Source organism: Dipteris shenzhenensis, chromosome 29, assembly GCF_047967505.1.
Source record: "Dipteris shenzhenensis isolate YYH24624 ecotype China chromosome 29, Dip_SZ_1.0, whole genome shotgun sequence".
Lineage (NCBI taxonomy): Eukaryota > Viridiplantae > Streptophyta > Polypodiopsida > Gleicheniales > Dipteridaceae > Dipteris > Dipteris shenzhenensis.
In genome coordinates this window covers 27,706,236-27,778,324 of record NC_141624.1, presented here as the reverse complement: position 1 = coordinate 27,778,324, position 72,089 = coordinate 27,706,236, and the positions used below count along the sequence as shown (strand labels likewise).

At 41.5% G+C, this 72,089-nt stretch overlaps 2 protein-coding genes across 2 annotated transcripts; both read left to right on the top strand.

Moving 5' to 3' along the window:
- The first annotated feature begins 16,628 nt into the window (after positions 1-16,628).
- Positions 16,629-36,948, top strand: LOC147882662 (calcium-transporting ATPase, endoplasmic reticulum-type-like). The gene is made up of 8 exons (XM_087400999.1): positions 16,629-18,479; positions 18,955-19,057; positions 19,146-19,267; positions 25,414-25,692; positions 25,791-26,174; positions 34,605-34,714; positions 35,581-35,809; positions 35,897-36,948. The coding sequence occupies exons 1-8, from the start codon at positions 17,073-17,075 to the stop codon at positions 36,464-36,466; spliced, it is 3,204 nt and encodes a 1,067-aa protein (XP_087257125.1). The 5' UTR covers positions 16,629-17,072; the 3' UTR covers positions 36,467-36,948.
- A 4,079-nt stretch (positions 36,949-41,027) lies between these two features.
- On the top strand, positions 41,028-43,088 carry LOC147882661 (protein LYK5-like). Its single transcript, XM_087400930.1, has 2 exons — positions 41,028-41,747; positions 41,853-43,088. The coding sequence occupies exons 1-2, from the start codon at positions 41,160-41,162 to the stop codon at positions 43,086-43,088; spliced, it is 1,824 nt and encodes a 607-aa protein (XP_087257056.1). The 5' UTR covers positions 41,028-41,159.
- Positions 43,089-72,089: the final 29,001 nt, after the last annotated feature.

The following is a 72,089-nucleotide window of genomic DNA, read 5'->3' as shown; positions in this document are numbered from 1 at the left end:
GTGCTACTGAACTTACTGCATGACAAATATCTGGCCATGTGAGTCATACATATAAGAGATCCAATGAGCTACTTGTAGTACCTGTCATTGACTGTAGGCTTTTCTAAATCTTTTGTAAGTTTCAAACTCTAATCCATGGGAGTGGTTGCAATCTTGCAATCTGCCATATGAAACTTCTTCAGGAGACTATCAACATATTTGAGCTGGCTCATAAAGGTGTTGTCTGAATCTCTCCAGAACTCAATTCCAAGACAATAGTGCATAAGTCCAAGATCTTTCATTTCAAACTCTGCAGTAGCAGATAAGTCTTATTTTAGTTTTTTCATGAAGCTATCCTTGCTTTCGGTCACAATTAGATCATATATGTACAAAAGTGCAATAGTGATGTCTTTCCCTTCAACTTTGTAGTAGAGAGTATGACCTACATTGGACTTCATGTATCCCACATCAGCAAAATACTTGTTGATGCTGCTGCACCAACTTCTGGGTGCTTGCTTTAAGCCATAGAGACTTTTCTTGAGATGGTAAACCTGATTCTCCTTTCTTGGTTCAACATAACCTGCTGGTTGTTGCATGTAGACTTCCTCGTCTAGGTAACCATTGAGAAAAGCATTCTTGACATTGAGCTGACACACATTCCATTTGCTGAGTGTTGCTAGTGATATCAAGAACCATATGGAATCCATCTTTGCTATTGAAGCATAAGTCTCATCATTATCTTGACCATGTTGCTATGCAAATCCTTTTGCAACTAGTCTGGCTTTGTATATTTCAATGCTTCCAGTTGGATTGTATTTCACTTTGTATACCCATTTGTTTGCTATGGCCTTCTTTCCTGGTGGAAGGTCGCATAATTCCCAAGTATTATTTTTGTACAAAGCATCCATTTCTTCATTCATATCAGTTTGCCATTCTGGCTTGTCAACTGCATCTTTGAAGTACACTAGCTCTTCTGTAGCCATGATGGTAGTCATAAGTGCATAGTTGGTGGTTTCAACCTAAATTGCTTTGCCTTTCTGAGCATATGTCAATCTCGCTGGAGGTCTGCTTTCCCTAGTAGACTGTCTAAGTTGCTATGGTTCTTCTTAGGGTGATTTTGGCTATTCTTACTCTTCTTCATCAATATTTTATGTAAATGACTGAGTAATCGGTGCTTCTATCTTTTGTGTATCTGAGGTTTTCCATTCTGATTCCTCATCAAAGATTACATCTCTGGAGATAATGACCTTTCGGTTGATGGGGATCATACAACTTGTATACTTTGCCTCTTCACTATAGCCAACCATGATGCATTTACGTGACTTCGCATGCAATTTCTTGTGATGGTCGTCATGTATGTGGGCATATGCTATGCAACCAAATATACGGAGATGCCCAATGCATGGCTTGTGTCCAGTGAATGCTTCATAAGGTGTCATACCCTATATCGGTTTGGTAGGAAGTCGATTAAGAAAGTAGTTTGTAGTGGCTATTACTTCTGCCCAATACTAATTCGGAAGATACTTCACACTGAGCATTGCATTGTCTGCTAAAGTACCGTTCTTCCTTTTAGCTCTTATATTTTGCTGAGGACTATCTACATAAGTGAATTGTCTTCGAATGCCATGACTTCTGCAAAAGTTCATGAATGCTGAAGACATGTATTCACCTCCTCTATCTGATCTCACGACTTTGATCTTTCTACCTATCTAGTTTTCTACCATGGCTTTGAATTCTTGAAATCTAGAAAAGAATTGAGATTTCTCTTTCAGAAAGTAGACCCACCAATATCTGCATGATAGTCATCGATGAAAGTCAAGTAGTAAAGTGAACCATTGATGCTATGGGTCCGGGCATAACCCCATACATCTGTATGAATTAAATCAAGAATACCTCTAGCTCGAGAGGTGCTTCTTCTGAAATTGTTCTCTTTTGTTTGCCGAAGCAGCATGCTTCACAAACTTTTCCAAGAAACTGTAGCTTAGGAATCCCAATTGCCATATTTTGATTCTTAAGATCTATCAAGCTCTTGAAATTGACATGCTTATATCTCTTGTGCCATTTTGTGGAAAGTGGCATCTGTTGCAGTGGAGCTGACATGGCATGCAAATCTGGTACTATGGCTAACATTCTGAACAAGTGTCCTTCCTTGACTACTTTTCCTACTAGCTGAAATCCTATGGATTTGTCTCCGATAGTGCATTCATCTCCATCGAAGATGACTCGGTAGTTGTGTTCTGTCATTTGACCTTCTCATAAGAGGTTTTTGCTAAGCTTCGGAACATAGAGTACATCTTTCACCAATCCTTTCATACCAATGAAATTGTTCATAGGGATAATGCATGTTCCTTGAACTGGATTCTGTGTATTATCTGCTGTGTAGATGACATTCTTCTGACCTTCTAATGGTTTCATCTCTATGAACCATTCATGATGCTTTGTCATGTGAACCTCCATACCCGAATGCAAAAGTAGAGAAGGCTTGATTTCAAGCACTTCAACAATGGGTGCAAAAGAAACAAGCTTAATTTGAGGCTGAGAAGCAAGCACAAGATCCAATCCCTAACTTGGTCCCACCATGTTTTGACACTGTAGTTGAGCCTCTGTTTCCAACAACAAAATCCACAAAATAATATACCACCATGCCAACTTCAAGGTGCTGCACTCTCTAGCATTCTAAGTTGCTCTGTGTCACTTCCCATTAGAATCCTCTTATGGAATTGCCCCAATCTCTGGGAGAGTTTCAAAGGATGGATTCAACTAGCAAGTCCCCCTCCACCTATGGAAGACATAGAAGATATCCCTGTGCGGATGGGTGAGAGAGATGACATATGCAACATCACTCTGCCTTTGCTCCATAAAACATATGATGAAGTCCAAGCCATAGTGGATGGTGGAGCAGGAGTGAATGTCCTATACAAGGAGTTCTATGATGAATGGGGTCTCCCACCAATGCAAAAGGCCAATTTCAACATATGCCTTGCCAATGATTCATGTGCAAAGCCCTTGGGAATAGTGAATATGTGTCAACAAAAGTCGCAGGAGTTCGCTTTTCTCTTCAATGCACAATCTTGGATCTCCCCAAGAAATCTTATCAAATGTTGCTGGGATGTCCTTGGTTGCGTGAAGCATCAACCCTCCCCCATGATTGGGGAACTGATAGACTGACAATCCAAAATCGCGACATCGATCCAAAATCGCGACATCGTAGTAAGAGTCAATGTGGGGATAGGAGCAATAAAACCAATTGTGCCTAGAGCGTTGGATGAAACCTCTTCAATGACGATCTCAAGCAAATGAGCCCCCCTACAATAGTATGCCATAGCAGGAGATACACAAAGCAATGTCAATAATTAGATCCAAGCATTGGCAAACAGACCAACTTGCTTGTTTTAGCCATGTTCTAGTGCCAAGGAAGCAAAGTGCCCAAGTAGTACAATCTAATATTAGTAGAGATCAAACTTGGGGAGGTGATTCCCATGGCTGAGTGCAATTGGGTAAGGGAGTCTCTATTTGACAACTTCAAAGTCACAAGGGATGGGCGCAAGATTCTATGGGGTGGTACGGAGCGACAAATGGACTTTAGCAGGTGATTGTAATCAATTTTGGTGCCTCATGTTTACAAGGAGGTGAGTCTTCTTGGCATTTTGCATGAACTGACTGAGCACAACAATTGGATATGATATGTTAGCCCCCTGATTGTCAAGTAGATCAAGCTACCAACAATGAGCTGCCTGTATTGAAGAGGATCTAAAGTTGGAGAACTATCAAGTGGTGACAACTTGATATTGATTTCCATAGGAGTAGGGAGTGGCTTGCACTCATGTAGGTGAAACTGCTTAAGTACCTTTTGAGTGTACTTGCCCTGAGAAAGTGTAATCCATGTGTCATTTCTCCATATTTCTATCCCATGAAAAATCAAGGATTTCCCCTTATACTTCATGTCAAAATCTGAGGTAAGCTGACTCTTTGCTTCTTAGATGAGATGTCCATTGGAGCCATTGTAAAGAGATGGATCTAAATTTGATGGCTGAAAATCAGATGTTAGAAAGTGACGATGACTCCTTGCATTCCATGCAGGAGGAGCCTGTTTCAAACCATAGAGTGCTTTTTGCAACTTGCAGACCTTGTGTTCCATCCCGCTAATAGCATATCCTAGAGGATGTACCATGTACATTTCCTGATACAAAAAACCATTGAGAAAGGCATTATTCACTTCCATCTGGTGGATGGTTCTATCAAAGTGAGATGCAAGAGCTATGGCTATTCTGATAGTGGTCATCTTTGCAACTGATGCAAAGGTCTCTTCATAATTTGTACCATACTCTTGGGCGGCTACCAACATGTACTTGTATCTATCAACCTCACCATCTGAGTTGAGTTTGACTTTGTAAACCCATTTGCATCCTATGGGCTTCTTTTGTGTAGGAGGATTAGTCAAGGTCCAAGTCTGATTCTTGAGAAGAGCATTGTACTCTTCAACAATTGCATGTTGCCCCTCAAGGACTTGCATTGCATTTTTGAAGGAGGTTGGCTTATCGAATTCCATCACTTTGGCCATGAGTGCATAGTTTCTCTTGTAGATCCACCTCTTAGGTGCCTTTCAATCATGAGCAAATCTTTTGAGATTGGAAGTGGAACTCTCAAGCATCTCAGTGATGACTATGGTAGTGGTCATATCCACTATGTCACAAGGACCTTCTTTTTTTACTATACTCTGAGTGGTCACTATGGAGTGGATACTATCTAATGCTATAGGCAAAGAAATGTGATGTGTCATTGGCATTGTAGGCAGAGGCAGAGTAGAAACTATAGTCGAGCTACTGTCAAAGTATGATGAAGCCTCATCAATGATAACATCCTTGGATATAATCAATTTCTTCTAGACTGGATCATGGAGTCGGTATGCCTTCGCCTCTGCAGCATATCCAAGAAAAACACACTTGGTTGACTTGACATCAAGTTTAGTCCTAAGTGCATGGGGAATATGAGCATAAGAAAGAGAGCCAAATAATCTCAGGTTACCAATAGAGGGTCTAGTTCTTGTGAATGCCTCTTCTGGTGTCATGTTTTGCAATGAAGTAGTGGGGCTCCTATTCATCAAGTACACAGCTGTGTCACATGCCTCATTCCAATACAATCTCGAAACATTCTTCTCATCATGTATGCATCTAGGTGACTCTCATCCTATTCTTTTGTTTAGCAACCCCATTTTACTGAGGGGTGTATCTACACGTGAACTGACATGTGATGACATAATGTCTACAAAAGGCATTGGAGATGTGGCAATCAGTGGCCACATGTCAACTGGATGGTGTGGTAGAGGGCCAACATTGCTAACTTGGCATGGGGATAAGATGGCAATGACATGTGTTTGTCGATGTGGCTGGATAGATCTATCTGCCACTTGTCACTCCATTGACCATAGCCTAGCTAACCAAACACATAGCCTACCTTATCTACCACATGTCATTGTGATGAGGAGAGAGAAGCTAGAGAGAGAGATTGGACGGAGATCGGAAGTGGAAGAGAGAGAGAGAGAGAGAGAATGTCTGCATAGAAGATAATGAGGAGGATGAAGTTTAGGTCATCATCTTCCTATTGCCATAGCCCATCGTCAGCTTCGTTCATCTTGTAGGCACGTTGATGGTGGAGCTCATTTTTGTGGTCTAATGCCTTGTGGCTCATGGGCAGGCTCCATGATGGAAGTCACCCTGCCCAATCCGGCGTGGTGCTGTGGTAGCTTCTATTGGTGAAGTTTGTAGGTCATCCATCTCATGTGCTTGGCTGTGGAGATTCCGTCAGCCCATGCTTGTAGTTGGGCTCATATGTAGGCAACGTCAGAGTCACTTGATTTCGAAGGTTTCTGCCATTTGCTGTCCATCGCCCGTATTGAGTTTCTTAGGCTAGTTCTTTGGAGTGGTTGTTGAAGGAATTGCTATGGAAGTCGTTGTAGGGTCTTGGATCTTCAATTGCATGGAGGCATTAGTGCAATGAAAGTCAGCTATTATTGAAACTTTGCAGTAGATGACGGCGTGTGTAGAGTCATCAGTCAAGTCTGTTTGCATGTAGCTTTGCTACTGCAAGTCAAGGAATGTCGAGTGCCTCTTAGTTCTATGGAAATATAGGGAAAAGAGGTACCTCAAGGACCACAAAACCCACTAGATAAACTCAAAAGCTTCAAGACTTGGAAACAATTTTGAAGGAGGAGAGCTGAAAACTTCCCTATCTCATAAGAGAACTTAAAACTCAAATGAACAATAACCCTCTCAAAGAACATTCAAAAGGAAAGAATACTAAAAAAAGCATAACTCTCTCCCCATTGCCCAAAATGACAAGCTATTTGAAGAAAATAGGAGAAGAGAAGAGGCTCTACAAGAAGAGCTAGTGAACTGAAGAAGATGCCCCACAAATGAGGGCTTGTTGCCTTAATGGAGCAAGGGCTTGCTCTCTTTGTATTGAAAACTCTCTCAATGATCGAGCACCAGAGGCCCCGATACCATGATAACAGAAGAGAGAGAGATAGAGAGAGAGAGGGGGGGGAGAGGGGGGGAGAGAGAGAGAGAGAGAGAGAGAGAGAGAGAGAGAGAGAGAGAGAGAGAGAGAGAGAGAGATTAGCATCTGGGGAGGCCTTGTGAGCACTTGAGACAAATGGAAAACCAAAAGGTGACTCATACAAGCCATTAAGGGCTCACTAAGGCACAAGAGAGAGACAAACAGACATATAGACAGAGGAGTGCACAAGAGATAGCTAATTGTACACTAACTTGTATTCCAAGGAAAATAGGAATATATACATGGACCCCTTAGGGTTAGAGTTAGGGTTTGTCTTATAGCCCTATGGTGCAATTTACATCATTCTCAATAGGCTTGAGTTGCATGCATAGTCAAGTGATAGGGAGACATTAAGTATATTCTCAAAAATATATCGTGCTTTCACAAAGCCTACCTCCTCACAACGATAAACCATAGTCATACATAGATCACGAACTCTGAGGGCCATTGCTTTCACAATTAACTTGTAAGATGTGTTAAGCATTGTAATGGGCTGCCAATCACCACTTTTAGTCTACTTTGTCTTTTTGGAAAAAGTTTTACCAGCCCCATGCTACTGTCTTGGAGAGGGATCCTTTACTCACTACATAAATTGCCATGTTGGTCAGATCTTGCTCAAGCAAGTCCCAAAACTACTTGTGAAATTCTTTTGTGAGGCCATCGTGACTCGGGGCCTTATCCTAATCGCATCTACTCTCGCTAATTGAGTCTACTCTCCCTCCCTATTAATTATTTAGCTACTTGCACACAAACTGATTGTTAGCATAGGTTAATCATTATGTCAAATTAATCATCATTCAGGGATCATCATCCCCGAGGGCGTGCCTTGCAGCAGCTACTGCTGTCGTGTCTTCTGGTCCTTTCCTTGCAACCTTGAGTCCCTTCCTATCATTCTGGTCCTTGCCCTACAACCTCTCTCTCCCTTACCCCTCCCTTCCCCTCAACCTCTTCCTGCTTGTTTGGGAGGCTTTCACAGCCCCCTTCCTTAGCTGTAATCTGCCCCCCCTCCTCCTTTTAAATGTGTAGCAGAAGCTTCTCGATGGCATAGGGTAGAGGCTTTTGGAAGAAGCCACTAATTAATGTGCATAGGCTAATTCTCTCCCGGCTCCCCCCTCCTAAGCATAAAAGGGTGCCCCCCCTCATACAGCAAATAATTGATTAATGTGCATGCAAAATCAGTTTGGGAGGAGGCTATTCGTTATCCAAGGCATCTAAGGCCTCTTTAAGTTTTTCCTTTGGGGAGGTCTTGGCAAGGAGGGATCTGACACTTTGGCATGCACACCCTCTAGTACTACATCTAGTTCTCTTTGCCATTGAACTATCTTGGATTGCCTTTTCCCCTACAATTACACTCAACTCCCTCATAAAGAGTTTGGCCACATGCCAAAAGTCAGTCTTAAGATTGCCTTGTGCATCCATCATGTGATCAATGGACTCCTTGTCGTGCTTTCTTTTTACTGATTGGAAGAAGAGTAAAGATGGTTAATCATTGGTTGCTAACCACAGCTATCGACTGTTGATCCTTGCTAACTCGACTTCCTCTAGTTTGATTGTTTGCATGGCAGCCTTGAGGTCAACCATTAAGGTTGACAGGATTGGGTCTCTGGGAGCTACATCCATAGCCACCCAAACAGACTTCCTTACCAAGGACAGGGATTCATGCGCCTCTTTTCTTGCACCTTGGTCTGTTTGTCAATCTCACAAGCTCTTAGGTGGACCCACCTGATTGCTGCATCGTACTTCTTGCATGGTGTCAGCACAATCTGGATCGTTCTCATTCCATAATCTTCTCATTTCTATGCAAAGCCCTTTAGAGGCCAAGAGAACCTTATTGAACTTGTAAGGGATGTCTTGTGACATGCTAGCTACCACATGCATACTGAAGCTCCACAAAATAGGCACATGGTCTGATAGACTTGTATCAATGGTCCTCTCATCCACTAGCCTTCATTAGTGGTGTAAATTTTTTTCAGCCTTCCTACTCAAAAATCCTCTCCCTTCCAATGGTTGTTCTAGGTGAAGGCATCTAGGCCACTATATACTAGCTCCCTACGGTCAATGAATCCCTTACTCAATGAGAACGGTCATCTTCCCTCTCCACAAAGTTCCAACAAGTTTGGCTGAGGAAGTTCGCACACGTGCGCGTGCACACACACACACACACATGCACACATGCATGCACAAATGTGCACACGTAAAACCTTCTCTCTCTCTCTCTCTCTATATATATATATATATATATGTGTGTGTGTGTGTCACACATGCACACGTGTGCATGTGTGACACATATAGAGAGAGAGAGAGAGAGAAGGTTTTAAAAGTATAAAAATTAATTTTAACTCAACATAACTTAGATGTACATATGTATAATAAAATACATAGGCCATCTCTACACATCATAATAGAGTAACGAACATTTTAATAAAGGGGGATTACTAGCTTGCATATATTAGACAAAATGCAAGTTCGTAAAGCTTTATACAGTTATTATTGGTACTATAGACACCAATGTGAGTCAATGGTTATACTTTTGCCAAAAATTTAAAAACTTTAATGAATGAAAACTTTCAAGGCCAAACATGCATGCATATTGTGTAAATGTCATTGAGATCAAATCAATTTTCTTATGGTAGATGTCTATTGTTGGGAACACATGTATAATGACACATATCCCCATAATATATGTGCAAACCTCACATATACCCGAAATATATCATGGTATAAAATGAAGTAAGATTTTCCTTTGACATGTTGAAATATGATGTACAATGTCACACTTTGTCAATAGGGTCATAATATCATGTTTCGCTAAACTTTTTCAAAGGTAAAAATTTAATCCTAAAATAAATATTAGTCAGCCTCCATCTTAAAATATGATGAATCATGTCACATTGAGGTGGTAGCGTCTTAATATCATGTTCCACTAGACTTTTTCAAAGTTAGAGATGTATGAGAAGGCTAAGAAATGTACAATAGTGAGAGTTACAATGCCCCAATCTATTTGTTTTTTGAATTCTTAAAAGTATAAATGATCTTAAACCAAGTATGGCTCTCTATATGAACTTGCGTATGGATGAAAATGCAAGATATTGAAAACACACACATGCATGCACGCGGGTGCACCTGCATGCACGAACGCTCACACTAACACATATGTGTGTGTGTTTGCATGCAGGCACATCTTACTTGCTCATAGACTTGCACCACACACACACATTCATGCCTACTCACTCATAAACATGCACATAGACTAGCCTCACCACCCTAATGGTTTCAACTTGACCTTCCAACCATCAATAGAATCAACACCATGAGAAAACCTTTTCCTTGGAATTTCACACCCCTAAGGCTAAATTCTATGTATATTGTTGTTGGAATTAGATCTATTAGTTATGGTTGCCTATTACTCAAAGAACAACTTCAAAGCTAAATACACAAAGCAATGAAGGGCTAGTGATTAATAAACTCTTTATAAATGGGGGGTTTACAGAAGATACAAAGCATGGTATTGAAGTTATACGTATAATGCTAAAAGCTAGTACCTAGCCTAAGCTAAGAGTAAGCAACTTGTATAGCCAAGGTGAAACAAATGTGGCATAGATTGAATATTGATGCTCACCACCTTAGATCTAATGTAAAAATCATGAAAGATGTCCAAATTAGATGTGTCTTTCCTTTGCCTTTCCCAAGGAACCAATACCTATGTATGTATGGGACTCTCGATGTTTAGTACATTGCCTTGCTAAACCATGACCATTGTGCATCACTAGCCTTTGCATCCTCTAAAACGAGAAGGTTAAATTTTTTATGCTAGTATTTTGAGGCATCTAACGATCACCTTTTCATGTTGTTGTAAAAAAGAGCAAGAGTGCGTATGAGTCACAAAGAGAAAAACATGTTTATGGAGGACAAAAACATGATGTGCAAATAAAAAATTTGCTATTTTGGATACCAACAAAGCCACCCATTTGTTGATCCCATTGAATACTTGGCCAAATGAATGACCAAATCAATACATTAATGATGCTGGGAAGAAAACTTGAATTCCATGTTGCCAATCTAAATAGTTTTATAAGGTTGTGGAGACAATGATGTGAATAAGAGTCCCTACATGCACCTAAATGCTAAGACTACCCTTGGAGAATCCTTCTTCATATGGGTTAACGTAGATCTTCCTTGTAAGAAAAGATCATCAACTTTGATTTTAGCACTTTCATGATAAAATCTCAAGGATTGGAAGCCAATATGGGATGGGGAAGAGTGTAAATAAGAAATTAGTGTTTCCTCATATCTAGAAAATGGGATATGTGAAGGCTTTTAGTTGGGATTCATAAGATGTAGAGAGTGTAGAGATTTGTCTTGATTCATTGCTATACTATAGGCAATGGTCAACATAGTTGTGATACCTAAGGTCCATGAATTTCTTTTGTGGATATTGTAAGTCATCTCTCCAGCTTATGAATAGTGGGTCAACAGCTACATTAAATGTAGATTCTCCCCCTATCATTTATTTCACATTTCTATCAACATCCACATGAAGATTGCAAAATTGAAAGGGCTACCAAACTGCTAAGAAGCTTTTAGAATCTGTGAAAAACCAAAGCAATTCAAAGATGGAATCACCATTTGATGTGTATGTACTTTACCCATTAAATATGCTCTATACTCCCTAAAAGGGATTGAAGCCAAATGGGTATGACGTAGATATCATACATATCCTACAAAAGTATCTAAGAAAATACTTGTGTCACAAATTAACTTTATGTCTATTGAATTTATAAATCTTCCACTTCCTCAAAACAATATCTATATGATTCTTCCTAACTTAGTTTACATTCGATTTAAAATGGCTTAAATGATTGGGATTCCTAAAATTACTTATGATAGTTATACTATATTGTTTCATTTTGTGAACGCCTTTCTAAAGTACTTAGAAAAATTGCACAAGAGGTAAAAGACATAAGTATTTACATTTTGCATTTGTTTTTTTGCTTTCCTGAATTTTCGATTACATTCCAACGTAATGCATCCTAATGATGGAACAAGTGCATACACGAACCCCTCTTTTATGTTGAGTTTTGAGTGGTAGGATTCCCAAATACATGGCCCCTACAGCTACCAAATTTAGGTTTTTCATTTTCCCTATATTGTCACCCATTATATAATATGTGCCCCTAGAGAACTTTAAATTAAAATCTGTATTAATTAGTTGTGGAGAAAAGAAGAGGGGTGAAAAGGAAGAGGGCAAGGGCATGATTAAAGGGATAAAGGGGGGAGGGGAGGAGTTTCAATTAAAGGATAATGGGGGGGCCTTAAAGAGGGGTGCACGTGAGGCGGGTGAGAGGGGGAAGGACCACTTATGAAGGGGTATTAAAGAAGAAGGGATATCCTAAAGGAATAGGCATACTATACCACAATAGCTTAGTGGTAGGGCTCACTTTTGAGAAAGATAAGATTGTGGGTTCGAATCCTTTCTTCAAAATATAATGTGCATCCTCTTAGACTTAGTTTAAGCTATGTTTAAAATAGATTAAGCTTAAACTAACCTATGAACATAGATTAATTAGCCTCCTAGGCCAAAACAAATAGGAATAAAGTAAGGTGGAGCCAATATTATATATTGTAAGCAAAGAAAAAAAAATATGGGAAACCTTCTCACACAATATATTCCATGATGATCTCAATATACATATAACATGAAACCATATGAAAGGGAAAAACTAAAGGGTCTACGGCATGCTTGTTTGGAACCATAAATGAGTCACAAAATCTTTAGTTCAAGGATACTTTACTTTCATGATATAATAGTGGAAATATAATACAAAAATGGGAAGCATGCAACGTCCATCCCTATGTCATTATTCATATATGTGGAGGCAAATCAAAGGAATAATCAAAGCTTGCAATATTACGTTATCATTGTGTATACATCCTCCTACATGATTATTTTATCACTTTGCTTTTTATTATCTTCTAAATAAGCATGGAAAATCACTACCCAATTGAATCAAAGTCCACAATATGCTTTGGATTAAGGAGATTTGCATGTTGGTGGTGGACACCGCGAGCAGAAAGGCTTCGTCAAAGGCATGATATTTTTGAAAACATTCTTAACGTGGCCATAGCTGTGGACTACGCCCTAGCTTCGAAACAAAAGGTGGTTGCCTTTGGCCTCAACCTGGACAAAGCATACGACCGTGTTCGCTAGGACTATTTGGTTGAAGTCCTAAATAGGCTAGGGTTCAAGGCTAGGGTTCGGCGAGGAGTTTGGGGAGATTGTTAGTTGCCTATTTGGGAATGCTTCCACAATTCTCTACATCAATGAAGGGGTGGTTGGGTGCTTCGACCTCAAAAGATCGATGCTGCAAGGTTGCTCACTTGCGCCTCTTCTGTTCGCCACCATCGGGACCATCCCTCTCATTCACAGAATAAAGGTGGACATCCTTTCAAGTAGAATGCAAGGCATCCTCTTACCTTCGGGTAAGCAACTCAGCATGTAGATGTTCACCGACGACACCTTGGCATTCTCCCAGGAAGACAGTGAAAGCATTGCTACTTTTCTAAGGGAAGTTGACTCCTTTTGCATGGCGTCTAGTTCGAAATGCAGTTGGCATAAAACGTTTCTTATTCGCACTGACACAAAAGGTCCCCCTCTATGGCTAAAAGACTTGCAGGTCCAGGTGGTGGCAAGAGGCCAAGTCATCAGATACCTGGGGGTGCGCCCATTGGCGTGGATGTCTCTATGAAGCAAAGGTTCGAGTGGTGGTTCCTAGACAAGCTGAAGGTCAAGTTGCAAAAGTGGTGTGGGATTGGAACGCCCACATTTTGATCATCCAGCATGTCCTAGTTCCCTCGACGACATATGAGAGAATCCTCAGGTCATTTCTGTGGGCCGAAGAAGTTGGGAAAAGGAGGCTGCAAAGTGTCTTGTGGGAGGCTATGAAGGCGCCAAAGCTTCAGGGGGGATTAGGCCTCCCGGATGTCTATAAGAAGAACACAACTTTGATATGCAAATGGCTCCCCCAGCTTTTCTCAAGCGACGCACCATGGGTGGAGATAGACCAAGAGTTCTTGTCGAAGGGTAAGGGTGGCAAGGCCGAGCAGTGGCTAGAACTGTCTTGGTAAGACAAACTTCTTCCGCTATTCCCAGTCAAAATTAATGGGTCGGCTCTGATTGCAGGGTTAGTCGGAGCGTGGAAGGGATGCATGCATTTGGCCAAGTGGACCAGCAGGAAAGGTCTGAGAGGAGATGCCAGCCTCAAGGAAGGGATCTGGTGGATCCATGCACTGGGGAGCTGCGAAACCCCGTTCATTGAGCATAACCTGCGCAAAGCCCACAACACCAGCAAGAAAGGTATAAGGAGGTGGGAGGACATGTGGAACGACCCCAAAGTCAGTTGGCCGTGGAGGAGATCCAGCACAAGTTTTGGCTCAACTTAGGCGAAGCAGACCGTCTAAGGACCGTAATGGAGAGGATCCCCCAAAACTGGCCTACAAACACTTCGAAATTGCTAGATAATAGGGTTTTATAGTGGAAGATAGGTAAGACCCAACTGAAGAAAATAACGTCAAGAACAGTGTACAAAAGGATAACTCAAGACATCCTAGTGAATTCAGACCTGAACAAGAAGTGGATGCTGAGAAGACAACCTGCGTGGTGGAAAGCTAGGTTTAGAGAGGTATGGAAGGACTGTAGCAAGCTTTCTCCATTGGAAGATTATGCATCAGTGGCTCCCCATGAGGGGCAAGCTAGCCAAAAGAATCCAAGTGGACCCTAACTGCCCGCTATGCGAGAAGGCCACGGACTCCGTGTGCCACCTTTTCTGGAACTACCCAGTGACGATGGAAGTTTGGCACAGCCTAGAGCGGCAGGCTATATAGGACTCAGAGCTGATGTCCAAGTTTAATATCTAGGGCCATTAGAAGGTGCCCCTGGTGGGTGATACGTCTGGAATGCCTTCAACCCTAGCTACTGCTGGTTGGGCATACGTAAGGGTGTTATTTTTCTTGCTATTTGGGAGACCTGTAACACTTAGATTTTCAAGAAAAGCATTGCTTAGGAGGGCGAGTCCAAGCGATTAAGGGATTAGTGGGATCCAACCTTTGAGACTTTAGTCCACAGCTTTAGTCTAGTTCTGCACTTGAAGGAGCCAGTCCTCAACAGAGCCCTTTTGGAAATTTGGTGGTTCTTCATCAAGAAATAGGTTGCTTGCAACGCAGGCCCTGGACGCTTTGTCCACTCTAGGCCAATTTTTGTATAGGTCCTTTTTTGGCTGGGCTGACCACTCCATAATATATCTGGCATTAAAAAAAAAAAGTCAACAATATGCATGTAGAACACGATGATTAGAACAGACTTAAAGATTGAAGTGGTTGCATCCATGTATACGTTTTTGTTTAGGCTTTGGGCCTACACTGTATATAGTCATAAGGGGGGTGTGAGGTAGGAGTGGCTATGCATATGTCATTTAGATGTTATGTATACAAGTTATGTGTTCTCCCCTTGATTTTTGCATGAAAAAATGGACACAATTAAAATCTTGGTTGAGGATTAGGATCTCCATTTCCCAAAGTCTACATTCAAATTTTAGATTTTGAAGCTACTAATTACTTGGATTTTGCACTTAAAAATGGACATGAGATAAAACCTTGGTTAGAATATGATCTCCATTTCCCAAGCTCTATATTCAAACTTTAGATTTTGAAATATTAATTGAAAAATCATACATTTTTTGAATTGACATGAGGATGTATTAATGTGTTTGGGTGAAAAATCAATGCATCTCACATCATGTAATCTTCCTAAACAAAATTTAGACATGTCTATGAACATGCAAATAATACTTTCAAGAAGTTCTTGGGAGTAGTACACAAAGTGTCTACTGATGATAAATAAAAGTATATTGGAAAATTTAAACAACCAAATCACATGAAAAATGTAGTAAATAATTGAGGAAACATAAGGTGATCAAAAGGATACGAAATGCACTAACTTATAATTGGGATGTTTTAGAAGACCATGGCCACTTGATCATCACAACAAAGATGACCCAAGCAATGAGAATAGGGAGTTTAGTGTAATCCCCTCCTCCAAAAATTATAACTTTGCCTTGAAAGGGAATAAACATCCTTGTGAGTGACCCTTGTTTGCGCTTGAAATCTAAGTTATTAAATAAGGATTTTGCTATGGAATCTTGCAAATAACCTTGGAGGTGCTAGGAGATGACTACTTGGCTACAAAATCTTACAAGTATGCATGGGATGCTAGGAGATGACAAATTATGTATCATGTGGCTAGCAAGTTTTAGTGAGGGAAAATAAGTTGAGAAGAGTCGTATATGAATGTTTAGATAACATGTGTATCAATGTGTGCTTGTTTAGAAAATCCACAATTTCCTTGTGTACATGCACTTTATTGTGATTCACAAAACTCTTTTGCATGCCCTAACAGAGGGGCAAGTGGTGTGCAGTAGATTTGTGGTGCCTTATAAACATCTACATTTTTGTTGAGCATCTTGTACGACAAATAAATTATATACATGAGTGAGGAGCCATTTGGGGATTGAAATTACATATTCACTTGCTTGTGATTCACGAAACTCTCTTGCATGCCCTAGCCCAAGGGCAAGTGGTGTGGGGTAGTATGTGGTACCATATACACCTATACATTTTTGTTGAGCATTTGTACGACAAATAGATTATATAATAATGAGTGAAATTGGCATTTGGGGGTTTCTGGTGTGCGGCAGATCTGTGGTGCCCTAAACATTTTTGTTGAGGATCTGTATGACAAATAGGTTATACGCATGATTGAGTAGACGTTTGGGCGATCGAACGCACACGCGCACGCTAGATGTGAAACTTGGGTAGCAACGTGCAAGCACATCGGGAAGAGGTGAAGCGGACTGGCGAAAACAGGAAGGAAAGGGGTGGCTAGATAGGGACCGTCTCATGGAGCGGCTACGATACTTTGGGGTTCGTTGCTTGAACGAGCTGCGTGATGAAACACAGATGCTTAAGTGAGGCCTTAGTTTGCGTTGGCGACGAAGGGGCGGGAGGGAGCGGGGGCATAGATGCCTAGCTTGTGAGTCACGGTCAACTTATTAGAGGGCGCGGGGGGAGTGAGATCAGCACCGGCACCTCGGGGGTGGAGACATTAAATAACATAAAATTTAAGATTCGAAGCCGTCGGTGAGTTTCTAGGAAGCTTCGGGCTAAGTCAGTCTTAAGGATTTATGGCGTTTGGGGCTGAACTACGCAGCGACGTTCACGACTTTAAGGCCTAATATCAGGTCGACCAGAATCACGTCTCAAGAAATCTATCGTCGATTGCAAGAATTCCTTGCTTCCGATCGATTCACATTGTTTTTGATCTTCATCTTCGCTATTTCTGTCTGAATTCGAGCTCATTTCTGCTCAATTCTGTTCATTTCTGCTCCAATTCTGCTCGTTTCTGCTCAAATTCTGCTCATTTCCGCCCATCCTGCTCCCCAATTCTTGCTTTCATGGCTTAACTCTCTCTCCTCCCCTCCTCCGCCATGGTTTCCAATACCTTTCCTCCTCCTCCACGGCCCTTTTACCCTGCCTGGTCCAGATCCGTCCAAGAAGTTGCCACGCACTTCGACGTTAAGGTCTCCAAAGGCTTGTCAAAGGCCGAAGTCGAGCGGCGGCGCAAGCAATATGGATTCAATGAGCTGGAGAAGCACCCCCCCCACCCTCTCTGGAAGTTGGTCTTGGAGCAATTCGATGACATGCTAGTGAAAATCCTCCTGGTTGTTGCGGTCGTCTCTTTTGCCCTGGCCTATTTCGAGGGCCATGAAAACGGGAGCATCGACGTTACGGCGTACGTGGAGCCATTGGTTATCCTCACGATTCTCATTCTCAATGCAATTGTAGGGGTATGGCAGGAGTCCAACGCTGAACGAGCTTTGGAAGCTCTTAAAGAAATGCAGTCGGAGCATGCGAAGGTACTGAGAAATGGGGCGTACATGTCCCACCTTCCTGCTAAGGAACTTGTTCCTGGTGACATAGTGGAGCTCAGGGTAGGAGACAAAGTACCTGCCGACATGCGAGTGGCTTTTCTGAAAACCTCCACTATTAGAGTAGAGCAAAGCTCGCTGACTGGTGAAAGTATGGCAGTAAATAAAACAAACCATCAGGTCGAGCACGATGATGTGGAATTACAAGGAAAAGAGTGTGTTTGTTTTGCTGGAACCACGGTAGTAAACGGTTGTGCTGTCTGCATTGTCATCGCTACTGGCATGGACACCGAGATAGGAAAAATCCAGGCACAAATTCAAGATGCCTCTATGCAAGACGAAGACACTCCTCTAAAAAAGAAGCTGGACCAATTTGGGGAACGGCTGACTGTGGTCATCGGAGTCATTTGCCTGTTGGTTTGGATTATTAATTACAAGTATTTTCTGTCTTGGGAAATCGTTGACAACTGGCCGACGAACATAAAATTCTCTTTTGAGAAATGCACCTATTACTTCAAAATTGCTGTTGCATTAGCTGTTGCTGCTATTCCTGAGGGTTTACCGGCAGTAATTACAACTTGTTTAGCATTGGGCACTCGCAAAATGGCTCAAAAAAATGCCATAGTGCGCAAACTTCCAAGCGTTGAGACGTTAGGCTGCACTACCGTTATATGTTCTGACAAGACTGGTACTCTTACGACTAATCAAATGGCTGTCATGGAGATGGTTGCCATGGGTGCCAATGCTGGGGCTGTCCGTGACTTCTTTGTAGAAGGCACAACCTATGATCCATCTGTTGGAAAGATTATAGGTTTGGAAGGTCTGGATCCAAATCTCCAAACCATTGCCGAGGTTGCATCAATATGTAACGATGCTGGTATTGCTGCAGTAAGCAACGAAGCAGGTGTTGCCTTTGCAGATCATCAGTTTCGGGCCATTGGCATCCCTACAGAGGCGGCTTTAAAGGTATTTTTAAAGGCTTGCAGTACTCAGTATGGGCTTATCTGCAGAAATAAGATGCTTCTTGATATCTCCTTGTTTTTGTCTTCAATCTATTTTTAAGGTGCAAGGTGAGGGGTGGTGTATCCTGTTTGTTTAAGTATGCCAAGGTGTCTATGCCGTTCAAGGATTGAGCTATTGCGTGGTAGATGTGTCCAGGCTTCATTTCTGTAGATTCATTTGTTGTCTTTGGAAATTTTAAGGTCTTGATTTACCCTTCAAGGATGAACCTTGTGGTCTTGTTGAGTGGACTCTCATGAAGTTTCCATAACGTCAGTGCTACATATAGTCATCTGTTTTGCTGCTGATTCTTGTCTAACTGGATTGTCATTTGTTGCTATGCAAAGTTGTGCTTGAAAAGATGGCTGTGTGTTGAATGCTTTGCACTTGGCTTATTTGTTTTTTCTTTACTTAATTGTGTCACATCTTGTGATATGTGAAGGTGCTGGTTGAGAAGATGGGAGTGCCAGAGTTGGGGGCCTTGAAGAAGATCAGGAAGGAGGACTTGATTGATCATTCATTGGATTACCTAGTCGTCAAGCTTGGTGTGTAATGGTTTGAGTAAGCTGTCAATTTGATATTCTTGGATTTGATTTCTTTATATATTTTCTTAATTTGATTTTGTTGATGCAGGCTGTTGTGATTGGTATTGCCAAAGAGTTGAAAAGGTTGCTTTGCTGGAATTCGATCGTATTAGGAAGTCAATGGGTGTAATTGCACGAAGTCAAAGTGGAAAAAATAAACTATTAGTAAAGGTCTCTCTCTCTCTCATACATTATATATTAACGCTCCCCCGCACCCCCCCCCCCCCCCCGGTTCCTCCCCTCTCCCCCACAATCCCATGCTGGATATAGTAGGGCTGTATGAGAGCCAGGGACTCCTTGTACACACAGATTCTAGTCTAGATATAGCTTTTGCTTTTACTATTTTTTCCCTTTTGTTTTATTCACGACAAGATAAATATAGATCAGTTGTACTTATCATTTGGTCTCATAGGTCATTTTGGACATTTATATAACTTACTTTCTTTCAAAACCCGCTTGCACACACACAGAGTGGCCTCCCCTTTCTTCCTCTTGGGCTATCCCTTCTCTAGAGGTGACAGGTGCAAACTTTTAGCATGACTTTGAGTATTGAGGCAATCTCTTTTGTGGAGGTGACGTATATTTTACATACTGTTTGGTCTTATAGACCCTTGTGGTCTTTAACAAACGCTAATAGCCTCTGTTTTCAGTGTGCCCTGTGCACACACACATAGACATGTGCGTGCACATGCACATACATCTAGACAATGTTGGTAGTCACACATGCCTTCATTTGGATATTGATCCACTTTGTCACATCATGGATGTGAGTAGTATTTTCTAATCTGTACAGAGAGCCGTTTAGGAATGTGTAAAACTCAGCAATGTTTCTTGCTGTCTAGACATCTGCCCATTTTTCATCTGAATGTGACATACATGTCGAGGCAATTTTTTGTGTTACATTAGTTAATGAGTTTAGTATAGCTGTTTTTGTTGACAAATCGAGTAAGACACTGCAGTTGTGTGGACATTCTGTTACAGAAGCAGAGCTTGAATTACACTGCCTGTTTAGTCTTCACAAGCAGTTGTAGCTTGAATGAAGAGATTTTGGACTACTTTTTGATTAGCTTTCCCCTTTAGTGCTAGCCTTCGTCATTGCTGAGTCTGCCCTTCACCTCCAGAGTGCCGATAGAAACTCAGTACGAAGACTTTGTATAAATGGATGCTCAAGTATGTGTGGGTGTGTGGTTCGTATGTGTGAGAGCATATGTTTATACTATAGTATACACCCACCGTTGGGCGCTGATGACGTCAGTGGGGATGTCATAGTAGCTAGTCCCTGCTATGTGTGATGGAGTTTATGGTTTTCAACCTTATGAGTGACTATCATGAGATTGAAACTGCAATATGTTGTGTTTTTAGAGGATGAGTTTGGGTATGTTCCTCGAGTCATCTAGGTATATGCTTCTGCCGTATTAGCAGACATGCAAATTTCACCTTATGAAGTTTTTGTCCATGTTGCGGCTCGGATGAGTGTGTTAGAGGTCAACATCTTCAGATGTCACCTAGAGAGAGAGGGCCTTGCTTGTGGGTGTGCTTGCCTACTGAGTGAGGGTAGCGTAGAGAGAGAGAGCCTGTGTTGTGGGTGTGCCTGCCCCCGCAAGAGTAGGTTGGTATTGCTTTCCAGTGCCTCTTGCAGGCCCATGCAGTGCCACGGTGGCCATGGAGAGTCCCAGGAGGGGTGTGGCCAATCTGCCCTCCATGTATGTGCCCTTATAGGCACCCTCAGGTGGGCTGGAGAGCATAGGGTGGGCCCCTGCAGGTCGGCCACCTTGGCTGGATACAGCCCCGTGTCCTATTTATAGGGCCATGTGCAGCCCTATTGGTGGGTCGGCCCACCTAGGCTGGTCGGCCCTACTACTAGGGGTCGGCCCTCATGTTACATAGCCGACTAGGCAGGGGGGACTGCCTATATATAGGCCCCCATTCTACTTGTTGAGCATCACCTGGAGGAGCAGCATAGCACTGCAGTCCATTGCCTTGTGGAGCAGCACAGTTTGCCTTGGTGAGGAGTCTTAGGGCAGAGGTGTGGAGCAGCTCATCCACTCTCTGTGCCTCTGTTTGTCGTGGTTGTTGAGCTCTTGAGCAGCCTGTTTGTTCAGAGGTTTTCCCCCAGTTTTAGCAGGGTTTTCTCCAAAGATCACTTGCAGTTCTCTTGTGCCTTTCTCTCCTTCTCAGTTTGGTGTGTGTGTGTGTGGCTCTCTCTCTCTCTCTCTCTCTCTCTCTCTCTCTTTTGTTCATTTCCGCTGCACTTCTCACATGGTATCAGAGCCATGGTTGGCTTGAGACTGGAGGAGCGGAGGGAGTGTTGTGCCAGCACGCAGAGAGGAGGTTTAGAGTGGACTATTCGGGTGTCCAGAAAAGGGTGACTTTGAAGGGTGTTTTCAGATAAGAGAGGAGGTGTTATCAAGGGACGGATAACGAGCTGTGAAGGTACATCGGGCTGTCAGCCCCTTCATCCTCTTCTCCAACCCTCTCCTTTCTTCCATCTTCTATTCCCTCCTATCCCATCCATCTTCTCTTTCTGTTCATCGTCCTCTTCACTCCGACATGGCGACTTTGACCTAGATAGTAGAGAACAAGACTAGAATTATAGTGTTGCCCACATTCCCGTTGACCGGCAGTTGGATGAGCTTAATTACAGCATCTGGTGGGTGATGATGGAGTCTGTGTTACAGTCATACGACTTGGCATATTTCATCTTGATAGGTGTTGCCCGATCAGATCCCCTAGTGAAGGACCTTGGCATCCTGGAGCAGGAGGCCGAGACCTTGTTTAGCTCTAGGACCGTGTTAATGCCAAGCTGAGATCATTTATATTTCTTAACTGTACTCCTCAGGTGATTAATCACGTGAAGCACATGACAGTGGCCGAAAGTATATGGGAGCATTTGGCGTCCATGTATAATCGAACCTCTCCCATGAAGAGGGTTTCACTGGAGGTCCAGATGCGGTTGTTGGATCCCAAGAAGTGTTCATCGATGCGGGAGTACATCAACAAGTTACAGGAACTTCAGCTCCAGGCGGGGAAGTAGATTTCATGAGAGGACATGGCCATAACTCTTTTGTCCTAGTTATCCGCTCATTAAGGGACCTTCTATTCATCCTTAATCACCAGTGGTAGGGTGACTGAGTTGACCAGGGAGGAATTGGTCCCCATGGTGCTTGACCAGGAGGAGCGCTTCGTCGATTGTACCTATGACAGACAGTCAGCCTGAGGCTTTGACAGTTGATCAGAGAGGAAGAATGGAGTTGACAGCCGAGGAACGAGAAGCTCTCGAGGCATCCCGAACGTGTAGCACGTGGCTGTGACCATGAATACTCCAGCCTTTTAGTAGCATGTGGCATGCGTTGTCAGCAGGCTTTTCGGATCCAAATGGAGGATTGATTGCTTGTTTGTGGCAGTAGGACCTACCGATCAGGTGCACCGAGCAGAGAGTCATTTATCGAGGCAGGACCTCGAGACACAAGGAGTTGTTCCCGCTGACTCAGGTGGCAATATGTTACCAGTTTGTATTTTGTTTGGCCGTTATGACCTGGTAGATCCAGAGGGGGTCTCCTATAAGAGTTTATGGGAGCTCATTCAAGGCTATGAACGGAGGCCTGAGCGTCCCAAAAGTTCCATCAACTTGGATACTGACTGGGAGGATGAGTTTCAGGAGGAGCTCAAGGATTGGGATTCAAAGGCACATTCAGCTTTGGTCATCTGAGGTATGGTCTACACTTGAGGACCTCTATGCTAGGTATTCGGCAATGTGTGTTGTCATCTTGCAAGGACAATTGTACAGTCTCGAGCTCCCCAAAGGGAGTTCCATGCAACTGTCCCGATGAAGGTCAAGATTCTCCATGATGCCCTCACTATGAGTCAGTTGGTGTCACTCATTCTCAGCAAACTTCCTCCGGATTACAACATGCCTGCCTGAGCATTTGGGTGCCAGGTCACAACACGTCAGTTGGATTTTTGATGATTTCTCCTTGAGGATTAATCTGTTATTGTCTCCCAAGGAAAGCTCAAGATCACTCCAGGTTTTGTCAGTGCATAAGAAAAAGTGTAACAATTGCTATGCTTGCAGAAAGAGAGGGATCTAGCCAAGGATTGTTGGTCCAAGAAGAAATCTAAGGACCAGGATTGAGAGTCAGATACATCTTCTCCTCAGTCTGGTGGTTCCAAGGCAGTTCTTGCCTAGGATCTCCGGATTACGCCAACTTGTTTTGGACTCCCCCACGGGTCACAGCCGGAGAGGGCTTGTGGGAGGGACTGCGGGCTAATAATAGCGCCGATCATTTGAAAGTTTGGCAAGCAAAGCAGGTTTGTGAAAGATGTCGTCGCAAGACAATGTACACGATGTGTACTGGTGTTTGTTGTCCAAAGTTCCCGTTCGTGATGTGTTCAGCGGAGGATACAAGTCGTGGTGGGTACCACAAATCATTATACCCCATTGGGAACTCAGTGCAGGCTGGCATGGGAATTCTAAGCTGAGGACGTCTCATTTGTTATTCGAGGTGGCATTATGATTTGAGGATCCATGCTATTTGGTGCTCTCTCTGAGGTGAATCCAGTAGCTGCGCTGCTGGAGGGTCCATGGTTGCATCTTCATTGGCTTGCTTGTTTAGATTATTGTGGTCTCCATGAGCTATAGAGGGGCTATTAGAGTTTGGCATCTCATAGTAAGCGAGGGCTTCTTTGTGGGTGTGCCCGCCCGGAGTAAGGTGTATGAATAGGCTAGGTTAGGGCTTGGACAGGGCAAGCTGGGTCAAAAGGCCCTGGGTATTGGCTGGACAGGGGCCCAGTTTGGGCTCCCCACCTGGTCGGCTGAACCAGACCCAACCTGACCCTACTTGGGTTGGGTCAGCCGACCCTCGGGTCAGGTTAGGACCAACCAACTGGTCAGTCCCTTTGGCTAGTCCACCAGGCTGGCTAGGGGCTGTATAAGGCCCCCTCCACCATTCATGGCATTCCTGGAGCATTCTTCCTCACTGTGTTCAGTCCCTTGGCTGTGGATTGCATCCCTATCTGGTAATACAGTTGCTATTGCCTATATACTCTCTCTCTCTCTCTCTTTTCATGCTTCCGCACGTGCACCACTCTCACAATATCTACCTCAGCATAGCAGAGCCATAGTGTGGTGGAAAGGAGGGTGAGTAAGAGGACTCACGTAGAGGAGCCACTGAACCTTGTGTGAGGCACGCGGTGATCTAGGAGAAGTCTATAGCAGGAGGTTCAGCAAACAGAGCCTGAGTTTGGTGCCTTGGTGTTGGTATCTACATTCAATGCATCGTATCTTGACTGCTTCAGCTCCACCTGCTTACCCAACTCTCCAAGTGTTACCAATTGTCAGCCCTGGATCACCTTTCACTGCTTGCTATTTCTACGTGCCTTGTTCCTATGGCCCCCTTGTGTTTTATGTTACCACTACCATAAGCTTGTGACCGTTCTTGGCAGTTGCTATGCCTGATGCAACTTGCCATCTGCCCCACAGCTCCTAAATTCTGCTGCCATCTCCAATCATATTAATGCCATGCTTCACAGGATCTCTCAGCACCACCTACACTCACCCATCCACTTTACATGACCTCAAGTTATCCTTGATGCTAACCTGAAGGAGAGAGAGACAACCAAATCACCCCCTTGGTGAGAAGCCTAGCTTTGGTTGTGCAGCCCAGGCTTTCAAGGATTGAGGACTTGATGGAGGGAGATGATCCTCTGCAAATTGGGCAATTGTCAAAGATCTCGTGGTGGGTGGGGTTCCTCATGGTCCCCAAGTGTCGTGTCATTTTTGTCTCTCTCCTTGTGTATCTGAGTTCTCCAGTTGCATTTTTCCTTAGTTCTTTTGATGTGCTATTGCCATTTGAATGGAATGCTATTTTGATTTCCTTCTTACTCCACAATGCCCAGTTTTGGGTTACAATGAAATCTTTATGGCCATGGTGTATTTTGGGACTCCCCAAAGAATATAACAATATCCTTTTAGTTGACTTGTTTGTAATGCTTGGAATAAAAGTATTGAGAGTAAATTATGCCAAGCTAGCAATTTTTTAGTTTTGAGTTCTGAACCCCCCCCTCCCCCCTGGTTCCCTTTTATATTTCCAGTCTCTCCAATTAAGCAATACCTCAGCAATTTTTGTAGCAGTAAACAGGATTCGAAATGATTAATACAATAATTAAGCTCTAGAATGAGCCACTAACATACCCAGAACCATTTCTCACCTTGGTCAAGCATCTCCTGGTGCTCGTCTGTTTCTTAAAAAGTCTGAATTTGATCTGCAGTTCTACGGCAACAATATTTTACAGAATGTTTACCTGCGTTGCTATGACAGGGGGCTGTGGAGAATGTTTTGGAGAGAAGCTCATTTATACAGCTGTCTGATGGCTCTGTTGTGGATCTTAATAGTGAAACTCGAAAATCGCTTTTAGACAAACTAAACACCATGAGCTCAAAGGCTTTACGGTGTTTGGCTTTTGCTTACAAAGAAGATCTTGGGGAATTTAGTTCATATCATGGCGAAGAGCATCCTGCACACAAAGTGCTTCTAGATCCAGCTAATTATGCTTTGATAGAGAGCAACTTGATTTTCGTGGGCATGGTTGGCTTGAGGGTAAGCATGTTTGCTTTGTTTTCGACACTTTTGGACCTAAATATGGTTAATGAGAAATGATTCTCAAGAAATTTTAACCCTTCATGTTCCTTTGGCAGGATCCTCCTCGTGAAGAGGTTCACGAAGCGATTTGTGCATGTAAAGATGCAGGTATCCGAGTTATGGTGATTACAGGTGATAACAAAATAACAGCTGAGGCAATTTGTAGGGAAATCGGTGTTTTTAGTGATGGGGTGGATATCAGTACCAAGAGTTACACTGGAAGAGAATTTATGGCTCTCTCTGAGGATGTTCGTCAAAAAATATTATCAGAGAAAGGAGGACTTGTTGTTTCCCGAGCAGAACCCAGGCACAAGCAGGACATCGTTCGCATGCTGAAAGATTTAGGTGAAGTAGTAGCCATGACTGGAGATGGAGTTAATGATGCTCCTGCTTTAAAGCTTGCAGATATTGGTGTTGCCATGGGAATATCTGGGACAGAGGTAAGTTCTGAATTTCTTTGCATGCGTGACAGTGTTTATACAGAATATTTTCTTGGCTGATATATTTCTGTTCTCCAACTTTCTGATGATTGATGTAGAGTCACAGTTCTTATTGGCTGACCATGTTCCCAGAAGTCTGTGTGGACTTTACAGCAAGAAAGCTAAAGAAACGGGCACCCAAGGCATGGTGTAGCTAAGCCCATGTCTGGGTGTAATCCAAGATCTACTCTGTAGCTGTATTCTGCAAAGCCACCAAGGATCAGTAAGACCTTATTGGGGGAGCCGCAAAGCTCCAGTTTAAAGAATCTCCCTCCGAGCTTGAGGCACCGAGCCGTGTTTAAAGATCCAGTTTAAAGAATCTCCCTCGGCACCGAGCCGTGACCTCCTCTAGGTCCCGGTATCCTGCTGTAGGCCCTGGTATTTTGAGTGTTAACTACATTCTCTATTCCTAATGCAAATCATGGGAATAGCACCATATCTTTCCTCCCAGCCAACCTTGCTGAAGCATGAGAGCTGACAAAGAAAATGTGAATAATTCATTCTCTTCTCTCTCTAGCTTCAACAAGCCCCATCTCCCTAGATGGATCTAGATGCCACATGTCATCATCATAGGGCCTTCCTAATGCAACATTTCACCCCTTTCTTGGGATGCTTTAATATCCTTTGTCCCTAGGCACATTCCTTGCATTAGGCCCTTAGCCTTAGATCCACCTAGTCTGGTGCTATCAACCCTCACCTAGGACCTTGACATTAATTCCCTCCCGATCATTTACATGAAGCGCAAACAAATAATTACAAACATAGATCCTTTAAGGGAAATGTCGACTGATTCTTCCGAGGTCATGCTACCTCGGCTAGAGCGTAACATTACTTCCTTCTTCAGACATCAGCGTCCTCGATGATAAAGTCTGGGAACACTCTCCGCAACTGGTATACGGATTCCCAGGTAGCTTTGGATAGAGGCTGACCATGCCATGCAACCAACACCGTGGGTATCTTCCGATTTCGTATTTGCATTGTTCCTCGGTCCAGGATTCTTGTTGGTTTGCGCCTCGCATTATCCTCTATCTCCTGAAACAAAACCACACCTTCGATTAGTGAGTCACCTGTATGTAAAAATTTCTTTAAGCGCGAAACATGAAAAACCGGGTGCACCTTACACCTCTGTGGCAATTTTATTTTATAGGCTACCTTGCCTATTCTCTTTAGAATTAACCACGGCCCACAGTATCGAGGTGATAACTTAGCACACTCTCCTGAAGTTAATGACTTCGAGTGCGAAGGAACTCTGAGAAAAACTTTTTCTCCTTCATTAAATACTCTTATAGACCGGTTTTCATCGGCATACACCTTGGCCATATCCATAGCCTGGCGGATATTAGCTCTCGCAAGTGCTAGCATCTCCCGCATCTGAACCATAAAGTTCGCGGCACTAGGCACTTTCTGAGGTACTCCAACTATAGTTGGATTTGCTGGTCTATAACCATAGTTCAGCTCAAACGGGCTGAACCTTGTAGAGGAATGTTTTCTATCATTGTAGTCAAACTCTAACAATGGCAACCACTTGTCCCATGTATGTTGCCTCAATGACACATATGCCCTCAGCATATCCTCTAAAGTCTGGTTGACTCTCTCCATCTGACCATCCGTTTCAGGATGATCCCCACTACTCATTCCTAACTCAGTCCTTAGTGTCTCAAATACCGCTGTCCAAAAATGACCGGTAAATCTGATATCTCTGTCTGACACTATGGATCTAGGCAATCCATGTAGACGAAATATATGTCTAATAAACAAATCTGCCACTTGCGGGGCACTAACAGACTCTCTAGTTGGAATGAAGTGAGCCATCTTGGTTAGACGATCAACCACCACAAGGATAGAATCATACCCTCCTTGTGTCGTAGGCAGCCCTACAATAAAGTCCATGGAAATGCTCTCCCACTTACTTAGTGGTACTTCCAAGGGCTGTAAAAGTCCGGGTGGCTTCACCCGCTCGGCCTTGCTTACCTGACACGAGAAACACCGTGTCACATATTCATGAATATGCTTTTTCATCTTTGGCCAAAAGAAATCTCGCTTCACGAGATCATATGTCTTCTCGACTCCGGGATGTCCCACACATGGGCTACCATGGCACTGTCGAATGACTCTCTGCTTGAGATCATTCTGACTAGGTACTACCACCTTGCCATCTCTTTTCAGCATACCATCCCTTATGGTATATCTTGCATAAGTTTGGCCTTTTCTGGATGCCAGGTCATCCTTTTCATTTTCCTCGGGTTTTAACACATGAGCCTTAGGCCATAAGCTCTGGACAAACTCGTCCACCTTTTGAGTTTCTTTGATCTCGGTCATTAGAGCACTCTCTAATACCGTGAAACTCATATTGTGCATAATGCGAGACAACGCATCAGCAACCTTATTATCTTTTCCTCTTCGGTACCGAATCGTTAAATTAAACTCTTGCATGAGGTCTGCCCACCTAGCTTGGCGGCCCCTCAAGTCAGGCTATTTACAAAAATGCTTCAGAGTATCATGATCCACATCCACATAAAACTCTGAACCATATAAATAATGCCTCCATGTTTTCAAAGCGTGGATAACAGCATACAACTCCAATTCATGAGTTGGCCAATTCCTCTGAGAGGGAGAAAGCTTCTTGCTTTCAAAGGCTATTGGCCTTCCCTCTTGAAGGAGGACTGCTCCTACCGCAATGCCACTTGCATCGGTTTCCAGGAACAACGGTTTCTGGGGATCAACTATTTTTAACACCGGTCCTGTGACCACAGCTTGTTTTATGGTGTTAAAACTTTCTTGTTGATTCTGTCCCCATATAAAAGGTACTTTATCTGAGGTCAGATCAGTCAATGGCGATACTATTTCAGAATATCCTTTGATATGCCTTCTATAAAATTGGACAAATCGCAAGAATGATTGCAACGCGGTCAGACTCTGAGGGATTGGCCAAGTCAGTAACGCAGCCACTTTCTTCGGATCCATTTCTACTCCCTCTGGAGTAATTATGAATCCTAAATATTCAAGCCTAACCATACACAATATAGTTTTCTTTTTATTTACATAAAGACTAGCTTTCTTCAAAGTACTGAACACTATTCTCAAGTGTTCACGATGCTCAGTAATACTTTTACTGAAGACTAGAATATCGTCAATAAAATGTACTACAAACTTTCCGATATACGGACGTAGTAAATCGTTCATAAGCATGACGAATGTCGCTGGAGCATTGGTAAGTCCGAAGGGCATTACCAAAAACTCATAATGACCAAACCTGCTTCTGAAAGCGGTTTTATGCACATCCTCGGCTCTAATCCGGATCTGATGGTAGCCACACTTAAGATCTATCTTGCTGAAAATCACGGCTCCATGTAATGCATCTAGCAAATCATCAATCCGAGCCATCGGATACCTGTGCTTAACAGTGATATTATTCAATGCTCTGTAATCTATACAGAGGCGAAACGTATCATCCTTTTTCTTCTTTAATATCACTGGCGAAGCAAAAGGTAAGAAACTTGGTTGAATCTGTCTCAACTTGAGGTATTCTTCCAGTTGCCTACGCACCTCCGTCTCTTCAGTAAAACTCATTCTATAGGGAGGTCTATTTACAGGTTTTGCCCCCGGGATCAGCTCAATCTTATGCTGAACATTCCGCTCTGGAGGTAACCCATAAGGTAGTTTATCCCTAAAACATTCAGAGAACTCCTCTGTTATAAGATTAGCCAGCTTGGCCATCTTACCACTTTGCGTAACATCAGTGCTAGCCGAAGAATCATCAACCGGCTCTACCGATGCTGTGCAAAGGAATAAAAACTCTTCTTGAGCTTTTCGGATTTCCATCACGGAAACCAACGGTCCCTGAGGTATATCTTTCTCACCTCGCAAGACATAAAGCACATCATTCATCTTGAATTGATATACGTGCTTTTTCCAATCAATGGCTGGATTCTTCCTAGAATGCCACGCCATACCCAGGGCTATATCTGCATGAGCAAGCTTGGTCATTTCAAAATCAAGCTTCTTAGCATAGTCCTGAATACAAAGCTCTAACTAGGTAACCCTTTGGTCCCATACTTCAGTTGAACTTCCATCCGCCATCCTGACTGTATACGCATAGTCAGATGGACTTGTCTTTAATTTCAGCCTTTTCACGAGCTTGGAGTTAATCACATTGTGAGTTGACGCCGAGTCAAATAACACAATGACATCATGATTGGCCACTTGCCCTTTCATTTTAATTAACTCCGTATCATTAAAGGCTGTATACCCCGTTCCTGCGGGCTTAGATAGGATGTTATCAGGTGCACTCGTTACTAGCTTAGCAATAGACACACATAACAAACAAGGTACTGACCTATGAGAAGATCCCGCTAGCTGAATCTGCATCTCTTTCGCTCTGGGACTTCCCTCCATTTCCACGTCGCATTCTGAGACCACCATCTCAGCCATCCGACGATCTTTATTCCGTGGACAATCCTTCCACCGATGAGGCTGAAGGCATCCAAAACACAAGCCTTCTCTCCTCGCTTTTTCTCTTTGTTCTGGGTTTAAGGGAGACTTAGATCAAGCCCGGGCTGCCATTGGGGTTACTTTCCTTTTCACTCCAATGGTGGTACTTGATTTAGGAGTTTCAGCTAGTTTCGCCTGCTTGGCTTGACCACTCGGCTGAGAACCACTCCCTTTACTAATCCATTTCTTCTTAAACCCAGATTTCTTCGGATACCCATATTGGGTTCCGACCTGTGCAAACCCACTTGGCCTGCTGCCCTTGGCATCTTCATAGCTCAAGGCTTTGGCTATTGCATCATCTAACATGTTCGCGTACTTAGCCCGAACTTCCATTTTTATTCGATCATTCAATCCAAATATGAAATCTTTCACTTGGATTGATTGAGGTAGGGGTTCATCAACCTTCATTACACTCTCTCGAAACTTATCAGTGTATTCTGCCACTGACAAATTTCTCTGACGAAGGTTCCTATACTGATCCCAAGCTCGGGATGCTTCGTCAGGAGGTAAGAAGTGTTTCTTGAATTCTCTTTTAAACCCCCTCCCAGGTAGTGGATGCTATACCATCTTTTTGTTGTTTAATCCACCACCGATCCGCTGCCTCACTAAATATGTGGGTGGCTTCGCGGATCTTCTTGATGTCATTTCTGATTTCACAAATGGCGAACGCCTCGTCCCATTTGTGTAACCAGGTCTCAATGACATCAGAACTACGGTCGTTCATCCGACCAGAATACTTTTCTGGCCTGTAATTGGCAATATTTGGTACTTTAGCCTTCCTAGGCTCGACCGTATGGACACTAGACTCCGGTTCCATTGGAGCCTTTCCCTTCTCATCTCGAGAAGGTCTGGCAGACGTACTATGTATTACTCTTCTAAGTTCAGATTGCCTTGCATTGGCCTGTAACTGTTGCACTAATAACTGCTGCAAGGCATCTTAAAGCAATGCAATCCTGCCAAATAAGGTGTGAGCTCCTGGGCGCGACACCTGCTGGGTCGGCCGGACTCCTGACTCACCAGGGTCCCTCCTGGAAGCCCCTTCTTTTGCTTCCATTTAGTTCAATGGGTGTTTTATTTTGTTTTGTTTGTTTGTTTGTTTTTTTTTAAAAAACACCGCTAAACATTGTATTTACAAACTGACACAATTCAGTGTACTGACACTCTGACACAATTCCCTATACTAGGGAATACCTGCAATCACACATGCACACTGACTAGGGCATTTTACACATGCATATATCCAATCCCGCTTTTCCCTATACTAGGGAATTTCCTGCATACTAACTCTGACTAAAGCACACAGGCATAATCTCAAGCATAATCTGTCCCTGCTATAGCATCGTAAACTGCAAACACTGCTACAACCACAAATGCCTAATCTGTTTCTGACAAAACAGGAATGACAGAACAAAAGGGAAAATGAGTAAAGTGCTCCCTGGTCTAAATCTGTCTGAGGGAATCTGTCTCAGCTCCACATCGTTCAAGCCCCTACGCTCCTGCGACAAGTCTTCAGCCTAGAGCTTTACTTGAGCGTCGATCCAATCTCAGCTTACGAGCTGCCTGCGTGGCGTTGGAGAGCTTTGACCGTAAGTGCGCCAGGGAAGCAGGTCAAAAACTATTACGGGCCAGCCAGACCCGTAGCCAGATAGCGGGAGATATGACGAAGTGACGAAACATTTTTTTTTTTTACAAGCTCCCCATAATCTCCGTAATCCTGCCTGCGCGTCGCTCATTCACGAATCTCATCGAAGGCCTCCCGTAACACGTATCACTGTTTCCGTCGTAGACCACGGGCAGCGCCAACACCTTGCTCACGGGTTATTCCATGATAACGTCCACACCCACGAATTGCTTCGAAGGTCTCTCGTAATACGAGCTCAGCCACCACGTTGTCCCCAGGCCCTGCTGTTCGTCGTCACGGGCAACAACCCTTCCACAATTCGTCGATCACGTTACGTGGACTGTTCACGTATCATGTCGCAGGTTAGCGCCGATCAAATCTGCCCGTCGTGTGGAGGTCACGAGCCCCTTGACTGTTTCTCCGTTGGGCGTCACACGTAGTAAATTCGTCACACCTACGCTCCACGTCTGCCGTCCGCTACCAACGATCAAGTGATACGCCCTTCAACTGATAGCAACTAACAATAAACCGTTCGTAGCTTTCATCACAGCTCACAAACCCCTTCCCTTGGTCTCTTCCTGGAGCTCTGATACCAATTGTTAACTACATTCTCTATTCCTAATGCAAATCACAGGAATAGCACCATATCTTTCCTCCCAGCCAACCTTGCTGAAGCATGAGAGCTGACAGAGAAAATTCGAATTCCTAAAGCATACATGAATAATTCATTCTCTTCTCTCTCTAGCTTCAACAGGCCCCATCTCCCTAGATGGATCTAGATGCCACATGTCATCATCATAGGGCCTTCCTAATGCAACATTTCACCCCTCTCTTGGGATGCTTTAATATCCTTTGCCCCTAGGCACATTCCTTGCATTAGGCCCTTAGCCTTAGATCCACCTAGTCTGGTGCTATCAACCCTCACCTAGGACCTTGACGTTAATTCCCTCCCGATCATTTACATGAAGCGCAAACAAATAATTACAAACATAGATCCTTTAAGGGAAATGTCGACTGATTCTTATGAGGTCATGCTACCTCGGCTAGAGCGTAACACTGAGGGATCCCCACATACGAGCCCTCAGCTTATATACATAAACTCACCTAGGGGCTGCCCTTATCCCAAGGGCACACGTACATTGGGGGTAGTTGTAAAGTAACACTGAACCCTTCTAAAGGGTCCTACAATTGGACCTTTGATTGCCAGCTCTAGCTATGAAAATCGGAAAGATGAATCTGTACTCAATCTCAATTCAGTGTGGAGGTTTCCAGAGTCTTCCTGTTTCTTGCAATGTAGATTTGGAAGTAACTGCTTCAATTAAAGCTCATATGGTAGAAATGCTTTGTAGCTAGTATAGTTCTTTCTCAAGACCTTTAAGCATTTGCTATTAGTCATTGGCTAATGCAAGCTCTCAAATATAGTGAATCCCTGCTTACAACTCTGCAATGATTTGGGATTGTAGGAGGTATTGTCCTCTTGTTGAATCCACTTTGTGTTTAGCATCTTCAGGTATGGTCTGTGCTTGCTTATGCGTACTGATGATGCAAGTAGGAATGAGATGTTGTGAGGCCCTCATGGAGTAGAGGCTCCCACCAAGGTCTTCATAACACACTAGAGATATCAACCTGCAACCTAGTTTCCATTGAGCTCCACTCCTTGGCCTGGGATTGAGACGGTCTCATGCCCATGCTGTGAAAGGAAAACCACAGTAAATATGGCTGCTAAGCGCATGTCATCTCAAGCTGTCTGCACTTTAAAATTTATTTAATCATGGAAAGACGTTTTGTAGCAAAGGATGTAACATATTTTCCTCCTATTGAGTGCTTTCATTTCTATATGACGAGACTTCATAAGGAGGTTCTTGGTTGATGGCATGTCATCACAATAGTTACCTTTGAATTTTAGAAGTAAAATCGTAAGTTTTCAACGTAAAGAAAATAAAGGAGAAAAAAAAGGGGGGGGGGGAAGAAGACGTTTTCAATGTATATAGCACACAGGAGCATAGCATCCATAAACTTCAGGATTTAGATAATAGGATAATACACTAGATGGTTTACAAGAAGGGGATGCCATGCCCGACACACCCTTATTTTGAAGAATTGCAAGATTACAAATACAAAATCATACAGTTTCTTGGAGGATCCCAAATGTGGTATTTTGCAAACATGTAAACCCTAACCCGAGCTTATACTGCATGAATTGATTCTTTTTTAGACATTAGAACGCTGACTATGAAGCTTTACACATGGTCATGTTGGAATTTGTTGTGTTTCTGCAGGTGGCTAAGGAGGCAGCTGATATGGTTTTAGCTGATGATAATTTCAGTAGCATTGTCTCTGCTGTTGCGGAAGGCCGCTCTATCTACAACAACATGAAAGCTTTCATTCGGTCTTTTTTCACTTCCCTTTACAGTGCTTTGTTTCTTAAATGAGCGTTGCAAAATGTGCTACTGAACTTGGTAATGAATGAGACAGAAACCTTGTATGATAGTTGAAGGATTGCATGCTGGATATGCTGCTCTGCTTTCTGATGAAAAATTTTATGCTTGAGTATTTATTTCTTGGATCTATGCTCATTTCTGCATTCTAGCCTTTGTCATGTCCTTATTGGAGGAGTGATAGAAGCAACTCAGCTATTTGCTTTGCTTATAGATGATAAATACAAAAGTGGTCATAACCTCATGCTTGTGACTTGCACTTACAATGTTGCTTCGTATGATGGAGGTTTTTGAATGCAATTGCGAGGATTCCTTTCCCTGCATGCCCCTATGGGACATTCTAGCCACCAGATGTGGCCACTCATGCACATTGGTAGGAGGTGGGGGCATTCATAAGCTATATGGCTACCAATTCAATAATCAAGCTGTATCAAGATTCAATAATTCATATGGAACTTTTATTAGTTCCTCTCTCTATTGCTGTCTTTCATCTTGTTAGAGTCTGCATTGGGGAGGAGTGAGAGGAACTTAGCATACTATGCTGTGTAGATGACTGATGTGGTTAGCACCTCATCGTGCATTCAAGTTATTTTCTGTCCAGATGTGTGCCAGCTTTGCATGTGGACTGCGAAAGTCATTGTGCCAGTTGGACACTGGCAGTCTTCTCATATGAACCTTTTACAATAGCATTTTGTTGGTTTGTGAGGGTTGTGTAAATATCTCTTGAACTGTGTTTTGCAAAATTATTTGCAATTTTTGATTGCATATTGTAGAATGACCTCATCTCTATAGCAATCTGTTATTTGTGGATATGCAGGTACATGATTTCTTCAAACATGGGTGAGGTAGCGTCGATATTTTTGACTGCTGCTCTAGGCATGCCAGAAGGGCTTATTCCTGTACAGCTTTTATGGGTCAATTTAGTTACTGATGGGCCTCCAGCTACTGCCCTGGGTTTTAATCCTCCTGATATAGACATAATGAAGAAACCACCGAGGAAGAGTGATGATGCTCTTATAAGTCCCTATGTATTTCTTCGTTATCTGGTATGGAATCAGGCTTTGCTAGCAGACATTTTTATGCAAGCATTGTCATAGAGTAAGACTGATGTTTGTTGCTGCGTGTCTGTGCAGGTTATTGGCCTATATGTTGGAGTGGCAACAGTAGGCGTGTTTGCTATTTGGTATACTCGTCCAAGCTTTCTAGGGATTGATTTATCAGCCGATGGTCATACCATTATTCCCTTTGAGAAATTGGCGAGTTGGGGTGAATGTCCTACTTGGGAAGGCTTCTCAGCGAACAGCTTCACTGCAGGCTCAAAAGAAATCAGTTTTGAGAATCCATGTGAATATTTTACTACTGGAAAAGTAAAAGCAATGACACTTTCTCTCTCAGTTCTAGTTGCGATTGAGATGCTCAATTCATTGAATGCTCTGTCAGAGGATACTAGTCTTCTTGTTATGCGCCCATGGGTGAATCCATATCTTCTTCTGGCGATGTCTCTCTCTTTTGGGCTTCATTTTATGATCCTCTATGTACCCTTCCTGTCCAAGATCTTCGGGATAGTACCACTTAGCTTGAATGAGTGGCTTTTGGTTCTTGTGGTGTCGTTACCAGTAATATTGATTGACGAATTCTTCAAGTTCATTGGCAGAAGAATGTCAGCCTCAGAACAGAAGGCCAGAAAGTTGAAAACGGCTTAGGGTTACGGGTGGGGGAGCTTCGAAGGATCTTTTATTCAAGAGTGGGTGTTAAGATGAAGTGCTGGTAAAGGGCTGCAAAGATGCTGCCTTTCTGTTGCACATTTGTCTTACAGAGGATTGCTCGCTTTATATTTCCCAGAATCTGCTGGTCTGTTGCTTTAGTGGCTGATTTGGATTGCTTATCCACCCATAATGTCGGCCTAAGATGGTGTTGGGTACACTAGGTGTACACATACATTCAAGTATACAAGGGTTCATGCACACTACGTATAAACCTTTTTGAACTCGTCCATAGGTGTGTATGTACACGAGTACACATTCACATGTGCATTTGTACAAGGATGCAAAAACCCATGCACATTGATTCATGTGTGCGCATGCGTGCACTAAGGTCAAGTATGTGCATTGACTCTATGAATTTATCCATGCACATATCCACATTGATGAATGTGTTCCTGCACTAAATGGATTCATGTATATAACTACACAAAATTCATATTACAATATATGCAATATACATGTGTCCAATAAAGTCCACGTGTGCTACATGTGTACTAACCTTGGGGACACACATTGTGTACTCAACCTAGTTAGACATTTACACATAGGTGTGCATATACATAGCCTTAGAGTGTTGGTAATGTGTACGCATGCAACCATCTATATGCATACCCTCATGAATAGTTGGGTGCATGCACTTGACACTATACTATTTTAAACAAGAACAATCACTTCTAAGAGCCTTTTCATTTAACTCGGCGTGATTTGAAACCGAGGGTTGTTTGGGGCAATTAAAATGCTTGCAAACTCGGTTCACAACTCTACTGGATTTTACATTCGATAACTTGCAAGTTTAGTAAGAAACCAAACAGGGACAAATGGTGAAAAATTATATTGTCTTTATGGAAAATCTGTGGCAAGGTGGTGGCTATAAGAGGTAGGAGCCAATGATGATGCCTAGTTGCCACTTAAGCCCCGCTTGGAAGGAGGGGCTCACCTTGCAACCAGTTGTGAACCAATTTAAAAAACAATCATGCATGTGAACATGCTGACTTGCAAATAGCAAAAGTTTCGAAAAGTCTCTCATCATGTGTGAGCAAACTCTAAACAAGATTCCTTTGGTAGTTCCTAAGAAGGTAAACAAGTACTTTCTACAAACCAAGATGATGTCATTGATGTAGTCTATTTCTAATGATAGCCTTGTGAGCCAAGTGCTATATATCATGTTTCAAGAGAGAGTTAGATGTTTGTTTGATAAGCATCATATTGTTTCCTAACCAAGGAAAAATATATATCCTTGTGTGGATCTCTTGTTCTATGATCTCTTGCATAGTCATTGTCACAGAATCCATGCAATCTTATATGGCTTCCTCTATTTTCTATTCTAAATTGTCTTGTATCGTTCATGTGCCTCAAGACTCTCAGGGTGTGTGCCAATGAGATTGTTTTGATTTGTTCGTGAATTGTGCTAGTGAACTTATGGCATAACAGATAGTTAGATATATAATAGATACGATGAGTTGTTGATAATACTTGTCTTGATTGCTACCTAGAAGAGGATAAGGTTATTTCAGTAAAATTCGGTGCTAGGGATGACATAAAAAGTATAACCATCCCGTTGGAGCATAAAGCCTTTGGCCAATACCCAGTGGATGGTGGAGCTGGTAAACATTTTAGCAAGAGATCTTTATGAAGAATGGGGCCTACCTCCAATGCTTTTGGAAGGCTACATTCAATATCCGCCTAGCCAACCACACTAAAATGAAGCCACTGGCCATCATTGACAATGTGCCAACAAAAATTGTTGGAGTTAGGTTTACTCTCCAATTTACTATCTTGGATCTCCCCAAGGAATCTATAGCCTACCATATATTGTTGGGAAGACCATGGCTTCGCGAAGATTTGGTACTCCATGATTGGGATATTGATCAAATCACAATCCAAAACAGAGAAACCTCTGCCAAGATCAATTTGGGAACAAGGGAAATCAAACTCACTATTTCCAAAAATATTGAAGACACTTCTTTCACTCTACAACCACCAATCATACATCCCCTTTACTACAAATGTATCGAAACACATAGAAGGGGATACTCAAAGTGACATCAACAATAGGATACATGCATTGGCCACGATAGAGAGAGGATCTACATCTTCATCGAAACATCGAGAACCAGGCAAGGCATATGCCTACGTTTCGAAGCTCTAAAATGCAGTGCATGGGAGCTTCAGGGCCTAGCAATATGTCTTTCATGTTCCTCTACTATTGCGAAGTTTGATCCTTCGCCTCGGAAGTTGCATTGCAACTATAAATTTATTGTTTCATTCATATGTTTGTAATGCATACCTTCATGTTGTATTCATTTATTGTATTGCAGATGTATTAAGATGTCTACATTTTGACTATCTTTCATTATTGCAACATAATCTTATAATTTGTCCCGCAATTGTTTCAACTATTGCCTATAAACACGAAAGAATCGTGACTTTCCTTGTTTTGTGATGAGTTTACAAATTGGTAGAATAGAACTAATCTCACAAGAGATTGGAAAATTAGAGTCATCTACAACACACTGCCTTCACAACACACTAAGAATGGGTTATTGTGTCCCCTCGTGTAGGCCCATCCATGGCATATTCTTTTTCGTCCTCCTACCATGGGTTTCAACTCAATGGTCCTCCTCGCGCATCGAACCAACCATTGGCTTTACAATCTACAGTGGCCTCTCCGATTCTTACTGGCATACCACAATTCTTACCCCCACAATCGTCGAACTCACGTTTGGGAGTTGTGGATTTGAACTTGGATTCACAAGATCCCTACATTCCACATGTGGACGTCGTGCCCTCTTCCCAACTCAAGGAGGTGCAAGCACCTCCCCAGCATCGCCACAATGCGAATGCCATGCCTACACCTGTTGCCAGTACTCAAGATGTGCCCCAATCAAACAAACTCAATGCGAGGTCTAAAGCAAGAGCACCGAGAGCATCAAAGGATAGTGATGGTGATGGAAAGATGTTTTGGTCAGTGGAGGTGTTGTGTCTTTGTAAAGCTCCTTTTGACAACGTAGAAAGGAGGGTTGCCTCATGCAAAAGATAAAAACCCACGAGGAGCAATGGCAACGCATTGCTCGAGACTGTGCAGAGAAAGGATTGCAAGTGACCTGGGAGCAAGCCCTCGATAAGCTCGCTAAGATATGGCTCGTATATCAGTGGGTTTGAGACTACGAGGCGAACATTCCTTCTAGGAAATCCTCCTACTGTCCTTGACTCCGAAACAACGTGCCGCAGAGCGGATGCGAGTGACTACCTTCTCCAAGCAGTTGTGGAAGACCATGCAACCTATTTTTAAGAAGGATAGGGATGTGTTCAACACTTTGGAGGATGGTATGCATTTCAATTGAGTCCTAGAATGCTATATTGCATTTATTTTAATCCAGTTCTAATACTAATTTTCTATGTTTGTTTGATGAAGTCCAAAATCACCAATCTCCCCCTAGGGGAGGTGTGAGTCATAATGTATCCGAGGTCGAGGATAAAGATATGCCACAAGGTGAAGCAAAGGCCACCTCCTCTACTGGGATGCGCCACAAGACTAAGAGGAGAACTATAGAGCAATGCATCGAGGAGGGGAATGTGAACTTAGAGCGGTCATTCAAAGACGCAGAGGGTGGCCACAACAAGAGGCACAAGGAATCATTGGAAGTAAGCCAGCAAAGTGTAAATGTGAATCTACAAATCGGAACAATGTTTGCATGAGCTTTAGAGCGATTTGCTGCAGCAGTAGAGAAGCTTGTAGAGAATTGTAGTAGGCCTACGCCTTGACATTATGTATTTGGAAAGTTTCTTTCCTTCCTCGTGCGAGATGATTTGATGCAATATGTGGTCGCTTTGGCAGCTTGAGTTTGTGTTGTGTTTCTTGTGAGTTTTTCATTCGAAGTTGTGGCCAATGATATTGAAATTGTGCCCAATTTGTGGTGGGTGTGTTCTGTAACCTTTGTTTGTGATCAATTGACCATGGGTTTGCCACCTCACGTTTGAAACCTTAGGTTTGTCAGTTAAGCCTATGTTGTGTGTTTAAAAAAACCGCATTTTTTAATGCGTAGGTCTTTGAGGGGCGAGGCTTAAATTTTGTACGCGCAGTGTGGAGAGAGGAGACGCGAACGCAGAGGCACCAATTGCCTGCGCGCAAGAGCTTGGCGGGAATGTAGGGTCTGGGCTGCAGGACGATCCAGTGTAGGGCTCAAAGGCCCTAGTTTGCAGTTACTGGATGCCAAGGCCATGGAATATAAGCCAGGTTTGGAGATCGGGGGAACCAACTCTCAATCTGCGCGGGGGAGGCTGAGTATTTGCTCGGGGGTTCGTCACTCTATTTGCTTGCGGTAACTCAGAGCGTGGTTGAGTTACCAGGGATACTGGCACTGGCACTGAGGTCCTAGCGTACCAGGGTCAGCCGGGTTGAGTGAGGTGCTTTCCTCGAAAGAGGGAAGCCTCACGACTTCGTCTTCCTCATGGTGTAGTATATATTAACGCTCTTGTTCAAGTTTTTCCGTCCGCCATAGCCAAGCTTCAAGCTTTTTGTCCGCCATAGCCAAAGCTTCAAGCTTCAAGCTTTGTGTCCGCCATATCCAAAGCTTCAAGCTTTCTGTGCTCCATAGCCAAGTCCCTCTTCTTCGTCTTCATCTTCTTCTTCATGAGATCCTCCATAGCCAAGCTCGCCTTCCTTTTCGCCATCGCCCTCCTCTCTTTCCCTCCCTCCCCTGCTCAGCAGTCCTACCCCTCCGACTCCATAGCCTCTGATTGCTCCCACAATCACTCTTTCAACGCCGGCTACCTTTGCTCCCTCCTCCCTTCCTGCCTCTCCTTCGCTTACTATCGCTCCCAGCTCTCTCAGTCCCTCGGCGATGTCGCTTCTGCCTTCAATTCCTCCCCTTCCTCCATCTCTTCCGCTTCCCATTTGCCTTCCTCCTCCCTCCCTGCTGCCCACCCCCTCTTCATCCCCTTGTCTTGCTCCTGCATTGCACAATTCTATCAGATGAACGTCGCCCGCTCCATCGCTCCCGGGGACTCCTTCTATAAGATCGCCAACTCCACCTATGAAGGCCTCACGACTTGCCAGGCTATCCAAAACGCGAATCCCACTCTGCAGCCCGCGAATTTGTCGCCCGGGGCTTCCTGCACCATCCCCCTCCGTTGTGCTTGTCCCTCCCCAGCTCAGATCGCTCTCGGCATCAGCCTGCTTGTGACATATCCTGTTGTGCAGCACGATACGCCTGTCAAGGTTAGCACCGCATTTGGAATTGATCTCTCTCTCTTGCATGACGCCAACAATTTGACGGAGAATTCTGTCCTCTTTCCTGGCACCACACTGTTAATTCCGCTGAAGGCTAAGCCTCAAACGCCTCCAATTATTGAAGGGGACTCCTCGCCCCCTCAGGCTTCTCCCAATTCACAAGGACACAAAACGTCCCTGAGCGTGGGCGCCTATGTCGGCATTGCTGCGGTTCTCATTGTTTTGTTTCTAGGAGTGGTGGCAATATGTTGTCTCAGGCGGAGGAGGAAGACTCGTGACCTATACTTTCCTGATTCCAAGGTGCTAAGGGAAGATGTGAAGCACACGAAAATTTCCGTAGAACACTTGGACGAAATAGCTGAGATGAAGATCAAATGGATAATCTACTCAGTTGACGAGATCAACGCGGCAACACAGAATTTCAGCCCGTCGAGCAAAATCAAAGGTTCGGTCTACCGTGGAGTTTTGAGAGGGCAGGCGGTGGCGATCAAGAAAATGGGAATAGATATGGCGCAGGAGATTGGCATTCTTCAACAGCTAAATCATTCCGGTCTTGTTTCGCTTTTAGGATTGTGTATAGCCACACCGGGTCAATCTTTCCTAGTCTACACGCTTATGGAAAAGCGATCGCTGAGCGACTGGCTTCACGAGCTCCCGCATAAGGAGAAGCAGTTCCAACCAGAAGGCTTTGTATCCTTAAGCTGGACTGCAAGACTGCGCATTGTTTCTGATGTAGCGGATGCGCTCGAGTATCTACATGATTACGCGCTGCCCAGCTTTATACACAAGGACATCAAGAGCAGCAATATTCTTATAGATTCAAGCTTCCGAGGAAAATTGTCCAACCTTGGTCTGGCCAAGTCTACGCAGGACATGCAACATGGGATGGCCTTGACCAGGCATATCGTTGGCACACAAGGCTACTTGGCTCCAGAATACCTTCGTGACGGTCTTATGTCTACTAAGCTTGATGTGTTTGCTTTCGGTGTTGTTCTGTTGGAGATGCTGTCTGGTGAAGAACCTATCATCAGAGATGAAGAAGGAAGGCAGTTGAAGGGAAAGAATGGATTTCTCTGGACGTGCATAAGTAGCGTATTGGATGCTGAGAAGGTGGAGGAGAAGCTTGTGAGTTGGATGGATCCTATGCTGAAAGAGCGTTATCCTTTGAATTTGGCTCTGATTTTGGCAATGTTGGCAAAGAGATGTGTGGAAGAGGATCCAGCCCTGAGGCCTGAAATGAGTCATGTTGCCAGGGTTTTGCTGCAGCTTCTGGAGGCATCAAAGAGGTGGGAAAGCTCAGAAGTGAGGAATGAACTGGAAGGAAGGTGACGCTCCAATAGTAGAAAACCAGGAACTGTGTGATAGGCTTGTCTGTTGAAAATTGGAAGGAGATTGGATCTGCCTGTTTGCAGCTGCCCACCATAGCTGGAGTTTGGCTACTGGCCATTGAAGTGAAATTTGCAAATGGGCCGTGATGCTCAATTGCTCCTGTATAGATGGAATGGATATTTGATCATGGAGGAGGATTGGATATGCCTAACGCAGTTGCTGAGTCTGCCCTTCACCTCCGGAGTTCCGATAGAAACTCAGTACGAAGACTTTGTATAAATGGATGCTCAAGTATGTGTGGGTGTGTGGATTTGTATGTGAGAGCATATTTTTATACTATGGTCTACACCCACTGTTAGGCGCTGATGACGTCAGTGGGGATGTCATAGTAGCTAGTCCCTACTATGCATGATGGAGTTTATGGTTTTCAACCTTGTGACTATCATGAGATTGAAAGTGCACTATGTTGTGTTTTTAGAGGATGAGTTTGGGAATGTTCCTGGATTCATCTAGGTATATGCCTAACGCAGTTGCTGCCACTACTGGATTTGCTACTGAACTTGGATTGAAAATTGGCTGTGCTCCTCAATCTCTGCTTGTTGCTTTACAGGATAGATCGATTCTTGGATCAGGAACCATAGTTGGATTTGGTGAAATGAGAACAGGCTGTAATGCCCAATCTCTCTTTGCTTTTATAATGGATGATAGAAAGTGTTTTGATATGTGGGAGTTTAAGTACTTCATGTATCCAAACTTTGATCAGAGATGGCTGTTTGTAGTTGCAAATCGATTTAAGTGAAAATGAGAATGGCTATTATGCCTAATTCCTTCATGGATAAGTGGAATTCTTTTGATTGGTGGAATCCGAGGCCATATTACTTCCATTTTCTGTCTTGCTCTCATTTAACGAGGAGCATCAAGGGCAATTCTGTGGATGTAAACTAAAAGCGTCATGTAATCTTGCAACATGGTTGTTTGACTTCAAAAAAAGAAAGTCAAAAAGAGCCTAACAAATTGGTAAATGAAACTATGCCACCCAATACACATGGCACATGTCAGGCTAATTCAATACCATCGGAGGCTGATCTTCGAGAAGTGCCGGAGTACTTCAAGAATTACACAAGTGGTAGTGAGAATCTGAAGTTTAAGAAACTGATAGCATTGGAGAAACTCCAATCTATGAGGGACCGGCAAAAACACGCACAATAAGCCTCACCCTTGAAGGGGAGGAGAAAAACTAGTTTTCATTGGGAACTCTTAAATGAACAAGACTAACAGTAGTTTCACAAGTCATAGGCACACACACTCTCTCTCAATGGAGGCACGCACACACAGATAGGCACGCACACGAACACACACACATACACACACACTCGCTCGGTCGCTTGCTCCTCCCTCCCTCCAACAATAGCCACCCCTACATGCGTGTACACTTTTTTTGGGGGTAAAAGCTCTCTCTCTCTCTCTCTCTCACACACACACACACACACACACTCTCTCTCTCTCTCTCACACACACACATACACACACACGCACGCACGTACACGTGCATGCACGCGCACACGAATGCATGCATGTGCATGCACACACTCACGCATAGAGAGTTTCGATTCTTGCTAAGAGGAAGTCTGCTATACTCTCGCAAGTTCAAATTGCAAAATACACTTGGATTAACGAAGCTATGCGAGATTATAATTGGCATCGAAAAGAGATGAAGACCTCCTACATAAGACAAAAGGAGTTGAAGTTGCTAAAGCAAGTAGAATCGAGTGAAATGGCTAGATTAGTAACCATCGAATACGATTAACTTTGACATCAATGATGTCATGATTGTAGTCATAAGAGATAAGCTCACAATAGTAGATGCATGCAACAGTTTAGAAAATAGGTTCAATGCAGAGACTATGGAACGGTCTAGAGAATAAGTTCAATCGAACGGTCTAGAGGATAGGTTTAATGAAGAGACTACGTCAAGGAGCACACGCTAAAAAAACTCAGACACAGTAAATCAGATTTCAATTACTTATGAAACAAACTAATTGAAAGGTTTTGGAAATCAACTAATTTTTTATAGATCGATGTACAATGAAATGAAAAAGCGAATTCTATACAAGTTATAATGCTATGACAATCTAACACAAGATTTAGCTAAGTTAGGAGAAGTACAATACGCTCACACTTGAAGAGCTCAGTGCTTGCAAGTTGGTACTTTTGTAGGTGAGGAAAATCCATGTGTTACAGTGTGCAGGGGTGGACTTCGTGTCTTGGGAATTGCATTTCCCTTCCCTTACTAACTCATGTTTGAAATTTCTTAAGTGTGATTCTCTCGAGTGTGTGTTTGCAAGGTTTATTGAGTGCATGCAAGTGTTGAAATGAAGGTTCTCTCATTTCAAGCTTGTAATAGGTTCTCTGTTTCATAGGCCATTGTAAAGCTTGTGTGAAACTTGGAGAAGAAGCTAGAAGAAGACTAGCTTACTACTGCCAGTACTAGGAAAACTAGTAGTAGTAGTATGTAGACTCCTTATTGGTCATAGTTCGACTCCCATCAAAAGTTAATGGACTAATAAGATCTTTCAATAGATAGACTCCCATTGGTAGTGGGTAGACTCCCTATTCCTCTCCCTCACCCTTACTAAGGACACTCAATCTAAGAAAACTAAGAAAACCTACATAGGAAAACTAACACAGTCAAAAAAGGGAGGGAGCTAACACATAATTAGTGAATCTTCGGGCTGACTAAATACCATAGGATGTAAAGTGATGTTTGTTGTAAATGGTCCTTGCATTCTCATGACATTTCTATGCAAAAAACTCATCCAACTTCCTTTGATTAATAAGGAAAGAAGCTCGATCAATTCGCATACAGAAAATTGGTCCCCATTCCCCATATGTACCCTTTTGTCTTCAAGATGGTGTACGTCTAGCATGCTTACTAAAACCTTGGATAAAGGAGAATCAGTAATCGCAACTTCTTCACTTCCTTCATCTACATCCTCTTTGAGATGTAATTTTGTTCTCTAATCCAACCCTAAGTAAAGGGTCCTAGTCTAGTTTGTGGTGCTTATTGTCCTACCCAGTCCTACCCGACAAGGCATGGAGCTAGTGGTACCGCCATTTGGACTTTTGAATATGTTTTTTTGGTTGTTATAATGATGTTGTTACATCAACCATAATCTCGGAATCGTCTGGTGTGGTTATGGTGAAGCGGGAAACCAGAGGGCTCGATAGTGCTTGCATCAATATGGAGTGCACAAGTAAAGCCTAAAAGGGCATAGAGGCTCTAAGGTCCAAATGGACACATGGCACTCAAGAGAACACCACGTGGCAAGCACTGGGCTAGGAGGGATGGGCTAGGAGGGAGGATTCTAGAAGGAGCTTGAGAAAGCAAGTTCAGGGAACAAGGAAGGGAATCTGTGGCAGGGTGGAAACGACAGCTGAGCCCTCTTTTGTGGTCCCGTATCATTGCTATCAGAGCTTACTTATTTATTCATGGGGAGTCGAGGTGCAGAGCTAGAAGCTTGGGTGGAAGATCTCAACGGTTTATTACACATAGTTAATCCGGAGGAAGGAAGTTTAAGGAATAGTCATCGCGGTGAGTTATGGAGGCCAAAAATTCAAGATGGACAGTGGGACTATGAGAACTCTATCTTGCACGCTCGGCATGTCTTGACGACCTCCTGAGTCCTCACACACAGACAATAAATGGAATATAAATGCACCATACACTCAGGAGTTAGTACGCTGCCTACGCACAGTGTCTGTGCACCGAAGGACAACATGGTGCATTAGACTTGTTCTACTTCAGCATTGGCTAGTGTTCCATTATTCCATAGTGGTATAGACTTTCCTTCATTGGTGTTGTCGAGGAAATAGAATCCGATTTGCGTCAATAGCTTCTAGCCGACCTATGTAGAGAAAATGTTGAGTATGGAACAGTGCAACCATGCAACCTCATATAATGGTGGCTGATGACAGTGAGGAGAAGTAGCTTGACGTGCAAACTTCGAAGAGAAGAAAGAAGCTGCAATCATATCAAAGAGTAGACATCCGTACATCGTGCAACCTATACGCAGAGTGATAGAGAAATTCATTTAGAGCCACGTCATTCAAAGGTTCCCCAACCTTTGAAAAAAAAGCCACCTCACTTTTCTTCTTTTTTACCCCTCTCATGTCTAAGATTCCTTTTTCCACCACCAAGGACTAAAGAGCCATTTTATATTTCCTAAAGGCCCCTAACTCTCCCAATCTCCTTAGCCTCGCCAAACTCAAAGAAGATCAAAGAACGGGTTGAGAAGTTCGAAGCAAAGAGTATAAAGGAGAGCGGGATCGGGAAGAGAGATCAAGAATTAAAAGCATGATAGGGTGCGTCGACTTCAAAGACAAATCCAATGCCTCGAATAAATATCAGGGAAGTGGGCATCACATTTTTCTCTCTAATATAAAGCTTTTGCTTTATAATTTCTGGAAAGTACGCATTTTTAAAAAAAAAATGACAACTCTAGAAAGAGATGATATGATTAGGGAGGCCAGGGAAAGGGCTAGAAAGGGAAAAGCAATAGTTGTAGAGGAAACACATGAGGAGGTACAAATTGGAAATCAAGAGGATAATGTGGAAATGGAGGACATAGACTATGGTGATTATGGAATTCCGTATACGGAATTCACTAAACTTGAAACTGGAACACAAAATATAGAAACACAATGAGGAGTTATCAGTGACATTGAAAACCCCAGCTGAAGCTATAACTAAGTTAGCCAATTCTCAATCGATAACAAATACAGAAAAAACACCGATTCCTCCTAATCAAGGACTTAAAACCGCCAATTTTCAATGGGGAAGAAAAGGAGCGTAATAAAGATGCGATTAATACGTTCTTGCAAAAGTGGCAAGACTTCCATCGACTCAGGAATACTCCTCCTGAAACCGAGTCATGGAAGCAAGTCTTTCCCTTGGAAATAAAGCCTACAAATGGTGGATAAGCCTCATGGAAAGTGATAGAATCCCTAGGTATTGGACTGAGTTTGAACAAGCCTTCCTAAAAGAGTTTTTACTAGAAAATGAATTAAAAAGAGTGTGGGAGGCTTGGGACAGTTGCACTATGGGTAAAAACACTCTAGTCCAGCACATAGCAAATTATAGGGAGGTAATCCTTAAGTTGAAGGGAATTGATGAATTCCAAAAGATAAGGGGTTTCGTGAGAGGTCTCAAAGACACTAATAAGGTTGAGGTGAAAAGAAATTCTCCTAAAACCTTTGAGGAAGCCATTAAGTATGCCCAAATATACAATGATACAATAGGGAAATTCAAAATTGGAACTTCAGAACAAACAAGTTTTGTTCCAAAGTTCAACAAATTTTCCAATTTGAAAAGGAAGGGGCACTTTAAGAAGGAGGTTCCTTAGGCACCACCTAAGAAACCTCAAACACAAAATTATCCTCTCTTGAAGAAATAGGATTATGAAAGGGCCAGGCAAGAAAATCTTTGCTTCAAATGTTTGGGTACAGACCATGCTACTTGGAACTACCCTAAAAATAAACAAGCAAGAGCTAAAGCCCCAAATAGACCTCCACAAAAACAAGTACATGCGGTGCAAGTGTTGTCGCTTAATGGTACTGAAAAGTACACTAAAGTAGGGGTCTTAGGTGTAGTGCTTGGTCGAGAATGGCTATATAGTCTTGGGCGTAGCTTATAGTGGAGTTATTTTAATAACTCCATTATGTTTGAAAAAGAGGGTAGAGTCTTCCAGATTCAAGGAGAGCATGATTTGCCTAACTCTCCTCTTATTTGTTTGATGGAATTGGAATTACTAATACACTAAGAAGAATGCAAGATATATCTTTGTGAACTTACTTTTATTGGTGATTTTATGTCTTCTGCATCAGAAAGAAGTAATGTTGTTTTTTATAATCTTAAAAAGTATAAATCTTCTTTCAATGATTTAATGTTTGAATTTAAAGATGTTTTTTCGTCTAATGTACCTGATGGTTTACCTCCTGAGAGAGAAATAGATTATAAGATAGATTTAATTCTTGGATCTTACCCTGTTTGTAAACCCCCATAGAGGCTTAGTCAAACGGAGGAACGTGAGGTTGAAAGACAATTAACGGAATATCTTAGAAAGGGCCAAATTCAACCAAGTAGCTCACCTTGGTCTGCACCAATTTTATTGGTAAAGAAAAAAGATGGTACTATGCGTTTATGCATAGATTACCGAGCACTAAATAAAATCACCATAAGAAATAAGCATCCCATGTGTTGCATTGATGAGCTCTTTGATCAATTGCAAGGGGAAAAATACTTTACTAAAATTGATTTAAGATCAGGATATCACCAAGTACGAATTAGGGAAGAGGATGTCCCTAAGACATCATTTCGTACTAGGTATGGGCATTATCAATTTAAAGTAATGCCATTTGGATTAACAAATGCTCCAGCAACTTTCATGACATGTATGAACAATGTCTTAAGGCCATATCTAAGGAAATTTGTTATAGTATTTTTTAACAATATCCTTATTTATAGTAAAACCAGGAAAAAGCATTTGGAACATTTGCAAAAAGTGTTCCAGCTACTTAGGGATAATTCACTCTTTGCTAAAGAATCCAAATGTGATTTCTTTGCAAAAGAGGTGAAATACTTGGGACATGTAACCTCCCAAGAAGGGGTTCGTATGGATCTTGACAAAGTAAGGGCCATATTGGAATGGCCACATCCTACAAATCTAGAAGAATTACATATATTCTTAGGTTTGTTAGGATTCTATAGGAGATTCCAGGATTATGCTAGGATTGGTGTTCCGATGACGGACTAGCTTAAGGGGATGGGAAGCACCTTCAAATGGGATGAATATTAAAAGTACCTAGAGCAGTAGCTCTTGTCTTAAAAGTAGTGGCTCCCACTGAACCATTCACCATGCACTGCAGTCTTCATTGCCTCAGCCCAAAAACCACTAGAAAGACTTGCATTGGAAAGCATGCATTGCAACCTTTCTTGAATGGTATGGTTCATCTTTTCTGCAACTGGATTTTGCTCTGGAGTACGAGGGGATGTGAGCTCCCTCTTAATCCCACGTGTATCATAGAAATGTTGAAAGTCATGAGAGAGATACTCTCCGCCATTGTCAGTCCGTAGGCATTTAAGTGTTCTACCTGACTAACCAAGGCCAACCATTTCTGAAATACTTGGAACACATCACTCTTCCGAGCTATAGCGTAAGCCCACACTTTCCTAGTTGCATCATCAATGAATGTCACATAGTATTCAGCCTCGCCTAATGACCGTGTAGGCATGGGACCACATACGTCTAAATGCACCACATCAAGCTTTTTAAACTCTTTCTTTCCCCTTCTTTTATGGGCTGATTTAGTCTGCTTCCCATAGAGACAATGCTCACAAAATTTAAAATCAGAGAAACTCCAATGTGGTACATAACGCAAACGGCATAAGAGTTTCATTCCATTTTGGCTCATGTGCCCCAACTTGCAATGCCACAAAGAAGTGCTTGGCTGCTCGGTTATTGCAACAACATGATCAAATACCCCTGATACATGTAAGGGATACAAAGTCCCACACTTGGCACCCCTAGCCAAAAGCATAGAGCCCTTTTGAATTTTCCAACTATGAAAGCCAAAAGTGGTGTGAAAACCAGCATCATCTAGCTGACCCACTGAAATAAGACTCTTGGTCAACTTAGGCACATGTCTCATATGTTTCAAAATAAATGCAGACCCATTTGCAAAAGAAAACTTTATGTCACCTACTCCCACTATGTCACATGCATAGTCATTTCCAAGATGCACACAACCTGTCTTTCCACTGTCATAAGTGGAGAACCATTCCCTATGGGGAGTAACATGGAATGAAGCACCAGAATCCAAAATCCAATCCTGGGAATATGCATCATCTGAAGTGGTAAGCAACTCTACAGATAAACTAGACATGAAGAAAACGTCATTGTCACTATCATGTGTGACTGCATTGATCTCCTCGATCTTCACTTTTCCTTTGTCCTCCCTTGGACTCTCTTCCTTTTGATTTGCACCCCAATTTGCATTCTTTTTCTTATCCTTTTGCTCTCTTTTCAGCTTGTAGCAATCCTTTTTCATATGGCCCTTCTTGCCATAGTGGTAACACTCAATGTTCCATGCCCTGGATTTGCTATGAGACTTTCCTCTTTCTTGGGACTTCCCCCTGAACTGTGATCTGCCCCTTTGCACATTTAAGGCTGCATCCTGCTTGTTGCCGTCCATAGACTTCCATCTAATCTCCTTGGCCAACAAGCTACCCACAACATCATCGAATTTTAGTACTCCACTAGGTGCAGAGTTACTGACAACTATATGGAAGGTATCCCATGAGGATGGCAATGAACATAAGAGAAATATTGCCTTAGTCTCCGCATCAAAATTCATCTTCTGAGCCTGAAGCTACTGAAAATAATATTGAATTCATTCAAATGAGAAGCAATGGAGACCCCTTCCTTCATCTGTAGCTCAAACAACCTCTTCATGAGGTAAACTTTATTAGAGGCAGTTTCCTTTACATAAGTGGCACACAGTTTCTTCCATAAATCTTCCGTAGTCTGCTCATTTACTACTGTGAAATAAACTGACTCTGCAAGATGAAGTCTAATAGTAGACTTTGCTAATGCATCCAACTCATTCCAATCATCCTCAGACATATTTGCAGGCTTAGCTTCAATCCCTACCAAGGGTTTAATCTACTTCTTTTGAATAAGCACATCCCTTATCTGTTCTTTCCACAAAGAAAAGTTTGTCCCATCAAACTTTTTAATACTGAAAAACTCCTTTTCAGACATGGAAGAGGATGCCATGATGCAAATGAAACAAAATCCCAAATGCTAGTGCCTGCAAGAGAGAATCACACCAAATACCAGGTGCACCCAAATGTGTATGCCATAATAGAGTGAAGTATCACCAAAACTCAAGGCTCAAAGCATCAAAAGATGCATCTGACTCATGTGCATATACTATGCATCCATATGAGCAAATCTGGCCCAAAAGAAAATGCCAATAAGTGCCAAATGACTCAAGCATAAACACTGTCCACTGGCATATGCATCAATAATATCTCATCCAAGAGAGCATAGCACTATCAGTGCATCACCTGCAATGTGTCAAAGCTGTCCCTCAGCATAAAATAGCATCCATGTGCAAAGCGTCCATAAAAAATAGCATCCCACAAGGCAATTTGGGCCTATTAGCGCATCCAATAAGGACTGTAATGCATCCAAATGGCCTATAAATCATCCACTGCAACCCAATGCACACCACGAATGAGTGCACACTGCTCAAACTACAACTAGAGTGATCTGCATAAGGTATGCTCAAGAAACCATAGTCCTACGGTAATGACTGCTACTGAAAATAGAACCTGAGATGCCTCAAAACATGGGTGCCATTGCATAATCGGACTCAACAAGAAAATCTGCAAATATCTCTCTTCTGCCAGAACTCCAAAATCCCAATCGATGAGTGAGAAATGGGAGTCAACACTTATCCACTGCCATGTGGTATAAATCTAAGGTTTCAAAACCTTAGAATGAAAAATGCATAATAGAGAGATGAAATCGAATACACAGAGGTCTGTAACTCTAAAAATCCTCCACCAAATCACGCAAAAACTGATAGGTAGGGATTTTTGGGCATCCGAAATGCAATGGGACAAACAGTTTTGGAAACCGTGGTCTCAATCACTGGGTCCAACACACGGACTGAAAAACGTTTTTGGAAACAAAGCTATTTGTAAACTCCACCGGAGTGCAAATGATGAGCAACATAGAAGTTTTAGGATCTCCTGAGTCCACTAGACCTGACAGATCTGCAAATGGTTGCTCCAAACTTGAGTTCCAACACCCGGGCAAAAAACGCAAAAACTGACACAGTGAGTCAGAAATCCAATGAAATGATCCCAAATTCAAGAATGAAGGTATTTCCAAGATCTTGAAGTGAAGTGGACACCAAAAGCAAGCAATAGTTGCCTCTATAAGTCAATACAGAGTCTCTGTCATCGAACGGAACAAGGAAAAGCTCAAAAAACGACTTTTTCTTTGAAAAACTCTTAACAGGCTCTCAAAACCACTTCGCAAAACCAAAGTGACTTTTCCAAAGGTTCCTCCAAGGTCTCTGCACACTCGAATGCAAGTAAAGTCACCCACAAAGCTTCCCACAGAGCTTCTCCTTCTTCCCACAGAGCTGCTAAGCTTCAAGCATTCATGCACACTCAGCTAGATCACCTGGGCTCTGATACCAGTTGAGAGTGCTCTCAACGGAAGCAAGAACAGAAGAGGGAGAGAGAGAAACAGAGAGCCACACAAGTTCACCCTGAACCTTGGATCCTCCTTCTAATCCTGGAATCTCTTCTAAACTCTGAAACCTACTTCTAAACTCTGGAACCTCTCTCTAAACCTTGGAACTCCTTCTAAACCTTGGAACTTCTTCTAAACCTTGGAACCTCCTTCTAACCCTTAAACTCCTCCTAAACCCCTGAACCCCCAATGAAGGTGAAAGCCTTCATTACCTCAACCATGATGATACACGTTCCTTTAACACATGCATGCAGTATGTTTGCTTACCACACTTAAGCCTACGTCTCTCATCGAAATACGACTCGAGGTCCTAAGCTACACGTATACTACAAATGACAACCCCAATATATCCCATACACTAATTAGAATGGTGTAAACCCAATAGCTATCTTGTGTGTGGTTCTGTAAGCCCATAAAACATCTGCCAAGTGCCTATCCCAATTCCTTTTCTTGGTGTCTACAAGCCTTCCCATTCAATTGCACAACAATCCATTTGTTTTCTTAGCCAAGTGCATCAATACTCATATTACACTGTGTGAAGAAGTATCCTAAAATTCTAAGGATAACTTTTAGCTTTTATAACACACACATTTTACTTTGATAACAAATATTATTCGATAGTTGATTGAGAAATAAATAATTTAATTTTTACATTAAAATATATATATATTATATATATAAAGACATTACATGAAGAGTTTTCCAAGCAACATTCATGCCTACAGCTTGACCCAATGTCTAAATCTCATCATTTGCTTTGAATATACAAGCATCCTTAATGATTGCATCATCAACTTGTATTGCTCCATAACCAACTCCCATTGGTATAGTATGAACTCTAAATGAAGGATCCAAACTAATTAATGTCCATATTCCAACTATATCTTTTGAGTCCTTATGTAAGATCTTTACCCATTGTCCCCTTTGAAAAGCATCAACTTACAAAGATACATTCAAGAGATCATTAGTAGAATATTTGTTTAAATTATCTTTATGAAAAATATCCAAAAACATTACGGTCATTGCCATACTAATTAAGAAAAATAAATAAATTTAACTTACTTGGAAAACACGTATGTCATTTGTTTGTGCTGCTATCTTTTCTACTCCAATTGTTGATTGATGAACCTTTTTAAAATAAAGTAAATATGAGACTTAATAATGCTTCATCTGAATGCTTGCTACTCTACCCAAAGATTATCCATAAACCTTTTCAAGACAATATCTACAATACACGCACGCGCGCATGTGTGTGTGTCTCTATGTGAGCATGAATTATCTTTTTTATGAAAATTATCATGAAGTAGGATGAAATTTACCTAAGATAGAGCAAAAATGCTTTTCCTCAAATCATTAAGTTGTTCTTGCAAGGCATCCATAGCCTTATCCTTGTCATGAAGCTTTCTTTGCAACTCAGCAGTCTTCTCATGTATCACTTGGTCTAAATCACTGGTTGCAATTTTTTTTTTGCCACAAGTAGTCTTTTTAGTAGGTACAACTAGTCTTGGACCAAGAATGTTATTATCCCCATTGTGATTTGGATTAGTGTCCTACATGAAATATATCAAATTGATATTATATTTTATTTATTAATAATTTCTATTCATAAAACAAAGAGAATATGAAGTACCTCTAATGAAACAACACATTGGTCTCTTTAGACAATGCATAGTCAGATAGTATTCCTCTTCCTTTCATCCCATATCCTCTGGATGTATGAGCTTCTAAAAACACCTCTCGATATGAAGGAGACCTTTGAAGTTTAGAGATCTACATGTTTAAGATATTTGTCATACATGTGGATTTATCAAAGAGTACTACTATAAAAACATGAATTATGAAAAGAAAGAAAACTATTAAACTTACAGGTTCTTGTTTCATTCCAACATAACCCTTTCGACCTAAATTTGTAATGTTTTCTTGGGCCTTTCTATTTCTCTTATTTCTTTCACTAGATCTCTAAAAAACAATGTCAAAATGTTGTGTATTCCACAAGGAACTTGTTCCTCATTTACATCCACCTTAATATGATGTCCCATCTCAATAAATTTTGCTTTCTTGGACTCTCTAGATGCCCTTCTAAGATATCTTTCTCTTTCTATCATTGCATCATCCTTTAATATTCTTCCTTTTTTGGTTACCGGTGGTGATGTAACTTCTTCATCATGAACATTATTTGGAAAATTTTCTAGAAAAAAGTTAGAGCAAAATTAAGAAAAATAAGTCGCACAAAGATAATGTCAAGATATTGAAATTGATCAAAATCAATTCAAATAACAATACAAATAAAGAAAGTATGGAATGTTAAATACCTAATATATCATTATTCTTTGAATTATTAAGTTAATGTTGACAATGATAACCTTCCATCATCATCACCATCATCTCCAATATTCACCAAGTCATCTTAAATTGGTTCCTCTCCCTCTCTAGGTCCATCATAAATATCTAATGTATCATGTGGAAATGATGATGGGCATGAGAAATCTCTAGATGTAGAAAAATCAACAATGGAATTGCTATCTGCCCTTGCTCTTGGAATGTGATTAAGCACAACACTCCAATTTTGCTCCTTTGGGTCAGGCACATAAAAAACTTGTTGTACATGTGCATCCATGACAAAGGGTTGGTCATCAACATTTGAAGAGCTCACCTTCCTTGTTGTGTTGACTAGTTGGAATCCATACTTATCTATTTTCATTGTAGCATTCTCTCCTTTGGTATCGGATTTGAACCAATCACAGTACAATAAGATGGTAGTGAAAGACCCAAATCCAATTGAAGTATCTTCTCAATCTTTCCAAAAAAATGAATAAAGCTTCATGTTGGATTTTGATCTTTGACTCTACTTTGGCTTAGAATATCGAAATATGTTGCAACTCCACAATTTTGTGTTTTTTTCCCAATATCTCCATCTTTTGTTCGTAGATTGTATCTATTAACACACATTTGTTGATGAGAAACTGCCTTATGACTAGGCCCTTCTGCCAAATCAAGAAGTGTAAAATAGTCATCACCTTCAAAGCTTTCACTTTGAACTAAGTCGGTGACCTACAGGAAGAACATAAATAAAGTTAGAACTATCTTTAATCTAGCAAATCTACATGTGAATGAAAATCAAGGGTATTATTACTCACCTTTTGTTTTAACCACATTGGAAAAGTTCCCAAGTATTTTGTTCTTTCATTATGAGAGACCTTCTTTCTTGAATGTTGAAACATCACTTCAGCCTCCTCTTCAAATATCCTATTAGAAGATCATAATAAAAAGAATGTAATTGCATAATATTTTAAAGAACATGATTGGATGTTCAAGTTGGTTAAAGCAATTACCTTTTCCATTTCATGATGATTTTGCTATTTTCCAAGACACAAAGATGGGCTTGATGTCTTGTCAAGTCATCAAGTACAATCTCCACTCCATTCCCTTTCAACTCCTCATTGTAAAAAGTTTCATGCTCCTCTACATCCCATACTCTTCTGCATGATCCATCAAACTCATTGATATACTCTGAGAAGAGTCCCATAGCTTCTATGATTGCATATCCCTCAGCCATACTTCCTCCTAACCTTGCCTTATTTTTCACATACTATCTCAAAGTCGTCATATTTCTCTTAAAAGGATACATCCATCTGATACTAATAGGTCCACAAACTCTCAATTCCTCAACTACATGAATGAGTAAGTGTGTCATAATGTCAAAGAAGGAAGGAGGAAATACTTTTTCCATTAAACGTAAAACATATATGGCTTCTTCATACAATGCATCCCATTGTGTCATGTCCAAAGCTCTTGCAGATATTCTACGAAACACAAGAATAGTGGAGCGAACAGAATCAGTCAAAGAATGTCTTATTGCTAGTGGCAGTATCTGCTGTAGGAAAGTATGATAATCATGCGTTTTCATTCCTTGTAGCTTTTTGCTAAGAACATGCTTTTGCAAAGATGCTGAGTACCCTATTGGAACTTTGATATTCTTTACAAATGCAAAAAAATCATCCTCTTCCTTCTTTGTAAATCTATATGACAGAGCTGGCATTTTCAACTTGTAATTTCTTCCATGGACTATTTGAGACCATAATTCTAGTCGTATTTTCATATCCTTCATATCTAGACGAACTCTTAATGAATCTTTATTTGATTCTTGTAAGAGTGTTTTAAAAACATTTTCAGCAATATTTTTCTCCACATGCATCACATCAAGAGTGTTATGAACAAGAAGGTGCTGCATGGAAAAGAATACAAATTTCAATTTTTCATGGAAGATAAAACAATGTATTTTAAGTTTTTTAATCATGTAGAAGCATGAGTGCTTACCTCCCAATCTGGCAAGGTATAAATATTGACCATGTTTTCCACCCAGTCAATAACCTCGGATCTTCTTTAGGCCTCCTATTACTTGCTGATAGCCACTTCTCCTTTTGTCTACAAAATTCCTCTATTTCTTTGACATTAGGATATATAGGATGCTCTCTATATTTAGTGGAGCCATTGAATGCAATTCTCACATTTGTAAATCTATGGTCCATTGGAAGAAAGCACCTATGGCCTATATATTCCATCTTCTTAAGGCATGATGAGTATCTTCCTCAAAATGCATGTACACATATAGGACAAACATTGTATCCCTTTGTGTAGCAACCAGAAGTGAGCCCATAAGCTGGAAAGTCATGGATGGTCCATAGCAAGATTCCCCTCTTGCTCAACCATACAATACCAATTTTGGTTCTGGATAAAATAATACTAAATGTTAGTCAAGTCTAAGCTAAGGAATCATGTGTCATGTCTGTTATGGTGCTCATACAGTTGGTTGTTTTTTACTTGCATTACAGATCCATCAATGTGTAATAGAGCTGTACACTCTTCTGCTCTAGAGCTACAGGATGGAATTGCAAAAAGGGCTGATAACATCTGCAGAGACCTTACAGATGTAGGGTATGTCCTAGAAGAAATAGCAACTTTGGATATCCGAGATGATAGTCCCTCGAGTCGGCTATTAACAAGGATGTTGAGGAAGAAGGGCCAAAAACTCCTATGTTCTAGGGTCGTTCCTTCCTAGAACATAGTATATTGGGGTGTGTGGAGTGCAGCACTGCAGAGCTACTGTATGTATCCAAGCCGGGTTGTATATATGGGTGTGTGGAGTGCAGCACAAAGCTATTGTATCCAAGCTATTTGGGCTCCGTAATGTCACATGACTGATTCTATATGTCTCATTATGATTTTATATGGCGCCTTCTGATTTTGTATGGCTCATTCTAAATTATAAGTGCAATATATTAAAAAGAGGAACAACATTACAAAAATATGATATGATAGTAGTACAATGGTTCTCTCTCTCTCTCTCTCTCTCTCTCTCTCTCTCTCTCTCTCTCTCTCTCTCTCTCTCTCCCTCTATCTCTCTATCTATCTATCTATCTTGTATGCAGAGTTCTTGATGTCCCATGGGCCCATTTTGGCCTTTAGTGGACAATAATACACTTTCTTTCTTTCTCTCTCTCTCTCTCGCTCTCGCTCTCTCTCTCTCTCTCTCTCTCTCTCTCTCTCTCTCTCTCTCTCTCTCTCTCTCTCTCTCTCTATCTCTATCTATCTATCTATCTATCTATCTATCTCTCTGTCTCTCAATCTCTATCTCTCTCAATTAACAGTAGATGAGTTACTTAAGATAGTAGTACATAGTACTAAATAGTACTAACCAAATAGTAATAAGTAGTATGAAATGACAGCAGAACAAACTTAATATGAACTACAATAGTACACAATCACTAAAAAATAGGGCTAATAGTATGATATGATAGCAGTACCTAAACAGTAATAATATAATAGTACACAATTAAAACTAATAGTACTAAAAACTGTTAAAATTCCTCACTGTGGAGCATCCCCGAGAGAAACAAATAAGTCATGTTGTGAAAAGATTTGTTTGCTAGCTCCACTATCACTACACTTGCACAATTTTTGGATTCCTTTTCTTTACCAGTAGCTGCATATTCATTTGTCCCATTTAGACACTTGATTTTGAACATTTGTCCCATTTATCCCATATTCACTTGGCCTGGAAACACTCCCATTGAATCAATGTACTGAAAAAAAAATTCTCCCAGTGCTAACAAACACGAAATGCATACATACATACATATATATAGCATACATATATTTGTATGTATATACGTATGCATAGATGTATGTACATGTGTGTGTGTGTGTGTGTGTGTGAATTTTAACAATTCCCATACATTGATTAATGTATATATATATACTTAACTTTTCAATTTTTTTCTGTGAAGACAAGATGCCTTTGTATTACAAAGAACAGCCCCCAATGGGGCAGCTAAAAATACAAAATGCGCACAAAAATTACATGCTCAGCAACAGTTATTATAGAGAAATGTTTGCCAAGATTCGTTCGTGCACCTCCTGGGATACACGATACACCGTTCTCTGGCCTTTAACCTTATGCTTTGCTTGTAACATTTGGAACTTTATTGCCAACACTGCATCAGCATGCACTATAGCAAGAGGTGCGTCTTTTAGTAATGCATAGCTGCTTTTGCATTTTGGGATTTTTGCATAAAAGATTCCAGAAACCACTTGATCCCCAATGTTGAAGACATTATCCCAACCATCCATCTCTTGCTCTATGAGGACTGTTTTTTATTTTGAGCACAGCACCACATAATAATCCTCATTATCTTCATTTTTAGGGACCATAGTACTGTAAAATGGTCACCCGTCCGAAGCATGTCAGCCAACTGGTCTCTATCCATTGCATATGTTACAGATTCCTTCTCCACGTCTAATGCAGCCTATCCATTGATGGCTGCTCAAGGTCCATGGACTTGCATGAGATAAATTGGTGCATTTATCCCATGTTTCATCCATGCAGAATGAACAAAAGCATTACAAATGTCTAAACAAGGCTTGTGTGAGATCTTTGTTACTAAAACCCAATATGCAATGTGTTGAATGACTTCCTTTGATGGTCTGGCAATTCCATGCTTTAGACCTGTAAACATCACCAACCTTTACTTCTACGAAGAGCCTTTGTTTAGAATCATCTCCCATCTTCCATGCCAATCATTCCACAACATTGTGTGCATTTTGTAGCTTTGCACCATTTACATCCAATTGCTCACTGGTTAGTGCATGCTTTATGATTGCACCAACCCCATCATGTTCTCCCTTGCCATGACTGCTTCCAAAAAAGTTCCACATCATCCTAATGCCAGTCAAAGAGCAATACCTAGCATAACAAACAACAGATATATTGCATTTTAAAATATGCAACATCTTCAGCATGATGTTGAAAATAAGGGGGCAGTGTCGAATGTCTTACCTTGCAACAAAGTAAAATGGGTGAGCGGCCTTAAACTGAGATGCTACCCCATCTGACCAAACCCAGTGTCTTTTAAACTTCAAGCCTTTCGACACCAACCATTGATGGTGGAGCATAAAGCAATGCTACACAAATAGTGTGTCATGTTCTTTGTCATCTAAAATGTAAAAGATGGATTGCTTTTTTATCTCGTTCGTCTCCTTCCAATAGCAAATATGAACCAAGATGGTCACTTGGTCATTATTCCAATGCATTGATTGAACCTCATTCTACACTTTGAATGTATAGTTCTCTGCAAAGTCAACAACTGAAAGCACCACATCATCAGGAAAATTTGTGGTGCACTCTTTGAATTGAGAGTGTTGAAAGTAACTACGAAAGTTGTGAGTGATAAACACATTTAATTGTTGTAAGTATTGAGGGATGATGATGGATGGAGGAGTTTCCTTGTATAAGAATTTTGCATCACCTTTTCCTGTATCCTCGATGACATATTCATACATATTCCATCTTATCAATGCACCATTTGTATCATCTAACTCACATGGGCAAAACAACGGTTGTGAGCACTTGTCACATTTGCACAATAAGCATTCAAGCTTGTGCCATTCAGCATCCTCTTCCTTTGGACATACTGCCGAATGCCACATTTTAGACACAGAAGAAGAACTGCTGGTGTGGGCAACACATGTGTCCTCCCCTTAGGGCCTACAAACCTTGAATAAGCAATCACACATATCTCCATGCTACAATATGCTATTTTTCCTCATGGAATTCATTGCTAGTCGGAACAAGTTTATTCTTGTATGGTAAATACGACAACAAGTATTCCTTTCCTTCAATTTTTTAATGACATAGGGCTTCAGATTCTAAAAAGAATGGAAACCAATATCGACGGAAGGATGCTCCTCCTTGAAATTAAGGAAGAATTCTGCCTTCAAAATCAATCATCAACAATCAGTATTATTTAAACCAAGACAGCAAACAAAAAAACAATCAGTTATTTAAAACTTAGAGTGCCATCATTATTTTTCTAAGTTCTATCACTCAATTACGAAGTCTTAACTGCTACTAGTAGTGCCAAATATCAATAAGTACTAGATAGTACTAAATGCTAAATAGTACTAGGTTCTAAGTATTGTTGTAAATTCTAGATAGTACTAAATAGTAAGTGAAGGAACTGAAAAGAAGTCATGATGAGATCAACAATGAAGGACAAAGAGTAGTTTATTCATGAGAGGAAGTTCCAATATATAGGCCAGTGACACATTATATGTAAGCTCAAGAGAGAGCATCCCAGATCCACAAATCACTCCAACGATCTCTCCATGAATCTCTCAGTCATCCACTAGAACCTTCCACACTCAAACCTACTGACTGACACATCATCAATCACACCTACTATAGGCACACTCACCACATAGGTGGTCACACACATGGACACACAAGCACATACACACAAACATAGGTATACCTTCATCAATTTGTTCTTACACCCCCCCACAAATTGATGACCTAGATCCCTAGCAGTAGTCTATGGGAAACTTCATGGCTTGCCCACCTCTGGTGGCAACACACATGATCCTGACCTAGACTCACTCTAAGTTGCATTGGCAGTAGACTCATTTGGACACCCTAGCTCCAACATGATCTCACGCCAATTTTGGTCCTTGGTTTACAATCTCTCTTGGAGATTTCTTGACAAAATGACTAGCAACCCTTAAAAACCCAATACAATCTTTTCAGGGGGACATCCCAAGGCAAAGAACCCTTATTGACCACACACAGACCCTAAACCTAATGTGGAATGTCTTCATTAATTTATTGAAGTTGAAAGGTATCCTTTGGGGATGCCTCTCTTGTCCTTTTTAGGAGAACTTGGAGTATCAAACTTGATCATCATCACGTCTTTAGCATGTCCTCTAATCACCAGACCTTTTGATGTATTGTACTTCAAATAGTACCTATAGTGCTAAATGTTACTAAGTGCTACATAGTACTAGATAGTGCTAAAATATTACAAAATAATACTAAATAGAACTAATGGTAGTAATAGCAGATCACACACTACTAATTAGCACTAAATAGTACTATTTAGTCATAATGAGTATTCTATTTAGTCATAATAAGTGACTTGAAAGAGAAAACAATACTATTTTGTCCTATCTTTATTTCTAGGACTGATTTCTAAAGGTCTATACTATAAACATATTAAGTCCCCAATGTAGTATTTAGTACTATGATTCTATGATTTAGTACTAAATTCACTTCATATAGAGTCTGTTACAGTGTTAAATGTTAGCTTTAACATCTGAACAATACTAATATTATCCCTAATAGTACTAAATAGTTATAAAGAGTATCAAATAATAGTGTGTAACTTGGGCTGCATTTTAAAAGAAGGAAGATGCACCTCTGTGAGTTCCAAGAAATGGGTGGGATGTATTGCATACTTTTTTGGGCCAAGCCTAGGCCTACAAACATCCTTCTTGTTTGGGGAAACCCTGGTAGCAATGGACCTCTAGAAAAGAGAGAGCAATGGATCTCTAGTGAAGATGAGCGGAGATAATTGCAAGGACAGAGACAGGATTCCACGAGAGAGAAGAGAGTTGACTATCAATGGTTTCAAACATGTGCGAGTGATTCCACGAGAGAGAAGAGAGTCAATTGAGAGTAGATTGCAAATCACGGATTCCTTGATGTGCAGGAAAATCATCCTTGATTGAGAGTGGATTGCAGATTGCAAATCGTGGACTCCTCGATATATGGAAATCTAATCCAACTATCAACGCCTTTTAGTACACAATTTAGTACTATATCTATGCTAGAACCTTTGCCAAAAAGAGTACTTTTTAGACACCGTAGCATGCTTTCACCCACTCCTTTTATTTTTTTAGCTTTCAATTTCCTTGTGCAACGTTCTATCAATGAATGCCTTGTGAACTAAACATTTTGGAGTTGTGATGTTTTACTCGGAATTGTAATTGTCGACTATAAACGTTCTTGGAATTATGCTAATTAAAATGCCAATTGTGCTAATTATTATGCGATTGGCTGTAAGAATTGAATTGCACATTGTGGAAATGGGATTCTTGTAACCACACAGCATACATAACATTCTATTCAACCACACAAATTTCTGATTTTTATTTTTTTTAAATCTGCAGAGCGTCTATAAGCACGTCTATGAACGTGTCTTTTTGTTTTTTTTTAATTTCTACAAAGTGTCTAATAGCGCATCTATATAAGGCACATCTGTCTGTTATACAGGTGTGCCTATAGACGCGGGTCTATAGACACGCTAATAAACACATAAATAGACATGCCCATAAGTTTTTTTAAAGTTAAGAAAACGCATCTATGTGCACATCTATGGGTGCTTTGTGTTGTTGTGATGCCAGTGACGAGCACACCTTGGGCACCACCAACGGATCATGGACATGCAAGATTGCTTGCGATATGTGTCCATCCATATCGTAGATGCATTCAATGAACCATGAGTGGCCGTAGTCTGTATATCTCCTTAGATCGCATGCAAGCCCGGTGGTGCTATCTAAATAATCATGAAGGAGCCGCCATGCCAACACCTAGTAATTAAAGTGCATGCAAGCCCACTGGTGCCATCACTACCGCATTTGATTAATCAAAATTTAAGTGACAAGCATGTGATTGCAGGAGTGCTAAGTAACTGCACTTTACTTAATTGCATGCACATCAAATTTTTTGGGTGGAAAAAGACTTAAATAATCTAGAATGAACAAGATCCACAAATCGAGTTAAAATACAATCATGGAAAGAGGATATTTTAACTCTATCAATAATTGCAAAAAAACCTCAGAGGTTGGCTATGATTAAAAAGTGGACACCTTTTTAGACTACCCTCTTGGGTAGCCTTAGCAACGCTTCAAATTTGGCAAAGCAAAAATTAGACAGTTTTAGAATCTTTAGAACCTCATTTTTCCTATTGGATAGTATGTTGACTATTCTTTATTGGACTTGAATGCAGACTCTAAAGTGGTTGACTCTCTCTCTCTCTCTCTCCCCTCTTCTTTATCTCCTCAAGTCTTCTTACATACCATCTCCACCTTTTCTTCCTCGCCCCCAACCCCAACCCCCCCTCTCTCTCTCTCCCCCTCCCCCCCCCTTTGCCTTCTCCTCCACACCATTTCTTTTTTGTTTGCTTTTTTTATCTTTGGCAAGCCTTATGAATGATTAAATATCATTCACCTTGTTTGAAAGGTACTCTGAATTGAAAGAAAATTTTCACGCTGTGCATCCTTCCAAATATAGAATTGCTTTCTTAACGTTTACGAAAACAACACCTATCCTGCTTTTTCTGAATCCATTAAGGCATGACCCATTCTAATTTCTCCCATCTTTTCTAAAACAACTCACGCATCACGTCCTTTTATGTAAAGATAATATCGATTATCTTAAACGTCATGTACAGTAGTGGTCCCTTCGGAATTTCAGACGAGAAACTGCATGGAGCTCTACATGTGTGCGTTGGATCCTCAGATGGACTTCGGTTTGAGCGTTGTTGGCTTGTTTCCGAAGTATACTCACATCCCGGCCAACGCATCTGCCGCTCACTGGTATCATTGTCATTGTTGTGTCTGTGTTGGATCCTCGGAGCGACTTCGGTTGGCGTTATTACCCCCACGTAAAAAACTCTCTTTCCATGGATCTGCTGTGCGTCCTTTTGTCTACGAAGGAAAACACAAGCGCCTAAACTTCTAACTTGAAGAAATGGACGTCGGTTTAGTAGACGACTCAACACAGGTGCGATAGAGAGAGCCATAACAGTGTTAATGAGCGGTTAAATTTGAAAATTGCACGACATCGACTAACGCTTTGCATGTGTTACATCGCGTGGACAAACTCGTGCCTCCAGTCCCTCACGCTCCTTAATGTGCTTGGAGAGTTCTCTACCACTATTTAAGGGCACACAATTGCTGAAAAAAGAACAATCTGCACGGTGTGATCAGAGACAGAATGGCACACAACTCCCTCAATCTTCTGCTCCTTGTTGCATTTGCAACACTCATGGCCGGCTGCGTGCAAAACCTCCATGCAGTAAGCTCTTCGATCACTTCTATATTGTTAACGAAGCGCATCTGGTCCATATCTATTCCCGCGGAGCTGACAGTTTTGCTTGATTTCTTGCAGTGCTCTGGCGTCTTCTCGCACACCTGTACCGGTGAGACTCTCACATATTCCGTGCTTAATGCGAGCTGTGCGAACGAGAGCAGTGTATATCTCGCCACGTCTCTTGACCTCAACAACCACATAACTAACGACAATGGCGTTCTGGAATGCACCAGCGGGTTTGGAGACTATGCTAGTTCTTGCCCTGAGACCTCGTTAAGCGATGGCCATGTGCTATCTGCAAGCTGTTACAATGAGTCCTCGGTCTTGCTATCCACTAGCCTTGATCTCGACGACTGTGTTTCTAACACGAACGGCGTCTTGACATGGGCATGCCTTGGTTCTGCTGAGTGATTTCATTTGTGTCCTGCTGTAAATAAAGTCAGAATGTGCGCCTGGGATTTTAAAATGGAATCCTCTCGGTTGATATAGGATCCAGATTCCAGAAGAGCTACTGAATACAATAACTTGCACGTTTTGAGCTTGAGTAAAAGGTCTCAAAAGAATTACGGAGTTCAGTCTATAAATAATTTCCAGCTCGCTCTGCTTGCAGTCTCTGCCTAATCCGCGTTAGTTACAAGATCTGTTCAGATAATAATCAGAACCTGCGCCTTTCAAAAGTACTACTGGAAGTCTATCTACTTCCGCCACACTAGAATCTTCTTCACACAAACAAAGCCCAAAATCATCCTCGATTATACCAACGATAACATACATTTCAGGCAGACAGCAGAATGCAAAGATGTTTGCGCTTTCTCCTACAAACCTTTGAAAAACCGTATATGAATTTGCTTGGTTTCTCAAAACTATTCAAAACCCAAATCTTTAACTCATTTGACAATCTAATCTGCTGGCATATTGCTCTCGCAAGAAGGTATAAAATCTAAACATTTTTCTGTCTCCATAGCAAATTTCAGGTGACAATCTCATGACACAAAATTATATCTTAGATTGCGTTTGCCTTGGCCCATGTGGTGGCCATAATAATATGCTTGTTCGAATAGGCTAACTAGCTTGCTTCAAACGTCCCATAAAGTTGAGGCTTCAATGGTAATACTCCTCCCATGGCTAACTTGGTTTAATGGGTGTATGTTCTCATGGTAGGGACTCATCCATTCGTTGGACCAAATCACACTCCCTAGAACACTTTTAATAAGGTGGTCCTCCATAAGCCAACTTACATCATTTTTTGAGCTATTATCAAAAGGATTATGGACTCTTTAGACACTTTTTGCAAGGCCTCTAGAATAACACTAAGACTGGATATGCCACTCTAAGAGGAGAAGATCAAGAAGTCATAGACGAACTAGGATGTCACAAAGTCAAGCAAGGTACTATTTTTAGGCTACTAGGGATACCTTTGGGTTTTGACATTTCAATGAAGTAGAGGTGGGACTGGTTCTAAGAGGAGAAGATCAAGAAGTCATGGATGAACTAGGATGTCACAGAATCAAGCAAGGTACTATTCTCAGACTACTAGGGATACCTTTGGGTTTTGACATTTCAATGAAGTAGAGGTGGGACTGGTTCATGGATAGATTCCAAAAAAAGGTAGAGAAATGGAGAGGTTTCTAGGCTAACTTAGCTGGCAAAAGGCTTGTCCTTAATCACTGCATTTGTCCCATTGTCATTTTCGACCTAACTTGTTGGTCTCCCTCCAAGGCAGGTCTTGACAAATTCATTAGAATATGGAGATCTTTCCTCTCGGGAGGGAGTAAAAAGATAGCAAAGGGCAAATGGAACTTCTGTATAAAACCTAAAGGAGAAGGTCGTTTAGGGATCATAGATATAGAACTACCTGTTAGGAAGCTCTCTACAACCTAGGTCATGAAAGCTATTCTTCATCCTCAAGGGTACTAGGCTCAGCTTATTCTCAAAAACTTATGCCATCTTAGACTCTAAGAGCCCTCAATTGGAAAAACTCTCCTACCCTGTCTGCTATCTGCAATCTTGAGCCTTGCAAAGCTAAAGTGTGCAAACTCTGGGAGTCCTTATGGAAGACATTTGAGGAAATCAAATGTCAAATTGTATTCTCAAGCAAAGGGTCTTTTATGTCTTTAGACTCTATATGGGTCTCAACAATTTTTAGAAGCTCTATTCTCATGGATGAGGACTTCTTAATGGCCTGTTTCTTATTTAAGAAACGGTTGCAAAGTGGGGGGGGGGGGATTTGGAATAGAGAAGAGTACAAATTTGGAATAGACTTGGGCTAAAATAAAAAAGGAATTTTCCCTTAACAACCACCATCATGACCTAGTCATGAATAGACTTTAGCTATGGGAAGGAGACACAAAATGGAAGGATGGAACCTTCTTGGTGTACACTAGGGAGTTTAGTTGGGTTGGTAGCTCTTCTTTCCTTCCTATCCCTACTCTTGCTAGGGACATTGATGATCTCTTTAATGTGTTAAATGCTAAAATGGAATGTGCATGACTCAAAATTCAAATGGAAATCCAAATTGAAAAGTGTCCCTGATAAAATGTTTTCTCTATCAAGTTGATCTTACACAAGGCTTCTTGGACAAATGTCAAAGGTATAAGGATTGGCAAGGGAAATGGGAAATGCATGAGATGACTTAGCCTTAATGAAGACATTTTTCATCTTTTTGTTGCTTGTCCCCAAGCTAGAAGAGTTTGGAACTTTATATAGGTAGAAACAAGTGAACCGATCAATTGGAAATCCATCCTATTAGGCATTGCTACAAAGACAAAGCAAGACACTTGGACTCTAATCAAAACCAATGCTCTTTGGTACATCTGGGTGTGCAGGAACAATTTCCAATTTAATCAAATTGATTTTTCTGTTGACAGCTATTTCCTTGCTTGGTGGGATGGGAAAAAAAGAGTATTGAAGAGTTGGTTTCCAAGTACAAAGAAGACTCAACCAAAATCAAAAATGACTTGGACGTCCACATGCAAAACTGACACAATAGAGTTTCTCGTGATGCAACTCACTTTGATGTTGTTGGTACCAAGGTCGACCCTTTTGGGAGCCTCCCCAAGAAAGAGGACTTGCACTCCAACCCTTCCATTGATGCAGATGATTCTTCCTCTTTTGAAGACATAGGTTCTGATGGCACCTTTGAATATGACCTGGGTTGGGACTCTCATGACACCTTTGATACTTCTTCTCACTATTTGTTATAGGCTTATATATTCAATTTCTTTGGTTCTTTCCCTTCTTATCCCCTTTAGTTCTATTTCTACTACTGATCATGTACCTTTGCATGTCCATACACCTTTTTGGTTTAAAGTGGATTATGTACAAAGATATGACTTTTGAATCTAATATGAAGTAAAACTTTTTCTCTGCTCAAAAAAAAAAAACTTTGTCAAGGCACAAGGAACAGATTCCAAGGTGAGAAAAGAAATGGCAACAAAAGATACTTTTGCAACATTTTTTGAGGAAGAAACAATGTCACAACTCACAGATGCATGCATTTGATCATTGCCATTGGAGCAAAGAACACGAGCTGTGGTGAGGCCATTCAGGCGAATACCAATCTAGAGTCTTCACAAGCTTTAGCTTGCACCCTAAAATTTGTAGAGTGACAAACCTACCAACACCTCGAGAGATGCACACCCAAGAGATGATGCTCCTAACCTAAGTAATGGCCTACAGAAAGTGAAAGGGAAGCATAGGTTAGATCAACTAGCTGCAAAGAGGGCAACATTAGCTATGTTGGTATCCTCTAAAACAAAGGAAAAATGGCTTGGGTGCACAATTTCAAGGATGTTGTCAATCATAAGGACCAACATGGCTCTAGCGGTTGGATGTAGAATGGAATCAATGTATGATCATCGTAATTCAAGATTTCTTTAGGCTTCAACAAAACACAAGAAAAGGAGAGATAGCCTAAGTGTAGAAGTTATTGATTGAATGACAATGTTCTGGCATGAGAATACAAGAGTTTCTCCAAATAAGAACATCTACAAAAAGCAAGCAGGACATAAGCAATGGGACGAGCACCTCATACACATGCTTGATACAATGTAGGCTAGTGGTTGCCTAAATGAGGCCAGTTGTTATCTGTGAATGAGTTTTTGAATAGTTTAATTGTTTAACTTAATTTCTAAACTGGGCTCTTGCTTGGATTTACTAGCTTGGATTTAATGTGATTTTCCTAAACCAGCCGAGTGGTTGGAACATCATACAATATATCACCATGCTAGTTTAGGTCAAACAGCAGTTATGTGATTGTCCTAAATTAGCGTGGTTGAACAGCAATAATATACTTCACCTGTTGGTTGTTGTCTATGAATGAGTTTTTAAATAGTTTAATTTTTTAATATCTAAACTGATCTAGACTTAATGTGATTGTCTTGAACCAGCCCAGTGGTTGGAACATCATGCCTCCATCATGCAATCACTACTACACAGGATCCTATTGCGATGTTTACATACCGACATTTAGTGCACGTGTGGCATTAATCATCGGTATGAAAAGAGGGTTCTATAAAGCGTTGCTATATAGCGACGCTTGCCAAAAGTCGCTATATAGCAACTTTTATAAAGGTCGCTATATAGCGACTTTTAAGTGTCGCTATATAGCGACAGTGATATACTATTTTATAGCGACGTTTTTCAAAGAGGTTTTTTTTTCCATATAGGCCTTAAAAGTTAGTTTTTTCCAATGACAAATTTTTTAAAATTTTCATGCATGTTTGATCTCATAGAGAATAAAAAAATGAGAGCATATACATCAAGCCTTTGAAGCTCATATATTCATGTCCAAGTTTGAGATGAAAAAAATCAATTAAGAGCATTTACATCAACTGTTTCATCTTGAGCCAAGTCTAAGGTGCCAAACAAGTCTATCTCCAACTCTATACCAAGTTGATCTCCTATATCATCATCGTACTCTAGCATCATACATTCACCTAAAAGTATTTGATCATCTTCTTCAATAAAGTGTGGTGATTCTTGATGATCGTTGTCTTCTTCCTCAATATCGTGATCTCCATCTTCCTCTCGTGTGATGTCATTATGCACATCTTCCTCTTGGCTCATATGGTGATCTACATCTTCTTCGCTAGATTCTCAATTGGATCTGGCATTGGTAGTGGCATCTCCATATCCACATCTCTATCTTCAAAAATTTGCTTACTTCGTGGTGCAACTTGGATCACATACCACCATCTTGGATCAGAACGATTTGGATGAAAAACCACCTATATTGAAGATGGGTGCCAAATGTCATCAATTATATTTATGAAATTATGCTGAAGTACATGTATCAATGGATCTTTAAAAATGAAACCTTCGATTAATTAAATCATTAGTATGCACCTGCTCACAGTGCTCAGGAAGAACAAAAGTATCACTTTCATCGGTCCAATGTTTGGTGGAGTCTATTGCAAAGAAACCGCTACTATCTTTTCTCACTGTCGCATGGGGACCGTTGTAAATAGTTCTAAACCATTTTACATCAAGAATTAAAATACTAAATCGTCTGAAATCAACTTCATAGATGTCGCGTATGGTTCCACAATAATCCAACTGTGAGGAGAGAAGATTGGTATCCGAAGCACTTGCTCAGCTATCTTGTGTGAAGCTAGCCATGACTCCACAATCATACGTGACTCTCTTTGAATCGATGCGTTCCACGCAAAAATGTCGTCCATATGACCATAATGCACTTTACTTTTTGTACTATAAAAGAGCATCATTAAAACAATGAAGATGCATCTATTTTATACTGTATATTGCCACAAATAATTACTTAATTACATCAAGAGGTAAGAAACTTACATGCACCATACATCCAGATGATAACTCTCGCTCGCGCTCATTTATTGTCTCTCCATCATGTTCAACTTTACGTAGAGCCAGTTGTAGCCAATCAAGTGACATGTGAGTAGGGAGAAGAGCCAGATCTTGTGGATATGGTTGTGATCGCATGTACATTACTCTGAATCTCGTCCTTGCATTTATTCTTTCTACTTTGGCCACTTCATATCTCTCAATCCACTTCTGCATCTCAGGGCTATTGAGGATACAAAACTTATTGAATTTCTCCATTTGCTCTTTGCTTATCTTTCTTTCAATCCCTTTTCCTTGGGGAACCTCACCAACAATGCGATCATCATCCTTGTTATGCCAAGTTTGCAACATATCGGGATTCATGGATGCAAGAAACTCTGTGATATATACTAATGACTTTTGCACAAGCCATCCCTCTACCATGCT

Coding starts and splice junctions, on each gene's coding strand:
- LOC147882662 (XM_087400999.1), top strand. CDS start 17,073: ATGGTTTCCAATACCTTTCCTCCTCCTCCACGGCCCTTTTACCCTGCC. Junction 19,058..19,145: donor TTACCTAGTCGTCAAGCTTG/GTGTGTAATGGT, acceptor TTGTTGATGCAG/GCTGTTGTGATTGGTATTGC. Junction 35,810..35,896: donor ATGTATTTCTTCGTTATCTG/GTATGGAATCAG, acceptor GTGTCTGTGCAG/GTTATTGGCCTATATGTTGG.
- LOC147882661 (XM_087400930.1), top strand. CDS start 41,160: ATGAGATCCTCCATAGCCAAGCTCGCCTTCCTTTTCGCCATCGCCCTC. Junction 41,748..41,852: donor AGCACGATACGCCTGTCAAG/GTTAGCACCGCA, acceptor ATTCCGCTGAAG/GCTAAGCCTCAAACGCCTCC.